Genomic DNA, 60,948 nt, shown 5'->3' on the forward strand with positions numbered 1-60,948 from the left:
TCACCTGGGCACACGCATCTACGTTCCCACAGGAACGTGTTCGTGTCATGTTCTTGGTTTTGTTGTTTTACTAAAACGTTTCACCTACACCTGCTTCCGACTCACCACCCCATCATTACAGAAGGTTTGTACACGTGATTTCATGGAAGCCTCTTGATAAGGATGCTTGTCTTAAAAACAAATATTACAATGTTGTGGAATCCTGCTAAGAGTTTTTCTTGTATTAAGTATAATTATATTTTAAAAATGATTGCTTCCTTCTCATTGCCTCTTTGACAACACTGAAGAACACTCTGTAAATATGTAACAAGGTGAGCTTGTTCCCCCAGGAACAAAAGACACATAGTGACAGGAATTCTGTCAGATTAACCAAGTAATACAGCAGTTGTTATGGTTACAAGTTATAAATAGTGTCTGGGAGACAGAGGAACTGAGAGTTTCAAGGTGTAAGTCTCAGATCCATCCCAGAATTCACCACTGAAGCTCAGAAAACTTGCTGGCAAACATTCAGTCAGCCATGGTTCTGACATCAGGCAGGTAAAATCACACTGTTGCATTAATTAGACAGACTACTTTGTGTATAGTGGCCCACCTAGCAGCAGTCATGAATTTTAACTTGAATGGTCTGAAAAGCTATTTCTGTATCCGACCTTCAAGACTCTCCATGAGCTCTATAACTATGAGATGCCAATTTTCCTAATGAATGTTGATCATGCACTACATGTTATTTGGTGAATTGTATTGAAATGTAGCACGTTCTATATCTTCTGTGGTCACTGGTCTACCTGACATGATGGCTCCTTGCTGTCCCCAGTCCACCTGACTGTGCTGCTGCTCCAGTTTCAACTGTTCTGCCTTATTATTATTCGACCATGCTGGTAATTTATGAACATTTGAACATCTTGGTCATGTTCTGTTATAATCTCTACCCGGCACAGCCAGAAGAGGACTGGCCACCCCACATAGCCCGGTTCCTCTCTAGGTTTCTTCCTAGGTTTTGGCCTTTCTAGGGAGTTTTTCCTAGCCACCGTGCTTTTACACCTGCATTGTTTGCTGTTTGGGGTTTTAGGCTGGGTTTCTGTACAGCACTTTGAGATATCAGCTGATGTACGAAGGGCTATATAAATACATTTGATTTGATTTGATTTGACTGGTCGGTATCTTCCTCCATGGTGTTTGGCGTTTGTGTCATGCACATTGTTCTCTACCCAGCCAGGCGCCTCCATCGCACTGAGTAATTAGAAGCAGCTCGAGGATTTAATGAAGAGGCGCTCGCTTGATGGCAGCAGCGCTTGAGACATTGCCAGTGGCTCCGACTTCAAAGCGGAGGGAGACATGGCTCCATCAGCAAAGGCCGGGAAAAGTTGCAAGAAAACAAGTTGTGGCTTTTCTTTCAATTTGTAGCCTGCCATGGCACTTATTGATACAGATGTAGGACCTTAATTTGACCTAGGTAGGCTATTAGCTATCCAAAAGTTAGCTACATGAAAAGTGCAATACTGTTATTTTTAACCGTGTGATAGTAATGGGTTTTCAGTGAATTTATGTACATCACAAAGCAACTAAAGTGATCAAATTAAGATCCTTCATCTGTAGGTCTGCAGGAAAGTAAAATCATGCCAGCCAGCAAGGGCTTTTAAAAAGCTGATCAGTGTGGCATTGCGTTGCGCCCTTGGGCGGGGGGTGTCTTCAGAAATGGAGCCTCTGTAATGATGGTGAGGGTGGGTGGTGAGATAAGATGGGCCACGTGATTTTCCAGTCAGAAGCCATACTACTCCCCTCACCCCGTCCTCCTTCGTTCTCTCGCTTTGAGTCTGCACTGCAACCTTCCAGAAACAGGCTTGCTTGTGATCAGTGGGTTTCAAAGTGTTTTAGAAGTGTTTTAAGTAATGTATTTGATTGCTGTAAACCTGAAAACATGCACTTTGCATAGAAGTCCCATTTAACTTTTTTGTAGGTTACAATGTTCTTCCTTACATGCAGGTATGGACCATCACTAGAGTTGTTGGTTCTTAGAAGTACTTGTCTTGTGGGGTCACATAGATAAAATCAGTGTGCCAGGCTTTGCCCAGAGGTTATAGGCTCCTTTGAGATAGAAAGCTATAGTATGGGGCAGTCGGACAGTGGAGGAAGCTTAGCTGTTAGCAGCACACTGATCACGTTACACCTATACACTGAATGCCTGTCATGCAGAGTCACAGAGATAGCAATGTGCTGGGCTTTACTAAGAAGTTTTTCTTTGAGAACTTGTCGTATGGTGCCATATACTGTATTAGATAGTGAGCTGAACGCAGTGTGTTGGGCTTTTATGGTTAATTGCAACGTCTGAGGGGTTCTGTTCTGTTCTGTGCTAGGCTGTAGTACTGAAAGGGTTCCGCCCCTACACTCATTCCACATTAACTACATCTATATTCCTCTGGCTTTACCCCTGAGATAAGATTCTCCCTCTCTTCTGTTCACTTTGAGTTGCCCTCAAATTGTATTTAGCTGATTTATAATTAGTTGTATTACATAAGTTGTATAATAAGAGCTCCTATCCATGCTTGGGCTTTACTTTTATGTAATACTGCAGAATGGAAATGGTTATGTGGAAATATTGAGCTCATAAAACTGCATTTCTTTTAAAACAAGATTCGGAAGAGAATACTTTTTTTTAACTGCATTTTTTAAAAACAATATATATAAATATTTCTCTGTAAATGATCTATGAAACTGATTATAAGCATTGTTTCTTCATTTGTAATTGAAAAGCATAAAGAAATGACAGAATTTTGTATTCCCCTCTGAAGTATAGATCAAGGAGTCCTGGAGATTATTTTTCTCATACACTTATAACTCTTCCACAATCTTTGAAGTGTTTAGTTGTGTGAAATAGATTATACATTATGAAAATCCTAATCTGCATCGCAATATCTCCTAATAGGATTAGTTGAGGGATGTGAGGGATTCTCTCTCTCTCTCTGTCCTCTTGCCTCATCATATATTTTCCTTGGGTTTTATTATAACTACAAGAGGTGTAATTATTGTATTGTTACAATTCTGACCTTTTCTAAGTGAGTCACCTGTCAAATGACAAAACCTTCATCCATTCTCATGCTAACATTCAGAAGCACCCCACTGATCCTGTATAGAACAAGTAGATGACATGGTACTTACTACCCAGTGGGCAAAGCTGATGTCATAATAACCAGTTTAATACCGTTGTAATCTGATTGTAATTACATAATGTCCACCAGTCTTGTCCACTGGGTAGCTACATGTGTTCCATGTGGCTTTTCCTAGTGATGTCACATTGATGTAATTACAATTCTGACTAGAAATAAGAGGCCCATAGAAAAGCGACAGTCTCAAACATCAGAGCCTGTGAATGGGTTATGAACGGGTTGTTAGCATCATAGGAGCAGCTAGCTATCGATCAGGGAATAAGGCTCACCTGGTAATGATGCCCTTCAGATGAAATCAAAGGCACAGTTAGATCTGAGGCTTTAATATAGTACATTCTAGAAATACACAGACCTAAGGATAATCTGATCATTATTTTAATATCATAGTGTTATTGGAGCACATTGTAGACACATTGTAGACACGCTGTAGGTATTTACTTCCACATAGCATAGCAGTAACTCCACAACCTGGTCACACACAGCATTTACAGCCAATATCTATTGATAGGCCTTTCTCTGCATTAAAGGCTCTATGAAAACCAAACTAGTTTTTATGGCTGATACGTAGGGTTCTTTATTCAAATTAATCTGCCTGTCTAACCTCGTTCTCTACGTGTTCACCTTATGGTTATTTATGACCCAGCACCACTCTCTGTGTGACATCACTACACACAGTGTTCCGTTCGGTAACTATACCATTATGACAGGACTAGAGGACTGGGAAGCCTGTGTGCTGGAGGATTGTTGATTAACACTGAAAGTAATTCATACTGCATCATATTTGCTATTTTCTGCATTGCATTTATCACCATTATTGTATGTTACTACAGTTTACCTATCCTCAACAGGTCATTGGGTATCATTGCTTTATTTGACTTGAATACATACCGTATACCATTTATTAGAGTGTCCAAAAAAACTTCAATTAAACTGTAACAAGCAGTCTTCTTATGTATTTTTCTCATGTTCCCCTTTAAGTTAAATGTTTGGCTATGTGCTGTATATATTTTCCCATTGAACTAATTTACCATCTTTGAAGTAAATTATATTAACAGCAAATAGCCAATCTATTCTTAGCCTTCTTGAGTAATTGTTCCAATTTCTTTGGCTGTTAACAATACCTCTGATACTGATAGCTCAACTTTTCAACCAATTGCTAGAAAAGGAGTGGGTGACCAGCTCCCTTTCTTTTAATCTTCTATTCTTTACTGGGTTTAATTGTGGTTTGTGTGAACATGAGGATGTCTGGTAAAGGGACCCTTTAGAGTGAATATTTGTGTGTAATTAGAGGAGCAGGCCTGTGATATACAGATGAAGGTGCTGGATGGCCTCCCGTTCACTAATTGGAATGATCTCCCTGTGTATTTGCTTTTGCAATGCTCATAAAAAAATTGTGGGAGGGATAGAGAGGGGAGGGGAAGGAATGAGAAAGTGAGGGAGGGAGAAAACAGAGAGGGAGAGAACAGAGAGATAGGGAGAGAACAGAGAGAGGGGGAGAGAACAGAGAGAGAGAGAGAGAGAGAGAGAGAGAGAGAGAGAGAGAGAGAGAGAGAGAGAGAGAGAGAGAGAGAGAGAGAGAGAGAGAGAGAGAGAGAGAGAGAGAGAGAGAGAGAGAGAGAGACTATTCTGATGATGTAGTGCACACAAAATGTACTTTTTTGCTTAAGGGAGCATATTTCTTATTGAGATAACTGGTTGACATTTTTTGTGGGGGGTTTAAAACAATCAATATTGAAACTTTCAGACGTTTGTGGGCTAATTAAACATGTCCAATAGCTTTCATGAGATTATTTTCTCACTTCCATTAGTTGAAGACAAGTGTTCAGCTATCTTGGAATTTTTAACATTTCCAAGAAGAAATCCAATAACTTTATTTTCAATAACTATTTTATTAGGCAGAAAAATAGGAAGAAACTTAAAGCTGCAATATGTAACTTTTTGGTCGACCCTACAAAATTCACATAGAAATGTAGCTATTCTCATTCTTATTGAACGCAAGTCTAAGAAGCCGTATAGCTGTTCTATGTGCGTAAATTCTATGCTTCCAGTATTTAAGTTTAGTTTTTGTGTCTTTTGCTTTCAGTTTTGAACAACAGATTCAAACAATTGAAAATACAATATTTCTGGTTATGTAAAATATGTTTCATAACGGTTTAGATGAAACAATGATTCTCTACACTATATTTCCTCATTAATGTCACATAAATTGAAATTCTGCAAACTATTAGAATTTTAGCAACCAGGACATGGCAGAATGTATTGAGGAATAGCAACTTTTCATACGTTTCTTCTTATAAAGTTAAGGAAAAAATGGCACTTAAAATGAATTTCTTCTCAAGAAGGTTTTGTGAGTCCGGGCCCTGGAGTCCTAGTCTGTCTGTGTGGCTGGCCCCCTTAGGGTTGGTCCATGGGGTAGGCAGTAGACCAGACCAGTCTACTGGAGATGCACAGAGAAAGCCAAACTAGTCAACTAGAGAAATCTGTTGGATGCTTCTGCTCCCAAACAAAGACAATGTTCCCCCTGCAGCCAAATACCAAGTGATAGAAGATGAGAGGATCCTGAGTTGGTAGTGCTGTAGCTACTTAGACTATTGATGAAATGTGTGATTTCTATAACTGTCACAAAACATTGGAAATAGCAGCAATCCTCTGTAATCGATTTAGATCAAATGTCTCCATGCCAATAGAATTGTGGCTGACACAGTGGCAGTAAAAGACAATACTGTACTCTCTTTATCTGCCTTAAGTATTAAATCTGAAGGTTGGTTGAAGGTGTGGTTGGTTGTAATGATAGATCTTTCTGAACACTCAGAATCCCTCCGTCACAAGCGACCTCTGCTGAGAAGTAGTTGCATAATAATTGAAATGATTTAGCAGCTAAACTGAGTGGATTTAGCGCAATCCATTTTTAAAAACTGACATGGAATAAATCCAGATGAAATATGAGTGCTTGTCCCATAAACCAAATCCCCTCTGTAATAAACAGCTGTCCTGGGTTATGGATGTGGCTGTTGCTTAACCTGACGTTGCAAAGAGGGCTTTGATCAGGATTTCTGCTCTGTCCAGATTGCACTGACTATCCTGATCTTTTTCCAAACCATCTGCCATATTTGCATCACTTTGGACGGTTTTTCTTTTTTTTAATTACATGTGTGAGTCCAAACAGATTATTATAAAATGGACAAACATTTGGTTCCCTCATGTTTCCTTTAGTTACTTTTCAGGGCATAAATTATGTCCATTCTGGTCACCAGATGAGTAGATTAATTGGCTTAGCTTGTATTATATTCCTGGTACTTGGGATGCATACTAATGACTGTATGTGATTCAGAGTGTAATGGATGACGGTCAAGGTCTTTCTGTAGCATTCCAATGAGTCACGCTGTCACTAAAGACTTCAGAACAGCATTGGAATGAATAGCATTTACATTCTAGAATCGGAAGCATTCTTATACATGCGGAAGAGATGAATCAAACTTGACCAAAACAATGGAAATGCCATGGAAACGCCACACATGCGTCCCCTCGTGGAGTATGAATCAAGAATCTCCTCATTGCCGCCCGTCAAATGTAGTCTACATTTGGGCTATTGTTTATATGTTTATATCACACTTAGGTTGGGGTCAAAATCTGAGTATAATGCTGGTATGGATGTCATGTCATGTTTTGTCAGTTATTATCATGTCTTGTCCCTGTGCTTCCCATTCTATTCGTTTCCCTCTTCTGGTCTTAGTAGGTTCTTTCCCTCTTTCTATCCCTCTCTCTCCCCCTCCCTCTCTCACTCTCTCGCTCTCTCTTCTCTCTATCGTTCCGTTCCTGCTCCCAGCTGTTCCTATTCCCCTAATCATCATTTAGTCTTCCCACACCTGTTCCCGATCCTTTTCCCTGATTAGAGTCCCTATTTCTCTCCTTGTTATTCGTTTCTGCCCTGTCGGTTCCTTGTCTAGATTTCACCGTGCTGTGTTTGTGTATCGCCCTGTCGTGTCGTGTTTTCCTCAGATGCTGCGTGGTGAGCAGGTGTCTGAGTCTGTCTGGTTCAAGTGCCTTCCCGAGGCAACCTGCTGTTCACCTGCTGTTCAAGATCGAGTCTCCAGTTTGTCCTCGTCATTTCGAGTGAAAGTTGTGTTTTTTGATTGTATTCACTTTACTGGATTAAAGACTCTGTTTTCGCCAAGTCGCTTTTGGGTCCTCTTTCACCTGCATGACAGAAGGAACCGACCAAGGAATGGACCCAGCGACTTCAGACGCTCGTTACACTGCCGTCGAGATCCAAGGAGCCATGCTCGGCAGACACGAGCAGGAATTGTCTGCTGCTCGCCATGCCGTGGAGAACCTGGCCGCTCAGGTTTCCGACCTCTGGACAGTTCCAGAGTCTACGCCTCGTGCCACCTGTTACTTCCTGGCCTGCCGAGCCTCCAGAACCTAGGGTTAATAACCCACCTTGCTACTCCGGGCAGCCCACTGAGTGCCGCTCCTTTCTCACGCAGTGTGAGATTGTGTTCTCTCTCCAACCCAACACATACTCTAGTGAGAGAGCTCGGGTTGCTTACGTCATTTCACTCCTTACTGGCCGGGCTCGAGAATGGGGCACAGCTATCTGGGAGGCAAGGGCTGATTGCTCTAACAAGTTCCAGAACTTTAAAGAGGAGATGATTCGGGTTTTTGACCGTTCAGTTTTTGGTAGGGAGGCTTCTAGGGCCCTGGCTTCCTTATGCCAAGGTGAACGGTCCATAACGGATTATTCTATTGAGTTTCGCACTCTTGCTGCCTCTAGTGAGTGGAACGAGCCGGCGCTGCTCGCTCGTTTTCTGGAGGGACTCACGCAGTGGTTAAGGATGAGATTCTCTCCCGGGAGGTTCCTTCAGATGTGGACTCTTTGATTGCTCTCGCCATCCGCATAGAACGACGGGTAGATCTTCGTCACCGGGCTCGTGGAAGAGAGCTCGCATCAACGGTGTTTCCCTGCTCCGCATCGCAACCATCTCCCTCCTCTGGCTCAGAGACTGAGCCCATGCAGCTGGGAGGGATTCGCATCTCGACTAAGGAGAGGGAACGGAGGATCACCAACCGCCTGTGCCTCTATTGCGGAGTTGCTGGACATTTTGTTAATTCATGTCCAGTAAAAGCCAGAGCTCATCTGTAAGCGGAGGGCTACAGGTGAGCGCAACTACTCAAGTCTCTCCATCAAAATCCTGTACTACTTTGTCGGTCCATCTACGCTGGACCGGTTCGGGTGCTACATGTAGTGCCTTGATAGACTCTGGGGCTGAGGGTTGTTTCATGGACGAAGCATGGGTTCGGAAACATGACATGTCAATCCCAATACATGTCCATATCATCGTTACCAATGCTACCATCTTCGTTACCAATGCTACCATCTTATATACAGTATAGCATTTAGCAACAAAAACAATCTAAACCCGAAAAGGACAACTTCTTAATATTATGTAGCGAAAAACACATATCCAAATCTAAATAAAGTGACCACCTTGTGGGCATGTTCGAACACGTAGAACTACATCATGACGTAATTGACAAATATCCACTTGGTTAGATCAGTCTTTTTCTGTTCCCCACGGTCTGTGTTCCATTGATCTCTTTAATGCATGTAATGTAGATCTCAATAAGTAAGGCTGGTCAGAATGCTCTCTTTAACTAAATACAGGAAGCATAATATAATTCCTATCGTTTCCTACTCTATGTCCATAGTGCCTTCTGAAAGTATTCTCACCCCTTGACATTTTCCACATTTTGTTGTGTTACAGCCTGGATTTAAAATGTATTAAATTGATATTGTGTGTCAAATCAAATCAAACGTTATTTGCCACATGGGCCAAATACAACAAGTGTAGACTTTACCGTGAAATGCTTACTTATAAGCCCTTAACCAACAGTGCAGTTCAAGAAGAAGAAAATATTTACCAAGTAGACTAAAATAAAAAGTATTAATAAAAAGTAACACGGTAAGAATAAGAATAACGAGGCTATATACAGGGGGAACCGGTACCGAGTCAGTGTGCAGGGGTACAGGCTAGTTGGGGTAATCTGTACATGTAGGTGGGGGCGAAGTGACTATACATAGGTAACAAACGAACAGCGAGTAACAGCAGTGTACAAGAAGGGGGTCAATGTAAATTGTACGGTGGCAGTTTTTTATGAATTGTTCAGCAGTCTAAGGGCTTGGGGGTAGAAGCTGTTGAGGAGCCTCTTGGTCCTAGACTTGGCGCTCCGGTACTTGGCGCTCCGGTACTGCTTGCTGTGTGGTAGCAGAGAAAACACTCTATAACTTGGGTAACTGGAGTCTCTGACAATTCTATGGGCTTTCCTCTGACACCACCAATACCCTATGTAGTGCCAAACGATCAGATGCCAAGCAGTTGCCATACCAGGCAGTGATGCAACCGGTCAGGATGCTCTCGATAGTGCAGTAGTAGAACCTTTACAGGATCTGGAGGCCCAAGCCAAATCTTTTCAGTCTCCTGAAGGGGAAAAGGTATTGTCGTGCCCTCTTCACGACTGTCTTGGTATGTTTGGACCATGATAGTTTGTTGGTAATGTGGACACCAAGGAACTTAACTCTCAACCCGCTCTACTACAGCCACGTCGATGTTAAAGGGTGCCTGTTAGGCCCACCTTCTCCTGTAGTCCACGATCAGCTCCTTTGTCTTGCTCACACTGAGACACCACACTGCCAGTTCTCTGACCTCCTCCCTTTTGGCCGTCTCGTCGTTGTCGGTGATCAGACCTACCACTGTTGTGTCGTCAGCAAACAATGTTGGTGTTGGAGTCATGTTTGGCCACGCAGTTGTGGGTGAACAGGGAATACAGGAGGGGACTAAGTACACACCCTTGAGGGGCACCAGTGTTAAGGATCAGCTTGGCAGATTTATTGTTGCCTGCTCTTACCACCTTGTGGTGGCCCATCAGGAGCATTATCACACAGTCATCCAGAACAGCTGGTGCTCTTGTGCATGTTTCAGTGTTGCTTGCCTCGAAGCAAGCATAAAAGGAATTTAGCTCGTCTGGTTGGCTCGCGTCACTGGACAGCACGCGTCTGGGTTTTCCTTTATAGTCCGTAATAGTTTTCAAGCCCTGCCACATCCGATGAGCATCAGAGCCGGTGTAGTAGGATTCAATCTTAATCCTGTATTGACGCTTTGCTTGTTTGATGGTTCGTTGGAGGGCATAACAGGATTTCTTATTAGCATCCGGATTCATCTCCCGCTCCTTGAAAGCGGCAGCAACAGCCTTTAGCTCGATGCGGATGTTGCCTGTAATCCATGGCTTCTGATTGGGATATGTATGTACAGTCACTGTGAGGACAACGTCATCGATGCACTTATTGATGAAGCCAATGACTGAGGTGGTGTATTCCTCAATGCCATTGGATGAATCCCGGAACATATTCCAGTCTGTGCTAGCAAAACAGTACTGTAGTGTAGCATCCGAGTCATCTGACCAGGTCCGTATTGAGCGAGTCACTGGTACTTCTTGCTTTATAGAGGAGGATATAATTGTGGTCAGATTTGCCAAATGGAGTGCGGCGGAGAGCTTTGTATGCATCTCTGTGTGTGGGGTAAAGTTGGTCTAGGATTCTTTTCCCCCCTGGTTGCACATGTGACAGGCTGGTAAAAATGTGCCTACACTGGCTCACTGGCCTACACACGATGTCCCATAAAGTCAAAGTGTTTAGACATTTTTACAAATTAATACAAATGAAAAGCTAAAATGTCTTTAGTTAATTAATATTTAACACCTTTGTCACGGGAACGCCTAAAAAGTTCAGGAGTAAAAATGTGCTTAACAAGTCACATAATAAGTTGCATGACCTCATCTCTGTACCCTACACATAAAGTTGAATACGGAAGTTTATATACACCTTAGCCAAATACATTTAAACTCACTTTTTCACAATTCATGACATTTAATCTTAGTAAAAATTCCCTGTCTTAGGTCAGTTAGGATCACCATTTTATTTTAAGAATGTGAAATGTCAGAATTATAGTAGAGAGAATTATTTCTTTCAGATTTAATTTCTTTCATCACATTCCTAGTGGGTCAGAAGTTTACATACACTCAATTAATATGTGGTAGCATTGCCTTTAAATTGTTTAACTTGGGTCAAACATTTCACGTAGCTTTTCACAAGCTTCCCACAATAAGTTGGGTGAATCTTGGCCCATTCCTCCTGTCAGAGCTGGTGTAACTGAGTCAGGTTGGTAGGCCCCCTTGCTCGCACACACTTTTTTATGTTCTGCCCACAAATGTTCTATGGGATTGAGGACAGGGCTTTGTGATGGCTACTCCAATACCTTGACTTTGTTGTCCTTAAGCCATTTTGCCACAACTTTGGAAGTATGCTTGAGGTAATTGTCCATTTGGAAGACCCATTTGTGACCAAGCTTTAACTTCCTGACTGATGTCTTGAGATGTTGCTTCAATATATCCACATAATTTTTCTCCCTCATGATGCCATCTATTTTGTGAAGTGCACCAGTCCCACCTGCAGCAAAGCACCCCCACAACATGATGCTGCCAACCCCGCCAATCCTGTTTGCAATAAGGCACTAGTGAAACTGCAAAACATGTGGCAAAGAAATTATCTTTATGCCCTGAATACAAAGCGATATGTTTGGGGCAAATCCAACACAACACAACACATCACTGAGTACCACTGAATCAACCTTACCCCATGTTCTAAAAAGTTTCAGACAACTCAACCTCCCCACCAGCTATAATAACCTTATAAGGCCCGTAACTGGAACTCCTTTCTTCCAGCAGGGCGGTTTTGATGCCAGCAGCCCCGCATAGGGCTACCTGTCATCACACCATCTGGCTCAAAGGATCTACCTTCAGAGACAAGGCCATTCCCTAAACTATTTAACAAAATGTCATTGTATTCCGTTCCTGTGTTCCATTCATTGAATTGAGGATATTAGATACTTCATTTAAATTGTGTCCCATTAGGTTACTGAACCTGCTCTAGCAAGGTCAAATGTTATTCTATATATAAAATTATATTTGCATCAACAATATAGTTTGTTACATTCAGCATGAAAGAATAACACATCATGAATAATACTGAAAGCCTCTGACTGAAATATTGAGAGAGAAATTTGAATAGGACTATATTGATATATTAAATCAAATCAAATCAAAGTTTAATTGTGACGTTCGCCGAATACAACAGTGAAATGCTTACTTACAGGCTCTAACCAATATTGCAAAACCAATCCCTATAAATCCTTGTTGTCTGCGTTGACTATACCCATAAATGAAAAGGTGTTATAATACTCTTAGCCACAAAATTGCGTCAGGATCTCCTCCTATAATTTTGTGCAGATTTTCTTAATTTTAGGCCCGAAAGAAGCGAGCTGTCCTTTTACATGCCAATGGCCCCTTTATATTCCGCTATGTTTCTTGTCCCGGCTTTTGTGTTTTGGAGTGTCGGTATCCCTGGTAATATTGTGTGGTCCCAATGCATATAATATGTTAATTTGTGCATAGAGATCTTTTTAAATTAGTATTTCTAATTCGGTGCATTTGTAGACCAATTTGGAACCTGTAGAATCACTGAATTACCCATCATTCTGTCTGCTTCTATTTCATTATGTGATGTCATGTAAATGCCTCATAATGTATGCATCATAATGCTTTTGGTAAAAACCATAGAGATCAAAATCTTAAGTCTATGCTAAAACATTAATGACCAAACTGTATGGATCTGGAGGGGAAAGGTCTCCCCTCACATATGAACAACTACATACAGTTGAAGTCAGAAGTTTACATATACTCATACGGAACACAAACAGACTGCGCGCTGGCGCCATCATAGCATAAATTTATTTTGTCCCCCCATACCAAACGCGATCACGACATGCAGACTGAACTGATCTACATTAATTTGGGGACAGGTCGAAAAGCATTAAACATGTATGGCAATTTAACTAGCTAGCTTGCACTTGCTAGCTAATTTGTCTTATTTAGCTAGCTTGCTGTTGCTAGCTAATTTGTCTTATTTAGCTAGCTTGCTGTTGCTAGCTAATTTGTCCTGGGATATAAACATTGAGTTGGTATTTTACCTGAAATGCCCAAAGGCCTCTACTCTGACAATTAATCCACACATAAAATGGTCAACCGAATCATTTCTAGTCATCTCTTTTCCTTCCAGGCTTTTTCTTCTCTTGACTTTATATTTCGATTGGCAACTTTCATAAATTAGGTGCATTACCGCCACTGACCTCATTCGTCTTCAGTCACCCATGTGGGTATAACCAATGAGGAGATGGCACGTGGGTACCTGCTTCTACAAAACAATGAGGAGATGGGAGAGACAGGACTTGCAGCGTCAGAAATAGGACCGATTTCTATTTTAGCCCTTGGCAACGCAGACACTCGTTGGCGCAATAATTGAATAACATAGATTTCTAAATTTATTTTGTAATGCTCGCGCATGCGGTGTGAGCGGTGTGGTCAGCCTATTAGGTTGGAGTCATTAAAACTTGTTTTTCAACCACTCCACACATTTCTTGTTAACAAACTATCGTTTTGGCAAGTCGGTTAGGACATCTACTTTGTGCATGAAACAAGTAATTTTTCCAACAATTGTTTACAGACAGATTATTTCACTTTTAATTCACTGTATCACAATTCCACTGGGTCAGAAGTTTACATACACTAAGTTGACTGTGCAAAGTGGTGATCTTAACTGACCAAAGTCAGATCATTTTTATTAGGATGAAATGTCAGGTGTATGTAAACTTCCGACTTCCACTGTATCTCATGGCCCGCTGCCCTGTTTTCCCCAACTTTTAAACTAACGCTCAAATCCTTTCAAATAAAGCAAGGTTCATAATGACTCAAATAAGCACTAGGTCTACAACAAATGTGAGCTGGTAGATTAGTCAACCGAGACTGGAGAGGATGAAATTTAATTTTAACAATTGAATTTCCAAGATAATTCAAGTGCAATGATCCCACAGGAAATATGGAGTTAGCTGGCTGCTACACACTATAGTGGCCTGGCTCTCTGGGTGGATCCGTAAAAACACCTAGGGGTGTTCAAGTACAATGATCAGTGACTGAACCAGGTTAGATTCCAGGTAACTTTCAAGACATATTCCCCAGAAACCTTCCAGGTAATTTACGAGGAATTTTTCTAATTGCCACAAATTAACTGGCAGATATCATACATTTAGTTCAAATAAACACATTTCTGAAGTGGGAATTGCATTGAATCAAATGATTAATTTACAATGATTTGCCACCCGTAAGGGCAGGGTGCTGCTAGTAACTATTTGCTGTAGTGGAATTATATAGTCAATCCAAGCATCCTGGCACTCTCCTGCTAATGGCTTGGAGTGAAGATTGTCACTCTGAAATAGTACTGAAATGGCACTGTCAGTAGTCACTTTAAAAAAAGGAAATCACTGCTGCCAAAACTATTGATCATGTTCAAGCAGCGGTCATTTTAAAGTGTTTATAACATTCTCACATTTATACACCTCATCCATCAAATATTGAGTAGGGAGATGTTGATGTTTTACAAAAGGAACTGCACTGACTGTTAATTATTGATCCAGAATGTGCACAGGCAACACAGGCAAATGATGACCCAGGATAAACAGTCAATTGACGATCCTAGGGCTGGTTTCAAGGACACAGATTAAGCCTAGTCCTGGACTAAGAATCTACAATGAACATGCCTTTTAGTCAAAGGCTAAATACCTATCCAGGAAACTGGCCCTCAGTGTGCTACATTATGTACTGTACCCTACAGTAGTGTTGCAGCTGTAGAGACCCACAGTGCAGGACAGTGCTGGTCTGGGTATTAATCAGCAGCAGTCTGTCTGATGGCAGATAGTTACCAAGACAGCCACTGTGCCCAGCCCCAGACTCTCAGGAAGATGCAAGGTTATTCACGCTAGCTCCGAAGGTCCCCTTGCCTTCGACAAACCATGTTTATCTTGTCCAAGTCTCCAGAGCTAGCCCCCAGAGTGGGCATCCTGGCTCGCCTCGGCCTCTCACAGGGATATTAACAAGATGGAAACAAGCAGAACCGGCTCTGGGTGGAAAATCCATCTCCTGGCCTACCATCTGTGGAAGAGGGAGGAATTGGCACATGGTGTTTGTGCCAACAGTAGAGTGCCCTGGGGGCACCCCAGAGGACGGATGGAACGACATGGTTTAACTCAACAATGAAAGTGTTGTTTAAAGCAAGGACAGCATTAAAGAAGAAGTTCACTTTATTTGGACCATATCTGTATTTTGGATGTAAATGGCATGTTATAGAAGAGTCCAGACACTTTTTTTGTGATTTTACTTGGTTTTGAGAAACTTACCCCAACCAGCGACACACCTCCTCATGATCATTCTCCAGTGCCTGACCCATGTGTGTCTCAGTGCCAGGGCTCAGATAAAACATGAACTAAAGCTAGATAAAACACCAAAATACATCCTGTTAGAAATTGCAACGCTCTCAGTATAGTGATGCGGGTCTTTAGATGTTGTAAACATGAAATTGTGTCATTCTGAACTTTATCTGCAATGTTATATTCCATTTTGTGCGACTCGGGCCATACTTTTCCATGTCTATGTACACATAGAAATATCACAGCTGGATAGGGGAAACCGCTCGAGTCGCACAAAATGGAATGTAACATTGTTTTATCTAAGCCCTGGTACTGCAAAACGAGTATGGGGAAGTGTATTGCTGGTTGGGGTAAGTTAAAAAAAGTGTCTGTACTCTTCTATAACATTTACATTCAAAATACAGATTTGGTTCAAATAAAGTGAACTTCTTCTTTGAGTTAAGTTTTGTTTTGTGAAGTTCAAGACTATTTTCCACCTCAGGCATTCCCTTTGTGTGCATGTGTGTGTGTGAACATGCGTGTCTCTGTTAACATTCATGTACTGTATGTGTACATTTTGTGCCATGTACATTGTGACAGGTGCTCATTATGGTGAACACGACCACAGGATGGCTGACCCATGTGTGTCTCAGTGGAACTATTCAAACAGCAGCAATAGGATAGATTCAGAGTGATATTGGTCTCTCTGCCTTCGCCAGAACAGCAATAGCTTTATTCATTACAAGAATGCAGTGGGAGGTATAATGTAATAATTATTTGCCTCCTCGCCTGCATTAGTTATAACTAATCAGACAAACATCGCCTCAAATAGCTTTCCTTTCAGTGTAAGAAACTCTGAGTTTGCTAGTAAATGTTTTGACAAGTTTGCAAGCAGGTTGGGACTGCATTTTGTTAATATGTTCAAACCAAGAGGAGTGGCTCGGATCAGTGTTTTGGATCAGCCCTTTGATGTAGATGATAGGGTTTATAGAGAGAACTTTAGTCTTATGATAAAACATGAGCATGGGCAATCACTCCAACAACACTAATGACTGTTGAACCCACCCCATTAGCTATGATTGTGTTTGTTTCTTCACAAACATATCATCTGTGTGATTCTCTGTTCCCACTGTGAGGGGAGACTTTGGATACCGTTCATTCTGTTAATATAGAGTGGCTAGAGCTGCAGAGCTGTTTGATCTGTCTCCTGGTATGATGATTAGAGGAACGCATGAGGACTTCTTAAAACAGCAGGTCTGGAAGAGGACAGAAGTGATTGAACTGCTGTTTGGAAAACCATTTTGAGCTGACCAGCATTCGTCTGATCTCTGATGATTTTTTTGTTTGAAATGTCCGGACGCCGGCCAACTTTAGTTTGTGGTAAAAGTATTCTAGACACATTTTATTCTGATAAAAACACTGTTGGTTGACGCTAGTGAGGTTTGAGGCCAAATAAGGACCAGGCTATCTCACTGAAGGAGGCAGGTGTAGGCCTGATACTACAGTAGTACAGTCAGAATTTAAAATTGTGATTTTTTTTAAAGTATAGCAAATATAAAATGATAACATTTGTGTTCCATTTTGGGGTACAAATCATTATTCTCCAACCACCCACTTATGTCTATGCTTTCTTCCACTGCATCTCCTTGAAAGCTTCTGGTGCTGTGATCATCTGGAGATGCCACCCACTCAGCAGCATCTATTTCCTGTTTCTCTCTCACTGGCAGCTTTTTCTGTTTTAATTAAACCTTCATCTGGGTGGTTGAAGAGTGTAAAAAATCTGAGTTATGATAGCAGCGCCGCTCACCACCCCACTATCTGCCTAATTGACTGCACCGCGTCTCCACGAACGATGCCTCCCTTGGTTTGCTTTGGGAGGAGAGACTGAGCTTTCCGCCTTTCTTATCTCTCTTTTTTCCCCTTTCTCCTCTCCCTCTCTCCTACTGTAGCTGGCGGCTGCTGGCTTTTTGTTGAACTCTCCATGTTGCTCTTATATGTCTAACAAACTAACACAGCTCTCTGCTGATATTTTTATCAAGCTGGAGAGCGAGGAAATCCAACAGCTCAGGTTTACAGTAGGATGTACCGGTAACTGCCTAAATAATGGAAACAAAAGTGTGCAAATAGGGCGTTGGGCCAGCACGAGTCTCCAGAACAGCTTCAATGCACCTTGGCATAGATTCTACAAGTGTCTGGAACTCTATTGGAAAGATGTGCCACCATTCTTCCATGAGAAATTCCATAATTTGGTGTTTTGTTGATGGTGTTGGAAAACGCTGTCTCAGGCACCACTCTATTGGGTTGAGATCTGGTGACTGAGACACCCCCCTATGCTACTTTGAGACCCCTCTTTTCAAAGTCACTGAGATCTAGCCATGGTAGCCAAAATACTGGGCATACTTATACATGACCCTAAGGATGTTCATGCTTAATTAAATACAACTCAAGAACCTGCTTTCAATATACTTTATATCCCTAATTTACTGAAGTGTTTCCTTTATTTTGGCAGTTACATTACCTGTAGTTGTTGGCTCAGGTTTAGTTACTGCCGAGACAACAGATTACCTGCTGTGAAAACGTTTACTCTTCTGTTTACATCAACTTGAATTTCAGCGAGTTGATTGGTGAATAATCACTCTTTCAGTCTCACAAGATAAAAACATAAATATAGATGGAGATTTTCAAGGTGGGTGATTTATATTTTCATCTCCTTAATAAGAAAATCGTCTTCTGCTCTGTATGTAAAGGGGTAAAGAGGATAATGTCCTACCAATAGGTTAATAGCTAAATCTGTAGTTTTGTGTGATCCTCACATCAGTGCTTTTCTGTTGCAGCCTGTTCCAGCACTACTGCTACTCTCATGGGGGAATGTGTCACACCTCCTACACCTGTATCTGTGGAACGCAAGGCACTTCCCCCCCTCACTTCACAGAATTAAATTTATGGTGAACATAATCTATAATTCATGAAATTCATCTTCTTTTACCACTTCAATGGGCCATTGGCAATGGTAATAGCTATGACCACTATTTCGTTTTGAAGTCGCCTCGGCTTTCTTTACAAAGCGACATCCCAGCTAGTGTGTTTTATGTCTTTCTCCATTTTGTTTACTACAAGTTACAGCATTGCTTTCTTCTAGGACATCCTTCAAGCCACTGTAATGGTCCCAAGCCCTCAGGTTTTCAGTTCAAAGCTCCACAGTTCAACTGTATCATCAGAACATGCAGCTGGCAGTAGAGATAACATTTAGGATTCAGGGGAACTGGCACTGTATGCAGGGATCGGGGTGTCTTGACATTTTGGAGCCCAAGCTTTACTGTACTGTTTGTGCTACTGGCAGTTCCAGTTCCTCTCTGCTGGTCCAGGACTGCTACGGCTGGTGGTGAATAACATCAGTATATTTTGGATGAAATGTTTTTAAGTAAATATGATGATTACAGTTTGGCCTGTAAACTGTTGTTATAGTGAGCTTCTCTTTTTCTTAATTTAAGAAAAAAGTACGAGGGTGATTTTGCAATTTTGCACAAAAGTGGTTCTATTTTTTTTACTTGACTCGTGCCCGCTATCTTGATGATGATAAATGTTTTTATATACTCAACAGACGACACAACTCAGTGCTGTACTATGGTCATCTAGGAGCTCCCAATGACAAGTCTATAGTGGATGATACATGGTGAATCAGCAATCACTGTAAATACTGTACCTCAGTTGATCCAACCAGGGATACTAGGACCACTGGGGGTACTTGGCCTATCCACTTGAGAAGACTCATGAGACCATAGGCCTAATGGTAAAATGCACATGAGGGTGTACATCAAGGGTACTCCTGGCAGAGCAAAATGCAGTTGGTGGTACAGTGACAGAAAAAGTTTGAGAACCACTACTGTACCTTACTGTTACATTTTGCTCCTATTTTCTCCTCCTTTGTTTTATACCACAAGGCAATCAAAATATTCTGGGGTTTTCATGTAGCTTAGCTACATTTGGTATCAAGAAATACTCTTAGAGATCCATTGTTTCTCAGTTTTGGATTGACAGTACAGTACTGTATCCAAAGAGAGTTACACCTCCCCCTGCTGTCCATATAGTGGTGTCTTACTGTAGTTTTCCCCTGTTATTTTAGGAAACATGATGGATGCAGTGCTGTCCCTGATGTGATCTGACCTTGGATTCAGTCATCATATGGCCTAACCCTAGAGTGTGATTGAAGCTGTAAGATGTTTCATTATATATTTAATATGAGCTATTATTACATAAACAGTACAGGTTTTATGTGGCAAAGTGGCAGCTTTGCCAAAATAGATATTTTGCCAAAATAGATATACCCAAATATAATTATTTTACATGAGATGGCCATAAAAAATAACATTGTTTTAGAAAGTTATGGAACTCACCTTTATAGTAAAATAGTTATAAATGGCTGAGGTGTACTCACTTTTCAGAACATAGGCTACAAAGTACAAAAATTGTGAAAATATGAAAATGTGATTTTATACTGAACAAAAATATAAACGCAACATGTAAAATGTTGGTCCAATGTTTCATGAACAGAAATAAAAGTTCCCAGAAATGTTCCATATGCACAAAAAGCTTATTTCTCTCAAATATTGTGCACAAATGTGTTAACATCCCTGTCCGTGAGCATTTCTCCTTTGCCAAGATATTCCATCCACCTGACAGGTGTGGCATATGCATTGGGAGAATAAAAGGCCACTCTAAAATGTGTAGTTCTGTCACACAACAAACAGGAATGCCTACCAGAGCTGTTGTCAGAGAATTGAATGTTAATTCTTCTATCATAAATAAGCTACCTCCAACATAGTTTTAGAGAATTTGGCAGTACGTCCAACCTGCCTCACAACCGCAGACCACGTGTAACCACACCAGCCCAGGACCTCCACATCCGGGATCGTCTGAGACCAATCACCCAGACAGCTGATGAAACTGTGGGTTTGCACATCTGAAGGATTTCTGCACAAATTGTCAGAAACCATCTCAGGGAAGCTCATCTGCGTGCTAGCCGTCCTCACCAGGGTCTTGACCTGACTGCAATTCGGGGTCATATCCTACTTCAGTGGTTAAATGTTCACCACTGGCACGATGGAGAAGTGTGCTCTTCACGGATTCATCTGTTTCAACTGTACCGTGCAGATAGCAGACAGCGTGTATGGCGTTGTGAGGGTGAGCGGTTTGTTGATGTCAACATTGTGAACAGTGTCCCATCGTGGTGGTGGTGTTATGCAGGTGAGTGAGGACCCAAAAGCGATATAACAGAAACAGAGTCTTTTAATGTCCAAACAGGGAAAACATAAATCCTCAATCTTTACAGGAGATGTCCAAACAGGGAAAACATAAATCCTCAATCTTAACAGGAGAGTCCCCCTTCAAGGAGTTGAGGAGAATTGTAGGGCTAGCGGCAACAGACTGCAGGTCCCTTCGGGTAGGCGCGGGCCGTAGAGGATAGGGACACCTGCTCACACGCAGTATCTGAAGAAGAGGCAGATTACAACAGGACGGAACAAGGGCAAAGCAAACAAGAATCCGACAAGGACAGAAGCAGAGACAGAGAAAGAAATAGAGACTTAATCAGAGGGCAAAAGAGGGAACAGGTGTGAGAGAGTAAACGAGGTCGTTAGGAGAATGAGGAACAGCTGGGGGCAGTAACGGAACGAAAGAGAGAGAGATAGAGAGAGAGAAAGTAACCTAATACGACCAGCAGGGGGAAACGAAGAGAAGAGAAAGCACAGGGACAAGACATGACAATACATGACAGTACCCCCCCACTCACCGAGCGCCTCCTGGCGCACTCGAGGAGGAAACCTGGCGGCAACGGAGGAAATCATCGATCAGCGAACGGTCCAGCACGTCCCGAGATGGAACCCAACTCCTTTCCTCAGGACCGTACCCCTCCCAATGCACTAGGTATTGATGACCACGTCCCCGAGGACGCATGTCCATAATCTTCCGGACCCTGTAGATAGGTGCGCCCTCGACAAGGACGGGGGGGAAGACGAACGGGGGCGCGAAGAAAAGGCTTGACACAGGAGACATGGAAGACCGGGTGGACGCGACGTAGATGTCACGGAAGAAGAAGTCGCACTGCGACAGGATTAACGACCTGAGAAATACGGAACGGACCAATGAACCGCGGGGTCAATTTGCGAGAAGCTGTCGTAAGGGGAAGGTTACGAGTGGAGAGCCACACTCTCTGACCGCGACAATACCTAGGACTCTTAGTCCTACGCTTATTAGCGGCTCTCACAGTCTGCGCCCTATAACGGCAAAGTGCAGACCTGACCCTCTTCCAGGTGCGCTCACAACGTTGGACAAAAGCCTGAGCGGAGGGGACGCTGGACTCGGCGAGCTGGGACGAGAACAGAGGAGGCTGGTACCCGAGGCTACTCTGAAAAGGAGATAGCCCGGTCGCAGACGAAGGAAGCGAGTTGTGAGCGTATTCTGCCCAAGGGAGCTGTTCTGCCCAAGACGCAGGGTTTCGAAAGGAAAGACTGCGTAAGATGCGACCAATAGTCTGATTGGCCCGTTCAGCTTGACCGTTAGACTGGGGATGAAAACCGGAAGAGAAACTGACGGAAGCCCCAATCAAACGACAAAACTCCCTCCAAAATTGAGACGTGAATTGCGGACCCCTGTCCGAAACGGCGTCTGACGGAAGGCCATGAATTCTGAACACATTCTCAATGATGATTTGTGCCGTCTCTTTAGCGGAAGGAAGCTTAGCGAGGGGAATAAAATGAGCCGCCTTAGAGAACCTATCGACAACCGTTAGAATAACAGTCTTCCCCACTGACGAAGGCAGACCAGTAATAAAGTCTAAGGCGATGTGAGACCACGGTCGAGAGGGAATGGAAAGCGGTCTGAGACGACCGGCAGGAGGAGAGTTACCGGACTTAGTCTGCGCGCAGTCCGAACAAGCAGCCACGAAACGACGCGTGTCACGCTCCTGAGTAGGCCACCAAAAACGCTGGCGAATAGAAGCAAGCGTACCCCGAACGCCGGGGTGGCCGGCTAACTTGGCAGAGTGAGCCCACTGAAGAACGGCCAGACGAGTAGAAACGGGAATGAAAAGAAGGTTCCTAGGACAAGCGCGCGGCGACGGAGTGTGAGTGAGTGCTTGCTTTACCTGCCTCTCAATTCCCCAGACAGTCAACCCGACAACACGCCCCTCAGGGAGAATCCCCTCGGGGTCGGTGGAGGCTACTGAAAAACTGAAGAGACAGGATAAAGCATCAGGCTTGGTGTTCTTAGAGCCCGGACGATAAGAAATAACGAACTCGAAACGAGCGAAAAACAACGCCCAACGAGCCTGACGCGCATTGAGTCGTTTGGCAGAACGGATGTACTCAAGGTTCTTATGGTCAGTCCAAACGACAAAAGGAATGACAACAAAAAATATGTAGTAACAGAAGAAAGGAAGACAAAATAAGGACAAAAGAAGGACAGAAGAAAAGGAAAAGAAAGAGGACAACAAAGTGAAACAGTCAGCACTTCTATTGCAACTTCGTATTTCGTCGTCCTAACGTAGTCTACACTGCTATCTGCCCAGCAGCTAGCCAGCTAGCATACGTCCACCGTCTACCGAATAGCAGCACTGTAGAAACTATTACACTCAACTGAACGACTTGATTAGTGTAGTGTTAGCTAGCTACATAGTTGTCTTTGCTGTCTTCGTATCCAAGATAATTGTGTAGTTTAGAGCGTGTAGTCTTAGAGTGATTATCTTAATTTACCGAGGTTAGCTAGCCAGCTATTTGTCGTCCTTAACGTAGGAGACACTGCTAGCTAGCCAACAGCTAGCCAACGTCTACTGAATAGAACTTCCGCACTCAACAACCCGGTCGCAATCCGCTTCGCTCCACAGGTAGTATCACATTTTTCATTTCATTTCATTACAGCACAACGGTTTGATTTGTTTGATCGTAGCTAGCTACATAGCTAGCTACATAGCCGTCTGTGTATCAAAGATAATTGTGTAGTCTAGAGCGATTTTCTAGGTTAGCTAGCCAGCTATTGTCGTTCTTTTAACGCAACGTAACGTAATCAACACTGCTAGCTAGCCAGCTAGCCCCGAATAGCAGCACTGTAGAAACTATTACACTCAACGGAACGACTTGATTAGTGTAGTGTCAACAACGCAGCCACTGCCAGCTAGCCTACAAAGTCAACAACGCAGCCACTGCCAGCTAGTCTACTTCAGCAGTACTGTATCATTTTAATCATTTTAGTCAATAAGATTCTTGCTACGTAAGCTTAACTTTCTGAACATTTGAGACGTGTAGTCCACTTGTCATTCCAATCTCCTTGCATTAGCGTAGCCTCTTCTGTAGCCTGTCAACTATGTGTCTGTCTATCCCTGTTCTCTCCTCTCTGCACAGACCATACAAACGCTCCACACCGCGTGGCCGCTGCCACCCTAATCTGGTGGTCCCAGCGCGCACGACCCACGTGGAGTTCCAGGTCTCCGGTAGCCTCTGGAACTGCCGATCTGCAGCCAACAAGGCAGAGTTCATCTCAGCCTATGCCTCCCTCCAGTCCCTCGACTTCTTGGCACTGACAGAAACATGGATCACCACAGATAACACTGCTACTCCTACTGCTCTCTCTTCGTCCGCCCACGTGTTCTCGCACACCCCGAGAGCTTCTGGTCAGCGGGGTGGTGGCATCGGGATCCTTATCTCTCCCAAGTGGTCATTCTCTCTTTCTCCCCTTACCCATCTGTCTATCGCCTCCTTTGAATTTCATGCTGTCACAGTTACCAGCCCTTTCAAGCTTAACATCCTTATCATTTATCGCCCTCCAGGTCCCCTCGGAGAGTTCATCAATGAGCTTGATGCCTTGATAAGCTCCTTTCCTGAGGACGGCTCACCTCTCACAGTTCTGGGTGACTTTAACCTCCCCACGTCTACCTTTGACTCATTCCTCTCTGCCTCCTTCTTTCCACTCCTCTCCTCTTTTGACCTCACCCTCTCACCTCCCCCCCCACTCACAAGGCAGGCAATACGCTCGACCTCATCTTTACTAGATGCTGTTTTTCCACTAACCTCATTGCAACTCCCCTCCAAGTCTCCGACCACTACCTTGTATCCTTTTCCCTCTCGCTCTCATCCAACACTTCCCACACTGCCCCTACTCGGATGGTATCGCGCCGTCCCAACCTTCGCTCTCTCTCCCCCCGCTACTCTCTCCTCTTCCATCCTATCATCTCTTCCCTCTGCTCAAACCTTTTCCAACCTATCTCCTGATTCTGCCTCCTCAACCCTCCTCTCCTCCCTTTCTGCATCCTTTGACTCTCTATGTCCCCTATCTTCCAGGCCGGCTCGGTCCTCCCTCCCGCTCCGTGGCTTGACGACTCATTGCGAGCTCACAGAACAGGGCTCCGGGCAGCCGAGCGGAAATGGAGGAAAACTTGCCTCCCTGCGGACCTGGCATCCTTTCACTCCCTCCTCTCTACATTTTCCTCCTCTGTCTCTGCTGCTAAAGCCACTTTCTACCACTCTAAATTCCAAGCATCTGCCTCTAACCCTAGGAAGCTCTTTGCCACCTTCTCCTCCCTCCTGAATCCTCCTCCCCCCCCCCCTCCTCCCTCTCTGCAGATGACTTCGTCAACCATTTTGAAAAGAAGGTCGACGACATCCGATCCTCGTTTGCTAAGTCAAACGACACCGCTGGTTCTGCTCACACTGCCCTACCCTGTGCTCTGACCTCTTTCTCCCCTCTCTCTCCAGATGAAATCTCGCGTCTTGTGACGGCCGGCCACCCAACAACCTGCCTGCTTGACCCTATCCCCTCCTCTCTTCTCCAGACCATTTCCGGAGACCTTCTCCCTTACCTCACCTCGCTCATCAACTTATCCCTGACCGCTGGCTACGTCCCTTCCGTCTTCAAGAGAGCGAGAGTTGCACCCCTTCTGAAAAAACCTACACTCGATCCCTCCGATGTCAACAACTACAGACCAGTATCCCTTCTTTCTTTTCTCTCCAAAACTCTTGAACGTGCCGTCCTTGGTCAGCTCTCCAGCTATCTCTCTCAGAATGACCTTCTTGATCCAAATCAGTCAGGTTTCAAGACTAGTCATTCAACTGAGACTGCTCTTCTCTGTATCACGGAGGCGCTCCGCACCGCTAAAGCTAACTCTCTCTCCTCTGCTCTCATCCTTCTAGACCTATCGGCTGCCTTCGATACTGTGAACCATAGAGATCCTCCTCTCCACCCTCTCCGAGTTGGGCATCTCCGGCGCGGCCCACGCTTGGATTGCGTCCTACCTGACAGGTCGTTCCTACCAGGTGGCGTGGCGAGAATCTGTCTCCTCACCACTGGTGTCCCCCAGGGCTCTGTTCTAGGCCCTCTCCTATTCTCGCTATACACCAAGTCACTTGGCTCTGTCATAACCTCACATGGTCTCTCCTATCATTGCTATGCAGACGACACACAATTAATCTTCTCCTTTCCCCCTTCTGATGACCAGGTGGCGAATCGCATCTCTGCATGTCTGGCAGACATATCAGTGTGGATGACGGATCACCACCTCAAGCTGAACTTCGGCAAGATGGAGCTGCTCTTCCTCCCGGGGAAGGACTGCCCGTTCCATGATCTCGCCATCACGGTTGACAACTCCATTGTGTCCTCCTCCCAGAGCGCTAAGAACCTTGGCGTGATCCTGGACAACACCCTGTCGTTCTCAACTAACATCAAGGCGGTGGCCCGTTCCTGTAGGTTCATGCTCTACAACATCCGCAGAGTACGACCCTGCCTCACACAGGAAGCGGCGCAGGTCCTAATCCAGGCACTTGTCATCTCCCGTCTGGATTACTGCAACTCGCTGTTGGCTGGGCTCCCTGCCTGTGCCATTAAACCCCTACAACTCATCCAGAACGCCGCAGCCCGTCTAGTGTTCAACCTTCCCAAGTTCTCTCACGTCACCCCGCTCCTCCGCTCTCTCCACTGGCTTCCAGTTGAAGCTCGCATCCGCTACAAGACCATGGTGCTTGCCTACGGAGCTGTGAGGGGAACGGCACCTCAGTACCTCCAGGCTCTGATCAGGCCCTACACCCAAATAAGGGCACAGCGTTCATCCACCTCTGGCCTGCTCGCCTCCCTACCACTGAGGAAGTACAATTCCCGCTCAGCCCAGTCAAAACTGTTCGCTGCTCTGGCTCCCCAATGGTGGAACAAACTCCCTCACGACGCCAGGACAGCGGAGTCAATCACCACCTTCCGGAGACACCTGAAACCCCACCTCTTTAAGGAATACCTAGGATAGGATAAAGTAATCCTTCTCACCCCCCCACTCCCCCCCTTAAAATATTTAGATGCACTATTGTAAAGTGGCTGTTCCACTGGATGTCATAAGGTGAATCACCAATTTGTAAGTCGCTCTGGATAAGAGCGTCTGCTAAATGACTTAAATGTAATGTAATGTAATGAATGGTCGCCCCCTCCAACCACTGTCGCCATTCGCCTAGGGCTAAGTGCCCTAACGGAGTGTTAAACGCCGTTTTCCACTCGTCCCCCTCCCTGATGCGCACGAGATGGTAAGCGTTACGAAGGTCCAACTTAGTAAAAAACCTGGCTCCCTGCAGAATCTCGAAGGCTGAAGACATAAGGGGAAGCGGATAACAATTCTTAACCGTTATGTCATTCAGCCCTCGATAATCCACGCAGGGGCGCAGGGTACCGTCTTTTTTCTTAACAAAAAAAAAACCCGCTCCGGCGGGAGAGGAAGAAGGAACTACGGTACCGGCGTCGAGAGCAACAGACAGATAATCTTCGAGAGCCTTACGTTCGGGAGCCGACAGAGAGTATAGTCTACCCCGGGGGGGGGAGTGGTACCCGGAAGGAGATCAATACTACAATCATACGACCGGTGAGGAGGAAGAGAGGTGGCCCTGGACCGACTGAAGACCGTGCGCAGATCATGATATTCCTCCGGCACCCCTGTCAAATCACCAGGCTCCTCCTGTGAAGAGGGGGCAGAAGAAACAGGAGGGATAGCAGACATTAAACATTTCACATGACAAGAAACGTTCCAGGAGAGGATAGAATTACTAGACCAATTAATAGAAGGATTATGACACACTAGCCAGGGATGACCCAAAACAACAGGTGTAAAAGGTGAACGAAAAATCAAAAAGTAAATGGTTTCGCTATGATTACCAGAGACAGTGAGGGTTAAAGGTAGCGTTTCACATAATATCCTGGGGAGAGGACTACCATCCAAGGCGAACATGGCCGTGGGCTCCCCTAACTGTCTGAGAGGAATGTCATGTTCCCGAGCCCAGGCTTCGTCCATAAAACAGCCCTCCGCCCCAGAGTCTATCAAGGCACTGCAGGAAGCTGCCGAACCGGTCCAGCGTAGATGGACCGACAAGGTAGTACAGGATCTTGACGGAGAGACCTGAGTAGTAGCGCTCACCAGTAGCCCTCCACTTACTGATGAGCTCTGGCTTTTACTGGACATGAAATGACAAAATGACCAGCGGAACCGCAATAGAGACAGAGGCGGTTGGTGATTCTCCGTTCCCTCTCCTTAGTCGAGATGCGAATACCCCCCAGCTTCATGGGCTCAACACCTGAGCCAGTGGGGGGAGATGGTAGTGATGCGGAGAGGGGGGACACTGTTAACGCGAGCTCTCTTCCACGAGCTCAGTGACGAAGATCTACCCGTCGTTCTATGCGAATAGCGAGTTCAATCAAAGAATCCACGCTGGAAGGAACCTCCCGGGAGAGAATCTCATCCTTTACCTCCGCGTGGAGACCCTCCAGAAAACGAGCGAGTAACGCCGGCTCGTTCGAGTCACTGGAGGAAGCAAGAGTGCGAAACTCTATAGAGTAATCCGTTATGGATCGATTACCTTGACATAGGGAAGACAGGGCCCTGGAAGCTTCTTTCCCAAAAACTGAACGATCAAAAACCCGTATCATCTCCTCTTTAAAGTTCTGATACTCGTTAGTACACTCAGCCCTTGCTTCCCAGATTACTGTGCCCCACTCACGAGCCCGTCCAGTAAGGAGAGATATGACGTAGGCGATACGAGCTCTACCCCTGGAGTATGTGTTGGGCTGGAGAGAGAACACAATATCACACTGGGTGAGGAACGTGCGGCATTCAGTGGGCTGCCCAGAGTAACACGGTGGGTTATTAATTCTGGGCTCCGGAGACTCGGAAGCCCTGGAAGTAGCTGGTGGATCGAGACGGAGATTGTGAAAATGTTTTGAGAGGTCGGAGACTTGGGCGGCCAGGGTCTCAACGGCATGCCGAGCAGCAGACAATTCCTGCTCGTGTCTGCCTAGCATCGCTCCCTGGATCTCGACGGCTGAGTAGCGAGGATCCGAAGTCGCTGGGTCCATTCTTGGTCGGATTCTTCTGTTATGCAGGTGAGTGAGGACCCAAAAGCGATATAACAGAAACAGAGTTTTTTAATTTCCAAACAGGGAAAACATAAATTCTCAATCTTAACAGGACAGTCCCCCTTCAAGTAGTTGAGGAGAATTGCAGGGCTAGCGGCAACAGACTGCAGGTCCCTTCGGGTAGGCGCGGGCCTACCCGAAGGATAGAAGAAGAGGCAGATTACAACAGGACGGAACAAGGGCAAAGCAAACAAGAATCCGACAAGGACAGAAGCAGAGACAGAGAGAGAAATAGAGACTTAATCAGAGGGCAAAAGAGGGAACAGGTGTGAGAGAGTAAACGAGGTCGTTAGGAGAATGAGGAACAGCTGGGGGCAGGAACGGAACGAAAGAGAGAGAGAGAGATAGAGAGAGAGAAAGTAACCTAATACGACCAGCAGGGGGAAACGAAGAGAAGAGAAAGCACAGGGACAAGACATGACAATACATGACAGGTGGGGTTATGACATGGGCAGGCATAAGCTATGGACATCGAACACAATTGCATTTTATCAATGGCAATTTGAATGCACAGAAATACCTGAGGCCCATTGTTGCGCCAGAATGTCCCAGTCCTTCCATGGCCTGCATACCCACCAGACATGTCACCCATTGAGAATGTGTGGGATGCTTTGGATCAACGTGTACGATAGCGTGTTCCAGTTCCCGACAATATCCAGCAACTTCGCCACTGAAGAGGAGTGGGACAACATTCCACAGGCCACAATCAACAGCCTGATCAACTCTATGTGAAGGAGATGTGTCGCGCTGCATGAGGCAAATGGTCGTCACACCAGATACTGACTGGTTTTCTGATCCACGCCTCTACCTTTTTTCTCAGGTATCTGTGACGAGCAGATGCATATCTGTATTCCCAGTCATGTGAAATCCATATATTAGTGCCTAATGAATTTATTTAAATGGACTGATTTCCTTATATGAACAGTAGCTCTGTAAAATCTTTGAAATTGTTGGATGTTGCATTTATTTTTTTCCTATTCAACAAAAGTGGGGCAATAAGACTTGAAATGACTGAAATACTTTCTAAATATAGTACCAATCAAATACTTTTTCATCTCAACAAGAGAAAATACAAAATAATTTAATATAATTGAAAGAATGTCGCTTTCTCTTGATCACAGAATTGAATCTAATTAAAGATCCCTTTCTCTTGGTCCCACGTTGTGCTTAAAGCTGAAGTTGTAATGAGTCTGCACCACATTTGAATGGTGTCCCTGTGCCGATCAGTGTACATTTAGGAGAAGATTCCCTGTCGACAGTTATATAGTGCCATCATTTCCTATGACCCAAACAACTTACTATAAGATTTCACATTTCTGTTAGCTGTAAAATAAATTGGATCATACTTAGTGACAATACCATATTGGCACTATTTCATATAACTGTCGACAGAGAATTTTCTCCTAAATTCAAACCCCATTCAAATGTGTGCATACTCATGACAATTTCAGCTTTAAGCACAAAGTGATTTCATCCTTCTTGTGACCAAGAGAAAGGGATCTTGTTTAAATGATATTAAAATACATATTTTTTGATGTTGAGAGCTCTAAATTGCTAAGAAAATCACAGCAAGATGAAACCACAATGGCTGGACTCGCAAGACTGTCACCGCTCATTTGTTGTCTCTCAAGCTGGGCTCACTCGCTCAGAGGAACAGATCATCGATTCTTTGTCTGGATAGGCCAGAAAATGTGACAGCTCACTCCCTATGCAAATGTCGGTCTCTGAAACCTGACACTTCCAAGTCAGCTCTGCTTAGAGAGTGGAATCAGAGAGCAGACAGATTGGGCTTTTTGGCATTATTTGTCAGTCGGAACTGGTCCAGAACTAAACATCTAAGAGGGTATTAAAAAGATGATGGTGTTTGAAAGGGGAACTCTTGGAAAGCCTCTTTAACATACCCACTGGATTCTTCATGAACGTTTGTCTTAGAGGTTGAAAGTTGAGCAGGTTTTAAATATTGATACACAGAAGATGGATCCTTTAGTCTTGTAGCCCTGAGTGGCTCTCCCATGGGTTTATTCATAAACATAGCACAGCTTGACTGTATTTGAACCTGAGGCAGGCTGCTGTGTGCATAGGGATACTGATGGAGATTTAAAGTGGCTGTTTGGAGCGCCCATGGTGACACAACATGAGCACCTTTGAAAGGCAAACCGCCTCCACTCAAAACTTTTATCCATTCTGATGTGCATGCTGGGAACAATTTATTGTCTGTTTGACATGGGTGGAGAAAACACTCTGAGGCTTTGCTGAAGTCATCACGGACCATCATGGCTCTCATTAAACACATGCATACTTACAAATATTTCTACATAAAGTGTCAGCTCCCTTCATCCATATATGCTTGTGAGCAAATCAAATGGGCTATGCCTTTAATAGTGAATACTAGATCCAGTCCACAAAACAAGTCTTCTGTTTCAGAGGTCAAGTGGACAGAGATGCACTGTCTGGCTGACTGGGTTCTGCAGGAGCTGGTGAAGATTGAGATCCTGCGTGGGAGTGTGGAGTACATGCTGAAGGTCCACATGGGCTCTGTCTTCATGTCCCATGGCCTCGGATACCTGCTGGGCATCAGTAGATGTCAGTACTTCCTGAACCATCCAGGGTGAGACACTGTCTGCGGTCCAAACATTTAAAAGACACACCTCGTCCACTTACCCTTGCCTTATGCCCTTGGGGGAATCCCCGTCGCCATCTTGGAGTACGTTCCAAATGATTAGCCAAGCAAGGGAAGTTTACAACGTAAATCTCTCAGCGCTCGTTTTTAGATAGGCTTTGCAAGTGTACAATTATGTTCACTTCAGGGCCTGAAACTCCCCATAATTCAAGTCCGTGAAAAGAGCGGCATACTGTTTGCAGGCTGGCAGTCAGGCATCAATCAGCAACTTTGCCAGGTAACTAACTAACTATGCATGTCTAACTTTAAATTTACTCGCAGAATAGTGAAATAATAGGTGGTTACAGCTCCAGTTTGTGGCTAATATTAGCTAGTCTCTACAGAGGGGTTGTTTCTGAAATAATTGCCAGGGACCTCACGATAAGATATTATCACGATACTTACTGTAGCTAGGTGCCGATACAATATGTATCACGATTCCATATGTATCACGATTCCATATGTATCACGATTTATCACAATTCGATGTTAAATAAATATTGCTCACTATATGTCTGCGGCAGAGGGACAGGAGAGAGGCATAATAATAAACACATTTTAATAAAATACTAATTTTGATTAGTTAAGTGCTGAAAACATGTTGCCTCACCATTTAAAAGTAAGATTGAAGACGAGCTAACATTATATAATAAATACCGAAGTTTTTGCGCAAATACAGCCAACTAGCACTAGCTAACATTAACAACCTTGCAAAAAAAGAAAGAGAATTGATACTTGCAGTCATAGAATTGATATATTGTCAAAAATAGTATCGCAATACTCCACTGCAGTGGTCACCAAACTTTTCTGAGTCAAGATCACTTTTGCAGTCAAAAAACAAGCTGAGGTCTACCGCTCAGATTATTTTAAAAACATGTAAGCCTATTCAACATGAATAAAAACAGTTCTGTAGGAATGAAGCTTTTGCAGTAGGCCAAAAATATTATCACAGCATATTTGCTATATGTGCCTGGCCTGCCAATATTGTTCTTCTAAGACCATATTATATTTATAAACTCAAGCTTTGATAACAAAATATATCAGTTGTACCACTTGCAAGGCACAGCTGAGCTTAAATTGAAGTAATTCACTTTTTATTTTAATGGACTGATGGTACCTGCATCTGATGGTCAGTCTCAGTGGAGGGAGGGAGAGAGCAGCAGAGGGTCCACCTCTCACAGTCCCTGCTTTCTCCATTTGTCCTGTGAAACTGAACAGAGAGAGGACACCATCCTACTACTGATGGCAAAACTCGAGTCACACCGCATTACTTTTGCCTCATGCACAAATTCATGTTCCTATAACTAGAGAAAGTGAAATATTCCTCAATATTAAAATAGACATTACAAAATGCTAATAATAAAAACGCAGGCCTAATCAAAATCAAATCCAAATCAAATCAAATGTTATTTGTCACATACACATGGTTAGCAGATGTTAATGCGAGTGTAGCGAAATGCTTGTGCTTCTAGTTCCGACAATGCAGTAATAACCAACAAGTAATCTAGCTAACAATTCCAAAACTACTACCTTATAGACACAAGTGTAAGGGGATAAGAATATGTACATAAAGATATATGAGTGAGTGATGGTACAGAGCGGCATAGGCAAGATACAGTAGATGGTATTGAGTGCAGTATATACATATGAGATGAGTATGTAAACAAAGTGGCATAGTTAAAGTGGCTAGTGATACATGTATTACATAAGGATGCAGTAGATGATATAGAGTACAGTATATACGTATACATATGAGATGAATAATGTAGGGTATGTAAACATTATATTAGGTAGCATTGTTTAAAGTGGCTAGTGATATATATTACATCATTTCCCATCAATTCCCATTATTAAAGTGGCTGGAGTTGAGTCAGTGTTGGCAGCAGCCACTCAATGTTAGTGGTGGCTGTTTAACAGTCTGATGGCCTTGAGATAGAAGCTGTTTTTCAGTCTCTCGGTCCCAGTTTTGATGCACCTGTTCTGACCTCGCCTTCTGGATGATAGCGGGGTGAACAGGCAGTGGCTCGGGTGGTTGTTGTCCTTGATTGTCATGTATTGTATTGTCATGTCTTGTCCCTGTGTTTTCTCTCTCTCTATTCCTCTCTCTATCGTTCCGTTCCTGCCCCCAGCTGTTCCTCATTCTCCTAACGACCTCGTTTACTCTTTCACACCTGTCCCCTATTTTGCCCTCTGATTAAGTCTCTATTTCTCTCTCTGTTTCTGCTTCTGTCCTTGTCGGATTCTTGTTTGCCGTTTGCTGTACCCTTGTTCCGTTCTGTTGTATTCTGCCTCGTCTTCAGATACTGCGTGTGAGCAGGTGTCTCTATCCTCAACGGCCCGCGCCTACCCGAAGGGACCTGCAGTCTGTTGCCGCAAGCCCTGCAACTCTCCCCAACTAAGAGGATTTATGTTTTCCCTGTTTGGACATTTCCTGTTAAGGATTGAGGATTATGTTTTCTCTGTTTGGACTTTAATAAACTCAGTTTCTGTTAAGTCGCTTTTGGGTCCTCACTCACCTGCATAACATTGATGATCTTTATGGCCTTCCTGTGACATCGCGTGGTGTAGGTGTCCTGGAGGGCAGGTAGTTTGCCCCCGGTGATGCGTTGTGCAGACCTCACTACCCTCTGGAGAGACTTACGGTTGTGGGCGGAACAGTTGCCGTACCAGGCGGTGATACAGCCCGCCAGGATGCTCTCGATTGTGCATCTGTAGAAGTTTGTGAGTGCTTTTGGTGACAAGCCAAATTTCTTCAGCCTCCTGAGGTTGAAGAGGCGCTGCTGTGCCTTCTTCACGATGCTGTCTGTGTGGGTGGACCAATTCAGTTTGTCTGTGATGTGTACGCCGAGGAACTTAAAACTTACTACCCTCTCCACTACTTTTCCATCGATGTGGATAGGGGGGTGTTCCCTCTGCTGTTTCCTGAAGTCCACAATCATCTCCTTAGTTTTGTTGACGTTGAGTGTGAGGTTATTTTCCTGACACCACACTCCGAGGGCCCTCACCTCCTCCCTGTAGGCCGTCTCGTCGTTGTTGGTAATCAAGCCTACCACTGTTGGTTCGTCCGCAAACTTGATGATTGAGTTGGAGGCGTGCGTGGCCGCGCAGTCGTGGGTGAACAGGGAGTACAGGAGAGGGCTCAGAACGCACCCTTGTGGGGCCCCAGTGAGGATCAGCGGGGTGGAGATGTTGTTGCCTACCCTCACCACCTGGGGGCGGCCCGTCAGGAAGTCCAGTACCCAGTTGCACAGGGCGGGGTCGAGACCCAGGGTCTCGAGCTTGATGAAGAGCTTGGAGGGCACTATGGTGTTAAATGCCGAGCTGTAGTCGATGAACAGCATTCTCACATAGGTATTCCACTTGTCCAGATGGGTTAGGGCAGTGTGCAGTGTGGTTGAGATTGCATCGTCTGTGGACCTATTTGGGCGGTAAGCAAATTGGAGTGGGTCTAGGGTGTCAGGTAGGGTGGAGGTGATATGGTCCTTGACTAGTCTCTCAAAGCACTTCATGATGACGGAAGTGAGTGCTACGGGGCGGTAGTCATTTAGCTCAGCTACCTTAGCTTTCTTGGGAACAGGAACAATGGTGGCCCTCTTGAAGCATGTGGGAACAACAGACTGGGATAGGGATTGATTGAATATGTCCGTAAACACACCAGCCAGCTGGTCTGCGCATGCTCTGAGGGCGCGGCTGGGGATGCCATCTGGGCCTGCAGCCTTGCGAGGGTTGACACGTTTAAATGTTTTCCTCACGTCGGCTGCAGTGAAGGAGAGTCCGCACGTTTTAGTTGCGGGCAGTGTCAGTGGCACTGTATTGTCCTCAAAGCGGGCAAAAAAGTTATTTAGTCTGCCTGGGAGCAAGACATCCTGGTCTGTGACGGTGCTGGCTTTCTTTTTGTAATCCGTGATTGACTGTAGACCCTGCCACATACCTCTTGTGTCTGAGCCGTTGAATTGAGATTCTACTTTGTCTCTATACTGACGCTTAGCTTGTTTGATTCCCTTGCGGAGGGAATAGTTACACTGTTTCGGTCATGTTTCCAGTCACCTTGCCCTGATTAAAAGCAGTGGTTCGCGCTTTCAGTTTCACGCGAATGCTGCCATCAATCCACGGTTTCTGGTTTGGCAATGTTTTAATCGTTGCTATGGGAACGACATCTTCAACGCACGTTCTTGTCATGTTTTGTCATTGATTATCATGTCTTGTCTCTGTGCTTCCCTTCTATTCGTTTCCCTCTGCTGGTCTTATTAGGTTCTTTTCCTCTTTCTATCCCTCTCTCTCCCCCTCCCTCTCTCCCTCTCTCGCTCTCTCTCTCTATCGTTCCGTTCCTGCTCCCAGCTGTTCCTCATTCTCCTAACTACCTCATTTACTCTTTTCACACTTGTCCCCTATTTTGCCCTCTGATTAGAGTCCCTATTTCTCCCTCTGTTTTCCGCTTCTGTCCTTGTCGGATCCTTGTTTGATGTTCGCTGTTCTGTGTCCTTGTTCCGCCCTGTCGTGTTTTACCTTCTTCAGATGCTGCGTGTGAGCAGGTGTCAATGTCAGCTACGGCCGGTGCCTTCCCGAAGCGACCTGCAGTCTGTGGTCGCGTCTCCAGTCATTCCTCTCTACTGACGAGTGGATTTCAGTTTTCCTGTTTTTGCATTTACCTAGATAATATCCAGGATTATCGCTTTTGTTTAAGACTGGAATAAAGACTCTGTTTCCGTTAGTCGCTTTTGGGTCCTCATTCACCAGCATAACAGAAGGATCCGACCAAGAATGGACCCAGCGACTACGGATTCTCGCAACACTGCCGTCGAGATCCAGGGAGCAATGCTCGGCAGACACGAGCAGGAATTGTCTGCTGCTCGTCATGCCGTTAAGACCCTGGCCGCTCAGGTTTCCGACCTCTCAGGACAGTTTCAGAGTCTTTGTCTCGTGCCACCAGCTACTTCCTGGTCTTCCGAGTCTCCAGAACCTAGGGTTAATAACCCACCATGTTACTCTGGGCAGCCCACTGAGTGCCGCTCCTTTCTCACCCAGTGTGATATTGTGTTCTCTCTCCAACCCAACACATACTCAAGAGAGAGAGCTCGGATCGCTTACGTCATTTCACTCCTTACTGGTCGGGCTCGGGAGTGGGGCACAGCTATCTGGGAGGCAAGGGCTGAGTGTTCTAACAATTATCTGAACTTTAAAGAGGAGATGATACGGGTTTTTGATCGTTCAGTTTTTGGTAAGGAGGCTTCCAGGGCCCTGGCTTCCCTATGTCAAGGTGATCGATCCATAACGGATTACTCTATAGAGTTTCGCACTCTTGCTGCCTCCAGTGACTGGAACGAGCCGGCGTTGCTCGCTCGTTTTCTGGAGGGACTCCACGCTGAGGTTAAAGATGAGATTCTCTCCCGGGAGGTTCCTTCCAGCGTGGACTCTTTGATTGCACTCGCCATCCGCATAGAACGACGGGTAGATCTTCGTCACCGAGCTCGTGGAAGAGAGCTCGCGTTAACGGTGTTCCCCCTCTCCGCATCTCAACCATCTCCTCCCTCCGGCTCAGAGACTGAGCCCATGCAGCTGGGAGGTATTCGCATCTCGACTAAGGAGAGGGAACGGAGGATCACCAACCGCCTTTGCCTCTATTGCGGTTCTGCTGGACATTTTGTCATTTCATGTCCAGTAAAAGCCAGAGCTCATCAGTAAGTGGAGGGCTACTGGTGAGCACTACTACTCAGGTCTCTCCATCAAGATCCTGTACTACCTTGTCGGTCCATCTACGCTGGACCGGTTCGGCTGCTTCCTGCAGTGCCTTGATAGACTCTGGGGCTGAGGGTTGTTTTATGGACGAAGCATGGGCTCGGAAACATGACATTCCTCTCAGACAGTTAGGGAAGCCCACGCCCATGTTCGCCTTAGATGGTCGTCTTCTCCGCAGTATCAGATGTGAAACACTACCTTTAACCCTCACAGTATCTGGTAACCACAGTGAGACCATTTCCTTTTTGATTTTTCGTTCACCTTTTACACCTGTTGTTTTGGGTCATCCCTGGCTAGTATGTCATAATCCTTCTATTAATTGGTCTAGTAATTCTATCCTATCCTGGAACGTTTCTTGTCATGTGAAGTGTTTAATGTCTGCTATCCCTCCTGTTTCTTCTGTCTCCTCTTCTCAGGAGGAACCTGGTGATTTGACAGGAGTGCCGGAGGAATATCATGATCTGCGCACGGTCTTCAGTCGGTCCAGAGCCAACTCCCTTCCTCCTCACCGGTCGTATGATTGTTGTATTGATCTCCTTCCGGGGACCACTCCCCCTCGGGGTAGACTATACTCTCTGTCGGCTCCCGAACGTAAGGCTCTCGAGGATTATTTGTCTGTTTCTCTCGACGCCGGTACCGTGGTGCCTTCTTCCTCTCCCGCCGGAGCGGGGTTTTTTTTTGTTAAGAAGAAGGACGGTACTCTGCGCCCCTGCGTGGATTATCGAGGGCTGAATGACATAACGGTTAAGAATCGTTATCCGCTTCCCCTTATGTCATCAGCCTTCGAAATTCTGCAGGGAGCCAGGTTCTTTACTAAGTTGGACCTTCGTAACGCTTACCATCTCGTGCGCATCAGAGAGGGGGACGAGTGGAAAACGGCGTTTAACACTCCGTTAGGGCATTTTGAATACCGGGTTCTGCCGTTCGGTCTCGCTAATGCTCCAGCTGTCTTTCAGGCATTAGTTAATGATGTACTGAGAGACATGCTGAACATCTTTGTTTTCGTCTACCTTGACGATATCCTGATTTTTTCACCGTCACTCGAGATTCATGATCAGCACGTTCGACGCGTACTCCAGCGCCTTTTAGAGAATTGTCTCTACGTGAAGGCTGAGAAGTGCGCCTTTCATGTCTCCTCTGTCACATTTCTCGGTTCTGGTATTTCCGCTGAAGGCATTCAGATGGATCCCGCTAAGGTCCAGGCTGTCAGTGATTGGCCCGTTCCAAAGTCACGTGTCGAGTTGCAGCGCTTTCTCGGTTTCGCTAATTTCTATCGGCGTTTCATTCGTAATTTCGGTCATGTGGCTGCCCCTCTCACAGCTCTTACTTCTGTCAAGACGTGCTTTAAGTGGTCCGGTTCCGTCCAGGGAGCTTTTGATCTCCTCAAGAAGCGTTTTGCATCCGCTCCTATCCTTGTTACTCCTGACGTCACTAAACAATTGATTGTCGAGGTTGACGCTTCAGAGGTGGGCGTGGGAGCCATTCTATCCCAGCGCTTCCATTCTGACGATAAGGTCCATTCTTGCGCTTATTTTTCTCATCGCCTGTCGCCATCGGAACGCAACTATGATGTGGGTAACCGCGAACTGCTCGCCATCCGCTTAGCCCTAGGCGAATGGCAACAGTGGTTGGAGGGGGCGACCGTTCCTTTTGTCGTTTGGACTGACCATAAGAACCTTGAGTACATCCGTTCTGCCAAACGACTTAATGCACGTCAAGCTCGTTGGGCGTTGTTTTTCGCTCGTTTCGAGTTCGTGATTTCTTATCGCCCGGGTAATAAGAACACCAAGCCTGATACCTTATCCCGTCTCTTTAGTTCTTCTGTGGCTTCTACCGACCCCGAGGGGATTCTCCCTGAAGGGCGTGTTGTCGGGTTGACTGTCTGGGGAATTGAGAGACAGGTAAAGCAAGCACTCACTCACACTGCGTCGCCGCGCGCTTGTCCTAGTAACCTTCTTTTCGTTCCTGTCTCTACTCGTCTGGCTGTTCTTCAGTGGGCTCACTCTGCCAAGTTAGCTGGCCACCCCGGCGTTCGGGGTACGCTTGCTTCTATTCGCCAGCGGTTTTGGTGGCCTACTCAGGAGCGTGACACGCGCCGTTTCGTGGCTGCTTGTTCGGACTGCACGCAGACTAAGTCAGGTAACTCTACTCCTGCCGGTCGTCTCATACCGCTTCCCATTCCTTCTCGACCATGGTCTCACATCGCCTTAGACTTTATTACCGGTCTGCCTTCGTCTGCGGGGAAGACTGTGATTCTTACGGTTGTCGATAGGTTCTCTAAGGCGGCACATTTCATTCCCCTCGCTAAGCTTCCTTCCGCTAAGGAGACGGCACAAATCATCATTGAGAATGTGTTCAGAATTCATGGCCTCCCGTTAGACGCCGTTTCAGACAGAGGCCCGCAATTCACGTCACAGTTTTGGAGGGAGTTCTGTCGTTTGATTGGTGCTTCCGTCAGTCTCTCTTCCGGTTTTCATCCCCAGTCTAACGGTCAAGCAGAAAGGGCCAAACAGACGATTGGTCGCATATTACGCAGCCTTTCTTTTCGAAACCCTGCGTCTTGGGCAGAACAGCTCCCCTGGGCAGAATACGCTCACAACTCGCTTCCTTCGTCTGCTACCGGGCTATCTCCGTTTCAGAGTAGTCTTGGGTACCAGCCTCCTCTGTTCTCGTCCCAGCTCGCCGAGTCCAGCGTTCCCTCCGCTCAGGCTTTTGTCCAACGTTGTGAGCGCACCTGGAGAAGGGTCAGGTCTGCACTTTGCCGTTACAGGGCGCAGACTGTGAGAGCCGCCAATAAACGTAGGATTAAGAGTCCTAGGTATTGTCGCGGTCAGAGAGTGTGGCTTTCCACTCGTAACCTTCCCCTTACGACAGCTTCTCGCAAGTTGACTCCGCGGTTCATTGGTCCGTTCCGTGTCTCTCAGGTCGTCAATCCCAGTCGCTGTGCGACTGCTTCTTCCGTGACATCTTCGTCGCGTCCACCCTGTCTTCCATGTCTCCTGTGTCAAGCCTTTTCTTCGCACCCCCGTTCGTCTTCCCCCCCCGTCCTTGTCGAGGGCGCACCTATTTACAAGGTACGGAAGATCATGGACATGCGTTCTCGGGGACGTGGTCACCAGTACTTAGTGGATTGGGAGGGTTACGGTCCTGAGGAGAGGAGTTGGGTTCCATCTCGGGACGTGCTGGACCGTTCGTTGATTGATGATTTCCTCCGTTGCCGCCAGGGTTCCTCCTCGAGTGCGCCAGGAGGCGCTCGGTGAGTGGGGGTACTGTCATGTTTTGTCATTGATTATCATGTCTTGTCTCTGTGCTTCCCTTCTATTCGTTTCCCTCTGCTGGTCTTATTAGGTTCTTTTCCTCTTTCTATCCCTCTCTCTCCCCCTCCCTCTCTCCCTCTCTCGCTCTCTCTCTCTATCGTTCCGTTCCTGCTCCCAGCTGTTCCTCATTCTCCTAACTACCTCATTTACTCTTTTCACACCTGTCCCCTATTTTGCCCTCTGATTAGAGTCCCTATTTCTCCCTCTGTTTTCCGCTTCTGTCCTTGTCGGATTCTTGTTTGATGTTCGCTGTTCTGTGTCCTTGTTCCGCCCTGTCGTGTTTTACCTTCTTCAGATGCTGCGTGTGAGCAGGTGTCAATGTCAGCTACGGCCGGTGCCTTCCCGAAGTGACCTGCAGTCTGTGGTCGCGTCTCCAGTCATTCCTCTCTACTGACGAGTGGATTTCAGTTTTCCTGTTTTTGCATTTACCTAGATAATATCCAGGATTATCGCTTTTGTTTAAGACTGGAATAAAGACTCTGTTTCCGTTAGTCGCTTTTGGGTCCTCATTCACCAGCATAACAGTTCTAATGAACTCGCACACCGAATCAGCGTATTTGTCAATGTTGTCGTTCTTCCTGTTTGGCCCTGTCCGGGGGTGTCCTCGGATGGGGCCACAGTGTCTCCTGACCCCTCCTGTCTCAGCCTCCAGTATTTATGCTGCAGTAGTTTATGTGTCGGGGGGCTAGGGTCAGTTTGTTTATCTGGAGTACTTCTCCTGTCCTATTCAGGTGTCCTGTGTGAATCTAAGTGTGCGTTCTCTAATTCTCTCCTTCTCTCTTTCTTTCTCTCTCTCGGAGGACCTGAGCCCTAGGACCATGCCCCAGGACTACCTGACATGATGACTCCTTGCTGTCCCCAGTCCACCTGGCCATGCTGCTGCTCCAGTTTCAACTGGCCTGGGCCCTAGGACCATGTCCCAGGACTACCTGACATGATGACTCCTTGCTGTCCCCAGTCCACCTGGCCATGCTCCTGCTCCAGTTTCAACTGTCCTGCCTTACTATTATTCAACCATGCTGGTCATTTATGAACATTTGAACATCTTGGCCACGTTCTGTTATAATCTCCACCCGGCACAGCCAGAAGAGGACTGGCCACCCCACATATGCTCTCTCTAATTCTCTCTTTCTTTCTCTCTCTCGGAGGACCTGAGCCCTAGGACCGTGCCCCAGGACTACCTGACATGATGGCTCCTTGCTGTCCCCAGTCCACCTGACTGTGCTGCTGCTCCAGTTTCAACTGTTCTGCCTTATTATTATTTGACCATGCTGGTCATTTATGAACATTTGAACATCTTGGTCATGTTCTGTTATAATCTCTACCCGGCACAGCCAGAAGAGGACTGGCCACCCCACATAGCCCGGTTCCTCTCTAGGTTTCTTCCTAGGTTTTGGCCTTTCTAGGGAGTTTTTCCTAGCCACCGTGCTTTTACACCTGCATTGTTTGCTGTTTGGGGTTTTAGGCTGGGTTTCTGTACAGCACTTTGAGATATCAGCTGATGTACGAAGGGCTATATAAATAAATTTGATTTGATTTGATTTGACGCGATACGGAACATATCCCAGTCCACGTGATTGAAGCAGTCTTGGAGTGTAGAATCAGATTGGTCGGACCAGCTTTGAACAGACCTCAGCGCGGGAGCTTCTTGTTTTAGTTTCTGTCTGTAGGCAGGGATCAGCAAAATGGAATCGTGGTTAGCTTTTCCGAAAGGAGGGCGGGGCAGGGCCTTATATGCGTCGCGGAAGTTGGAATAGCAATGATCCAAGGTTTTTCCAGCCCTGGTTGCGCAATCGATATGCTGATAAAATTTAGGGAGTCTTGTTTTCAGATTAGCCTTGTTAAAATCCCCAGCTACAATATATGGATTCCAGTTTGCAAAGAGTCAAATAAAGTTAGTTCAGAGCCATCGATGTGTCTGCTTGGGGGGGAATATATACGGCTGTGATTATAATCGAAGAGAATTCCCTTGGTAGATAATGCGGTCTACATTTGATTGTGAGGAATTCTAAATCAGGTGAACAGAAGGACTTGAGTTCCTGTATGTTGTTATGATCACACCACGTCCCGTTAACCATAAAGCATACGCCCCCGCCCCTCTTCTTACCAGAAAGATGTTTGTTTCTGTCGGTGCGACGCGTGGAGAAACCAGCTGGCTGCACCGTCTCCGATAGCGTCTCTCCAGTGAGCCATGTTTCCGTGAAGCAAAGAACGTTACAGTCTCTGATGTCCCTCTGCAATGCTACCCTTGCTCGGATTTCATCAACCTTGTTGTCAAGAGACTGGACATTGGCGAGGAGTCTGACCAGAAGACCGCTTCGTTTTCCCCTTTTTCGAAGTAGTTTTTTGGGGTCGCCAGCTGGGATCCATTCCATTGTCCTGGGTGAAAGGCAGAACGCAGGATCCGCTTCGCGAAAGTCATATTCTTGGTCGTACTGATGGTGAGTTGACGCTGCTCTTATGTTCAGTAGTTCTTCTCGACTGTATGTAATGAAACCTAAGATGACCTGGGGTACCAATGTAAGAAATAACACGTAAAAAAAACTAAAAACTGCATAGTTTCCTAGGAACGCGAAGCGAGGCGGCCATATCTGTCAGCGCCGGAGGTACAGCCTATCGATACACTTGGCTACTAATTAATTGCAGCTGTGGCGCGAGAGGAAGTAGGGAGAAGCGTGTTTTGTAAAAGTGTTGACAGTGCTGAATAAAAAATTAAAAACAAACTCACTCATAAAATCAACAGGGTTTTTCTGTATTCTTTGACAGTTTATCTCTGGTCATGGTTTTAAAAGTTATGAAATCTCACGAAGGCTAGTATCAAACTTTGCTGTGGGGTCGTGGAAGCCTTACTAGGCCTGGTAATCAAATGTTTAGCTATTTAATTGGCCAGCGCACTTGATTTAACGACAGCTCTTCTGGTCCGCTGGGTAAGTGGAGTTTGAAATGGTTCAGAACAGTTTGCCTGCCTGGCATGCAGGACTTCTGAATCAAGTGCACCTTCCATCTAAAGTGCAAAGTCAAATAAATAAAGGATCTTGCGAGCCTTAATCATTGGCTTTTCTATATAAATGTTTGGTGATCAACTAGGAATGCCTAGAAGATCAACTGGTTGGTGACCACTGCTCTACTGTATCAATTTCCCCCTTCCCTACAATATGTCAATGTTCCAATTGTTATTAATTAATATAGAGGTGATATGATGCATGATACTCTATCCTCCGATCATAGCTCGTGTTTCTTGTTTAAATGTACTACATCTCTAAAACAGGAAGTGCACATTGAAACCCACTCACATGAAACCAGAAAGTGCACATTGGAAGTGCACATTGAAACCAGATCCCTTTAGGGCAGTACTGTTCTACAGTTCCATCCATCTAAGTTTGTGCAAAATCATGTTTTTTTTGTTGAGTGTAAAACTCTTGAAAAATGGTCAACATCTATGTCCTCACCACTTCTACTAAATTTTCACTAAATATTTAACTTTCATAACTGTGTGCAGTATAATGATAAACAACCATTTGTTTTTTATATTTACTAAAGGGTTTGTAAGTATTTCTATTGACTATTGTTTTAGAAAGAATCAGCCTAACTGAGAAAAAATCTAAGGCAGGCAATTGGGTTAGCTAACTGAAAATAGAAAACTACTAGACAGTAATGTACAACATATTAACCCATTTCCCAATGCTGTCTTTCTGTAGACCTGTGTATTGGCTGGGTAAAGACACACTGAGCGTGTCAGCAGCCCTGTTTGCTGAGAACCGGTGGCGGCTGTGCCAAGGCCTGAAGGCCAAGGATGGGGTGGCCCCCAAGTCTGTGATCGTACTGCAGGCAGGGGAGCAGAAGCAGAGATACTGCACCGATACATACATGCCCTTCAGACAGGTACATGTTTAATAACAGTCAATTACAGATATGCCATTTAGAAGACTTGTTTATCCTAATGTGACGTACAGTAGTATGTGCATACATTTTCATACTGATGACCCCAGCGGGAATTGAATCCACAATCCTAGCGTTGCTTTACCAACTGAGCCACATAGGATCACACATTGATGAGATGGATGAAGGTGTGACTGAGGACCCTGGCTGACTCTTGACTCATGTGGTTCTGTTCTGTAGGAGTCCTTCTTCCATTGGGCTTTTGGAGTGACTGAAGCCAACTGCTACGGAGCCATCTACGTGGACACTGGAAAATCCATCCTCTTTGTCCCCAAGCTGCCTGAGAGCTATGCAACCTGGATGGGAGAGTGAGTCAGTGACTAACTCAAACTATATGTGAATGTGATCAGCCTCAGGAGACAGCCTACCACTTTCAGCATCATGGACTCACAAAGACACTCTAAGAATACTCCTTAGGCCTTCTCATTAAAACCGATTGTGTCATTGTCTGTTGACAGGATCCATCCGCGGGAATACTTCAAGGAGAAATATACCGTCGATGAGGTGCAATAAGATGTAAGTTAGTGTGTCACATTTGCATGCACATACTGTACACCTTACCCATTTTGTAGTGTTGTAGCTTAGCTTGTGATCTTGTAGCTTCACTCGTTTCCCTCTATTTGATAGTGTGAGTTCTCTCTGATCCCTCAACAATTCTGCCTTTCTGTCTGAACTCTTACAGATTGCTGATGTCTTCTCCAAGATGAAGCTTGGAGCTCTTCTCACTTTGGTATGTCCTTAATATATCATGTTGATGCTATGATAGTGGTTTACAGTAGCAATTCATTAGATAAAGTATTATTTTAAGAGACTTGAAAGTGGGCCTGGTAATTGTATTATGTTTCTTCCAGCGTGTACAGAACACAGACAGTGGGAGTATCTGCTATGAAGCCTCCTTTGAATGAATCAGCCAGTATGTTTAATTGGCATCAATTGATATCCATTTGAATCAAACTGGTATTTCTAATACATTTGGTTGAATATTTTAACTTGATAAATATAATATTTTGTCTGATATTTCAGATTCCAAGTGAACAACACTCTTCTGCATCCAGTCATTGTGGAATGGTAAGTACTGTATGATACTATATCCAGCTTGTGGTTGCTGCTTCTTTTCTGTTATGTGGAACTATTTTTGTAAAGTCTTATTAGTCTGTGGCTGTTTCACACTGAGTCATCTGAGGTATTGACTTCATTTCTAATGTGTAGAGAATAATATTTTAAAAACCCAGTTTGGCCAATACAAGTTCTCATTTACAACTGCGACCTGGCAGAATCATTAATACATAAATGGTGGTAGAAACCATGACCAAGAATAGAATCAGAAAAACACCTCACTAACAATATGGTAAAAAGCTGATTTTCCTGAAAGATAAAGAGGTGAGTGTAAGGCTCCTCCGGCAGTGTGGAACGGATGAGTAATACAGGTATTATTTCTGCATTCATTATGAGATACCAAATATAAAGCACACACATAAACACAGCGCTTTAGCTTTCATCATCATTATTTTGTTTCTGGCTGGGTGCTATAAGCCAGTGTTTGTGCGTGATAGAATTAAGCAAAACGGCCAGAGGGGGTGCGGTACATGACCAATATACCGCGACTAAGGGCTGTTCTTATGCACAACGCAATGTGGAGTGCCTGAATACAGCCTTAGCCGTGGTATATTGGCCATATACCACAAACCCTGAGGTGCCTTAATGCTATTATAAGCTGGTTACCAACGTTATTGCAGTAAAAAAGTAATGTTTTGTCATACATGTGGTATACGGTCTGATATACCACGGCTTTCAGCCAATCAGCATTCAGGGCTCAAACCACCCAGTTTATAATACAGAAATATACATTTGGCATATTGATGTAAGAGGCCCTTGACTCCTTGTTCCTTCTCTTCCTGCAGCCGGCTGACTAAGACTAACATGGAGCTGGAGGTTCTGTGATACACTAACCGGATTTCCAGTGAAGCCCATAAAGAGGTAAAATCCTGCAGGACACACAGACATACCTGTGTCATGTCTTTGGCTATGCCGGAATAAGTGATATGACATGCTATTGTATAAAATAACTTCTCTGTAATTACTATTACCTGATTGAGCTAATCATGTAAATGTAATTAACTAAAGAGTCGGGCACCACAAAATAATATTTATAGAGCTGTTATCTTCCGAATAAACCCTTAAAGACCTAGTAATATTTTACATCAATAGCAGTCCATATCAATCGTCACCTCAATTCAGTCTCATCTGAAAGTTGTAAATTATTTTATCTGCACGAGCCCTGGCTAACAAGTTGAATTAGCAATACAAAATTGGGTTTATTTATTTATTTACTAAATACCTAACTAATCACACAGAATTACACATACACACAATTAATCATAACTTAATTACAAATTACGTCATAAAGGAAAATGTCCCTAGCGGGCTGAACATGTCATGTTTTGTCATTGATTATCATGTCTTGTCTCTGTGCTTCCCTTCTATTCGTTTCCCTCTGCTGGTCTTATTAGGTTCTTTCCCTCTTTCTATCCCTCTCTCTCCCCCTCCCTCTCTCCCTCTCTCGCTCTCTCTCTCTCTCGCTCTCTCTCTCTATCATTCCGTTCCTGCTCCCAGCTGTTCCTCATTCTCCTAACTACCTCATTTACTCTTTCACACCTGTCCCCTATTTTGCCCTCTGATTAGAGTCCCTATTTTTCCCTCTGTTTTCCGCTTCTGTCCTTGTCGGATCCTTGTTTGATGTTCGCTGTTCTGTGTCCTTGTTCCGCCCTGTCGTGTTTTTGCCTTCTTCAGATGCTGCGTGTGAGCAGGTGTCTATGTCAGCTACGGCCGTTGCCTTCCCGAAGCGACCTGCAGTCTGTGGTCGCGTCTCCAGTCGTTCCTCTCCACTGACGAGTGGATTTCAGTTTTCCTGTTTTGTATTTACCTAAGAGAATATCCAGGATTATCGTTTTTGTTTAAGACTGGAATAAAGACTCTGTTTCTGTTAAGTCGCTTTTGGGTCCTCATTCATCAGCATAACAGAAGGATCCGACCAAGAATGGACCCAGCGACTACGGATTCTCGCAACACTGCCGTCGAGATCCAGGGAGCAATGCTCGGCAGACACGAGCAGGAATTGTCTGCTGCTCGTCATGCCGTTAAGACCCTGGCCGCTCAGGTCTCCGACCTCTCTGGACAGTTTCAGAGGCTTCGTCTCGTGCCACCAGCTACTTCCTGGTCTTCCGAGTCTCCGGAACCTAGGGTTAATAACCCACCATGTTACTCTGGGCAGCCCACTGAGTGCCGCGCCTTTCTCACCCAGTGTGATATTGTGTTCTCTCTCCAACCCAACACATACTCAAGAGAGAGAGCTCGGATCGCTTACGTCATATCACTCCTTACTGGTCGGGCTCGGGAGTGGGGCACAGCTATCTGGGAGGCAAGGGCTGAGTGTTCTAACGATTATCTGAACTTTAAAGAGGAGATGATACGGGTTTTTGATCGTTCAGTTTTTGGGAAGGAGGCTTCCAGGGCCCTGGCTTCCCTATGTCAAGGTGATCGATCCATAACGGATTACTCTACAGAGTTTCGCACTCTTGCTGCCTCCAGTGACTGGAACGAGCCGGCGTTGCTCGCTCGTTTTCTGGAGGGACTCCACGCTGAGGTTAAAGATGAGATTCTCTCCCGGGAGGTTCCTTCCAGCGTGGACTCTTTGATTGCACTCGCCATCCGCATAGAACGACGGGTAGATCTTCGTCACCGAGCTCGTGGAAGAGAGCTCGCGTTAACGGTGTTCCCCCTCTCCGCATCTCAAACATCTCCTCCCACCGGCTCAGAGACTGAGCCCATGCAGCTGGGAGGTATTCGCATCTCGACTAAGGAGAGGGAACGGAGGATCACCAACCGCCTTTGCCTCTACTGCTGGACATTTTGTCATTTCATGTCCAGTAAAAGCCAGAGCTCATCAGTAAGCGGAGGGCTACTGGTGAGCGCTACTACTCAGGTCTCTCCATCAAGATCCTGTACTACCTTGTCGGTCCATCTACGCTGGACCGGTTCGGCTGCTTCCTGCAGTGCCTTGATAGAATCTGGGGCTGAGGGTTGTTTTATGGACGAAGCATGGGCTCGGAAACATGACATTCCTCTCAGACAGTTAGGGAAGCCCACGCCCATGTTCGCCTTAGATGGTAGTCTTCTCCCCAGTATCAGATGCGAGACACTACCTTTAACCCTCACAGTATCTGGTAACCACAGTGAGACCATTTCCTTTTTGATTTTTCGTTCACCTTTTACACCTGTTGTTTTGGGTCATCCCTGGCTAGTATGTCATAATCCTTCTATTAATTGGTCTAGTAATTCTATCCTATCCTGGAACGTTTCTTGTCATGTGAAGTGTTTAATGTCTGCTATCCCTCCTGTTTCTTCTGTCCCCTCTTCTCAGGAAGAACCTGGTGATTTGACAGGAGTGCCGGAGGAATATCATGATCTGCGCACGGTCTTCAGTCGGTCCAGAGCCAACTCCCTTCCTCCTCACCGGTCGTATGATTGTTGTATTGATCTCCTTCCGGGGACCACTCCCCTCGGGGTAGACTATACTCTCTGTCGGCTCCCGAACGTAAGGCTCTCGAGGATTATCTGTCTGTTTCTCTCGACGCCGGTACCGTGGTGCCTTCTTCCTCTCCCGCCGGAGCAGGGTTTTTTTTGTTAAGAAGAAGGACGGTACACTGCGCCCCTGCGTGGATTATCGAGGGCTGAATGACATAACGGTTAAGAATCGTTATCCGCTTCCCCTTATGTCGTCAGCCTTCGAGATTCTGCAGGGAGCCAGGTTCTTTACTAAGTTGGACCTTCGTAACGCTTACCATCTCATGCGCATCAGAGAGGGGGACGAGTGGAAAACGGCGTTTAACACTCCGTTAGGGCATTTTGAATACCGGGTTCTGCCGTTCGGTCTCGCTAATGCTCCAGCTGTCTTTCAGGCATTAGTTAATGATGTACTGAGAGACATGCTGAACATCTTTGTTTTTGTTTACCTTGACGATATCCTGATTTTTTCACCGTCACTCGAGATTCATGTTCAGCACGTTCGACGTGTACTCCAGCGCCTTTTAGAGAATTGTCTCTACGTGAAGGCTGAGAAGTGCGCCTTTCATGTCTCCTCTGTCACATTTCTCGGTTCTGTTATTTCCGCTGAAGGCATTCAGATGGATCCCGCTAAGGTCCAGGCTGTCAGCGATTGGCCCGTTCCTAAGTCACGTGTCGAGTTGCAGCGCTTTCTCGGTTTCGCTAATTTCTATCGGCGTTTCATTCGTAATTTCGGTCATGTGGCTGCCCCTCTCACAGCTCTTACTTCTGTCAAGACGTGCTTTAAGTGGTCCGGTTCCGCCCAGGGAGCTTTTGATCTCCTCAAGAAGCGTTTTACATCCGCTCCTATCCTTGTTACTCCTCACGTCACTAAACAATTCATTGTCGAGGTTGACGCTTCAGAGGTGGGCGTGGGAGCCATTCTGTCCCAGCGCTTCCATTCTGACTATAAGGTCCATCCTTGCGCTTATTTTTCTCATCGCCTGTCGCCATCGGAACGCAACTATGATGTGGGTAACCGCAAACTGCTCGCCATCCGCTTAGCCCTAGGCGAATGGCGACAGTGGTTGGAGGGGGCGACCGTCCCTTTTGTCGTTTGGACTGACCATAAGAACCTTGAGTACATCCGTTCTGCCAAACGACTTAATGCACGTCAAGCTCGTTGGGCGTTGTTTTTCGCTCGTTTCGAGTTCTTGATTTCTTATCGCCCGAACACCAAGCCTGATGCCTTATCCCGTCTCTTTAGTTCTTCTGTGGCTTCTACCGACCCCGAGGGGATTCTCCCTGAAGGGCGTGTTGTCGGGTTGACTGTCTGGGGAATTGAGAGACAGGTAAAGCAAGCACTCACTCACACTGCGTCGCCGCGCGCTTGTCCTAGTAACCTTCTTTTCGTTCCTGTCTCTACTCGTCTGGCTGTTCTTCAGTGGGCTCACTCTGCCAAGTTAGCTGGCCACCCCGGCGTTCGGGGTACGCTTGCTTCTATTCGCCAGCGGATTTGGTGGCCTACTCAGGAGCGTGACACGCGCCGTTTCGTGGCTGCTTGTTCGGACTGCGCGCAGACTAAGTCAGGTAACTCTACTCCTGCCGGTCGTCTCAGACCGCTTCCCATTCCTTCTCGACCATGGTCTCACATCGCCTTAGACTTTATTACCGGTCTGCCTTCGTCTGCGGGGAAGACTGTGATTCTTACGGTTGTCGATAGGTTCTCTAAGGCGGCACATTTCATTCCCCTCGCTAAGCTTCCTTCCGCTAAGGAGACGGCACAAATCATCATTGAGAATGTGTTCAGAATTCATGGCCTCCCGTTAGACGCCGTTTCAGACAGAGGCCCGCAATTCACGTCACAGTTTTGGAGGGAGTTCTGTCGTTTGATTGGTGCTTCCGTCAGTCTCTCTTCCGGTTTTCATCCCCAGTCTAACGGTCAAGCAGAAAGGGCCAATCAGACGATTGGTCGCATATTACGCAGCCTTTCTTTTCGAAACCCTGCGTCCTGGGCAGAACAGCTCCCCTGGGCAGAATACGCTCACAACTCGCTTCCTTCGTCTGCTACCGGGCTATCTCCGTTTCAGAGTAGTCTTGGGTACCAGCCTCCTCTGTTCTCGTCCCAGCTCGCCGAGTCCAGCGTTCCCTCCGCTCAGGCTTTTGTCCAACGTTGTGAGCGCACCTGGAGGAGGGTCAGGTCTGCACTTTGCCGTTACAGGGCGCAGACTGTGAGAGCCGCCAATAAACGTAGGATTAAGAGTCCTAGGTATTGTCGCGGTCAGAGAGTGTGGCTTTCCACTCGTAACCTTCCCCTTACGACAGCTTCTCGCAAGTTGACTCCGCGGTTCATTGGTCCGTTCCGTGTCTCTCAGGTCGTCAATCCTGTCGCTGTGCGACTGCTTCTTCCTTACGGTCCTGAGGAGAGGAGTTGGGTTCCATCTCGGGACGTGCTGGACCGTTCTTTGATTGATGATTTCCTCCGTTGCCGCCAGGGTTCCTCCTCGAGTGCGCCAGGAGGCGCTCGGTGAGTGGGGGGGTACTGTCATGTTTTGTCATTGATTATCATGTCTTGTCTCTGTGCTTCCCTTCTATTCGTTTCCCTCTGCTGGTCTTATTAGGTTCATTCCCTCTTTCTATCCCTCTCTCTCCCCCTCCCTCTCTCCCTCTCTCGCTCTCTCTCTCTATCGTTCCGTTCCTGCTCCCAGCTGTTCCTCATTCTCCTAACTACCTCATTTACTCTTTCACACCTGTCCCCTATTTTGCCCTCTGATTAGAGTCCCTATTTCTCCCTCTGTTTTCCGCTTCTGTCCTTGTCGGATCCTTGTTTGATGTTCGCTGTTCTGTGTCCTTGTTCCGCCCTGTCATGTTTTTGCCTTCTTCAGATGCTGCGTGTGAGCAGGTGTCTATGTCAGCTACGGCCGTTGCCTTCCCGAAGCGACCTGCAGTCTGTGGTCGCGTCTCCAGTCGTTCCTCTCCACTGACGAGTGGATTTCAGTTTTCCTGTTTTGTATTTACCTAAGAGAATATCCAGGATTATCGTTTTTGTTTAAGACTGGAATAAAGACTCTGTTTCTGTTAAGTCGCTTTTGGGTCCTCATTCATCAGCATAACAGAACAGATATGACAGCTTGTTACACAATGGAAAAGGGGCTGAGTTGAGTGAAAGAGTGGGAAGACCGAGGAACGAAGGGCGAAGCTGTACTATCGTAAATAATGTATCTTATGCATTCTAAATTACCGCCCATTTGTAAAAGGAAAATGCAATAAATATTTACTCTGAGCTGCGCTTCAGTATGTTGGTGGTAGATGGAAGGCCGTGTTGCCCAACCGAGTCCCCTTGAAGAATGTCTCTGGTTGTCAATTGCATACGTTGTAGTAACATCGTTGTGTGGTAGACGGGCGACGGGTTGCTAACTCAGCGGCTAGGAGGTATCACTTCTGTAGTGAATAAGAGTTCAAGGTTCATACCATTCTCACATCATCGGAACAGGAAGTTATGTTGTCGTCAAGGGCTTATATAGGAAGGGAGAGGAGGGCGTGTTTGAATAGTTTTATAGCCCATGTCCCTTCACAGGGCGGGCCACTGATTGAGCAGCCCAATCAGTGGCCCGCTATGTGAAGGGACATGGGCTATAAAACTTTAACTTCTATTCTTATGTACAGTAAAAGTGACTCCAAAATGACACTACTTTCTTTACCATTCCTTAATATTGGGCACCACATAATCTGAAACACAACCAAAACAAACAGCAAATGCATCCAACAAGCTTCATGTAATAACTGTGTGCTAGGAATATGGTACCAAATACTGAACTATTGACTTCTTTAATACACATGTACAGTTAATAAGTTCATTTGTCCCCTAAAATGGGGGGACTATGTACAAAAGTGCTGTAATTTCTAAATGGTTCACCTGATATGGATGGAAATGCCCTCAAATTCAAGCTGGGAGTCAGCACTTTAACCAAAGTGCTCGAGTACAGAGCCAAAACAACCAAAACTGTGTCAATGTCCCAATACTTTTGGAGCTCACCATGTTTTTTATCATGAGTAATATATGAATATAATCAAAGCTAAAAGAATACATCTCAGAGGCATCATATCCCACTTGCAACCTTGTATATCACAGGCACAGCCAACCTGAAGTGCTGTAGTTTTTCTCCTCAGATCATGAAGCATGTGAGACCTGGACAGAAAGAATATGAAATGGAGAGGTGAGTGGAGCTTTTTATCATGAAAGGTATGCCAGCTGTATTGAACTGTTTGTACCGTATAAAGGCATATTGTATGACGAGGTGATGTACTATGTCCCGCATAACCATGAAGCTGGCGGTAAAACGGTACGTTCCTTATCTGTCAAGGTGTGTTCCTCTGGATAAACTACATTCACAGCACTTCTGATCTGATCGCTACTGAAGTCATAAGTATTTGGACAAATTCACTTATAGTGTTTTCAAGTAGTAAAAAGTGTAGTATTTAGTCCCGTATTCCTTGCATCACGCTTGTGACAAAAATCATGTTGGATGCATTTATCATAAGTAAGAATAGAAGATGTTTCTAAACACTTCTATATTCATGTGTTCTGCTACCATGATAATCGACCATCATGAATGAATCGTGAAAAATGAAAAGGATAGAGGCACAAAGATCATACTCACCCCCCCCCACCCACAAAAATAATACTATCCTCCCCTGTTATTGGTAATGGTGAGAGGTTACCATGTTTTATTTGTAGCCTCTGAACGGCATCTCACTGATTATTCATTATTCATGATTCATTCATGATTTTTCTTAATCATGGCATTATCATGATTTATTTAGAAGTGATTTATTTAGAAGTGTTCAGGAATATCTTATCTACTCACTGTGAGTGATGACTAATCATTTTATTTCTACTTTTGGGCAAAACATAATCCAAAACACACTACAAATGCATCCAATGAATTTGTGGAGTCACAAGTTTGATGTAGTCATTGCGTGAAAGGAATATGGGACCAAATACTCAACGTTTGACTACTTTTATACACTATAAGCGCATTTGTCCAAATACTATTGACTTCCTCACATGGGGGGGACAATACATTAAGTGCTTTAATTTCTAAATGGTTAAACAGATGCATTTTGCGTGAAAATACCCTCAAATAAAAGGTGACGTTCTTTACTGTCACCTCGTGTGAAACATTTGATCTCAAACCAAGAATGCTGGAGTATAGAGCTAAATGGAAAAAATGGCATCACTGTCCAAATACATATGGAGGGGAGTGTATTTTACAATATAGCAACAGCCACCCACTGAGCTGAATCAATTTCCTGTTTCTAGTTGGCAGCTTTTTGTGTTTTTAATTCAACCTTCATCTGGGTGGCTGAAGAATGTAAATAAGCTGAGCTACTATAGCAGTGCCCCTCGCCAGCCCACTATCTGACTAATTGACTGCAGAAAGAACGTGCAGCAGAGAATATGTCATCACTGACTCAAGTCTCCAGTGAATAGACCAATAACCAAGTGAAGATGAGTCCAAATGCTTTTATTATACTATCCCCAGTTAAGTATCAGGCGATGGAGATCTTCAAGGTGGGAGGTTTAGATGACTCTCTTCTTGTATTCTAGGCTAACCCCAATATCAAAAAGGAGGTTAACCCTTGATTAAACTTCCTCCTATATTGTCATTGTTAGAGCTGTGGAGCTTCTTGTGTACGGTCGTTGTGCTTTTCTGTTGCAGCCTGTTCCAGCACTACTGCTACTCTCATGGGGGAATGAGTCACACCTCCTACACCTGTATCTGTGGAACGCAAGGCACTTCCCTTTGCTACACAGAAATGGGTTAATTTAATGGAGAACATATCGGAAATGCGTGACATCTGTGTTACATTTTGACGTACAGAAATGAGGTGCTATTGCTCTGTCTGACGTGTGTTCAGTGCCTCTATAATGACCTACTCGTATGCTTAAATCTTCAACAGTGTAAACAACAGCTCAGTCCTGCACTACGGCCATGCAGGAGCTCCCAATGACAAGACCATCGATGACAGAGATATGTGTTAAGTCGGCGATCATTTCACATGATGTGAAGTTATTCCACTCCTCAATTGTCCTCTTTGGCTTGTTTGCTTGGTTTTATTAGATTCTGTGTTCATTTTGTCTTGGATTTGTATATCAAAAACACTTGCAGTGATCTGTTGTTTTGTTTAATGGAATACTGTACATCTCAGAGAGCTACACCTCCCCTGCAGTCATTAGTATAGTAGGGTGTTGTTTTGTTTAATGGAATACTGTACATCTCAGAGAGCTACACCTCCCCTGCAGTCATTAGTATAGTAGGGTGTTGTTTTGTTTAATGGAATACTGTACATCTCAGAGAGCTACACCTCCCCTGCAGTCATTAGTATAGTAGGGTGTTGTTTTGTTTAATGGAATACTGTACATCTCAGAGAGCTACACCTCCCCTGCAGTCATTAGTATAGTAGGGTGTTGTTTTGTTTAATGGAATACTGTACATCTCAGAGAGCTAGCAGTCATTAGTATAGTAGGGTGTTGTTTTGTTTAATGGAATACTGTACATCTCAGAGAGATACCCTCCCCTGCAGTCATTAGTATAGTAGGGTGTTGTTTTGTTTAATGGAATACTGTACATCTCAGAGAGCTACACCTCCCCTGCAGTCATTAGTATAGTAGGGTGTTGTTTTGTTTAATGGAATACTGTACATCTCCCACCTCCCCTGCAGTCATTAGTATAGTAGGGTGTTGTTTTGTTTAATGGAATACTGTACATCTCAGTAGGGTGTTGTTTTGTTTAGAATACTGTACATCTCACACACTCCCCTGCAGTCATTAGTATAGTAGGGTGTTGTTTTGTTTAATGGAATACTGTACATCTCAGAGAGCTACACCTCCCCTGCAGTCATTAGTATAGTAGGGTGTTGTTTTGTTTAATGGAATACTGTACATCTCAGAGAGCTACACCTCCCCTGCAGTCATTAGTATAGTAGGGTGTTGTTTTGTTTAATGGAATACTGTACATCTCAGAGAGATACACCTCCCCTGCAGTCATTAGTATAGTACATTTACATTTACATTTAAGTCATTTAGGTGTTGTTTTGTTTAATGGAATACTGTACATCTCAGAGAGCTACACCTCCCCTGCAGTCATTAGTATAGTAGTAGGTATAGTAGGGTTGTTTTGTTTAATGGAATACTGTACATCTCAGAGAGATACACCTCCCCTGCAGTCATTAGTATAGTAGGGTGTTGTTTTGTTTAATGGAATACTGTACATCTCCTACACCTCCCCTGCAGTCATTAGTATAGTAGGGTGTTGTTTTGTTTAATGGAATACTGTACATCTCAGAGAGCAGTCATTAGTATAGTAGGGTGTTGTTTTGTTTAATGGAATACTGTACATCTCAGAGAGCCCTGCAGTCATTAGTATAGTAGGGTGTTGTTTTGTTTAATGGAATACTGTACATCTCAGAGAGCTACACCTCCCCTGCAGTCATTAGTATAGTAGGGTGTTGTTTTGTTTAATGGAATACTGTACATCTCAGAGAGCTACACCTCCCCTGCAGTCATTAGTATAGTAGGGTGTTGTTTTGTTTAATGGAATACTGTACATCTCAGAGAGCTACACCTCCCCTGCAGTCATTAGTATAGTAGGGTGTTGTTTTGTTTAATGGAATACTGTACATCTCAGTCACCTCCCCTGCAGTCATTAGTATAGTAGGTGTTGTTTTGTTTAATGGAATACTGTACATCTCAGAGAGATACACCTCCCCTGCAGTCATTAGTATAGTACATTTACATTTACATTTAAGTCATTTAGTCAGGGTGTTGTTTTGTTTAATGGAATACTGTACATCTCAGAGAGCTACACCTCCCCTGCAGTCATTAGTATAGTAGGGTGTTGTTTTGTTTAATGGAATACTGTACATCTCAGAGAGCTACACCTCCCCTGCAGTCATTAGTATAGTAGGGTGTTGTTTTGTTTAATGGAATACTGTACATCTCAGAGAGATACACCTCCCCTGCAGTCATTAGTATAGTAGGGTGTTGTTTTGTTTAATGGAATACTGTACATCTCAGAGAGCTACACCTCCCTGCAGTCATTAGTATAGTAGGGTGTTGTTTTGTTTAATGGAATACTGTACATCTCAGAGAGCTCTCCCCTGCAGTCATTAGTATAGTAGGGTGTTGTTTTGTTTAATGGAATACTGTACATCTCAGAGAGATACACCTCCCCTGCAGTCATTAGTATAGTAGGGTGTTGTTTTGTTTAATGGAATACTGTACATCTCAGAGAGCTACACCTCCCCTGCAGTCATTAGTATAGTAGGGTGTTGTTTTGTTTAATGGAATACTGTACATCTCAGAGAGATACACCTCCCCTGCAGTCATTAGTATAGTACATTTACATTTACATTTAAGTCATTTAGCAGGGTGTTGTTTTGTTTAATGGAATACTGTACATCTCAGAGAGCTACACCTCCCCTGCAGTCATTAGTATAGTAGGGTGTTGTTTTGTTTAATGGAATACTGTACATCTCAGAGAGCTACACCTCCCCTGCAGTCATTAGTATAGTAGGGTGTTGTTTTGTTTAATGGAATACTGTACATCTCAGAGAGCTACACCTCCCCTGCAGTCATTAGTATAGTAGGGTGTTGTTTTGTTTAATGGAATACTGTACATCTCAGAGAGATACACCTCCCCTGCAGTCATTAGTATAGTAGGGTGTTGTTTTGTTTAATGGAATACTGTACATCTCAGAGAGCTACACCTCCCCTGCAGTCATTAGTATAGTAGGGTGTTGTTTTGTTTAATGGAATACTGTACATCTCAGAGAGATACACCTCCCCTGCAGTCATTAGTATAGTAGGGTGTTGTTTTGTTTAATGGAATACTGTACATCTCAGAGAGCTACACCTCCCCTGCAGTCATTAGTATAGTAGGGTGTTGTTTTGTTTAATGGAATACTGTACATCTCAGAGAGCTACACCTCCCCTGCAGTCATTAGTATAGTAGGGTGTTGTTTTGTTTAATGGAATACTGTACATCTCAGAGAGATACACCTCCCCTGCAGTCATTAGTATAGTAGGGTGTTGTTTTGTTCTCGCTGTCAGCTGGATCCACTGGGTGGCTCTCCCATGGGTTTACTCATAGACGGAGCACAGCTTGGACTGGCTTTGAACATAAGTCAGGCTGCTATGTGCATAGGGGTACTGATGGAGATTTAAAGTGGCTGTGTGGAGCGCCCATGGTGACACAACATGAGCACCTTTGAAAGGCAAAAGTTGTATTCATTCTGATGTACATGCTGTGAACAATGTCTCTGATTTATGTTTGGAAATAATGATGCCGGAATGGCTGTAGAGCCCTTTGGGTGAGCAGTAACACTGATCTAACTGTGACGTGTGGTTTTTCCTTGCAGTCTGTTTGACATGGGTGGAGAATACTACTGCTACTCCTCTGACATCACCTGCTCCTTCCCAGCCAATGGAAAGTTCACTCCAGACCAGAAGGCCATCTATGAGGCTGTGCTCAAGTCATCACGGGCTGTCATGGCTGCCATTAAACCAGGTATGATCCTACTGTACACAGGCAGGACAGCGGAAGCATTCACTAAACATACAGTACATACTTAGCTTGGGCACAAGGAAGGATTATACATTTAATATATTAATTTGTTCTATGATTTGACTAATATTGAGTTGTTGAAGTCTGAAGACTACCACAGACGATGCCATATCCTCACCACCGGTCATTATCACCTGCATATTAGACTGCTTTGAAACTTTTACATTTAAAAACCTGACTGAAGGTGGTCTTGTGTTTCAGAGGTCAAGTAGACAGAGATGCACCGTCTGTGCTGACCGGGTTCACCTAGAGGAGCTGGTGAAGATTGGGATCCTGCGTGGGAGTGTGGAGGACATGCTGAAGGTCCACATGGGCTCTGTCTTCATGTCCCACGGCCTGGAACACCTGCTGGGCATCGACGTGGGTGGATACCCAGAGGTCAGTACCAGAGAGAGATACAGTATTCTATTCATCAATGGTCACTGCTACAGAAAGTTCTAAATACTCTTCCAAAAAGACATATCTCTTTCCTTCTAGACAAGGCTAACGTCCGTGTCATGCCGCTTTTTCTTGGTTACACAGGGTATTGAGCGGGTCAACGAGCCCGGTCTGAAGAGCTTGAGGATGGGCCGTCTGGTGCAGGAACGCATGGTCTTGACTGTGGAGCCTGGTATCTACTTCATCAACCACCTTCTGGTCCATGCCTTGGCCAACCCAGCCCAGAGCTGCTTCATCAACAATGAAGTGCTGATCCGCTTCCGCAGCTTTAGAGGGGTACGTTTACCTATCCACAGACAGTTTATACTCATTAGTTTATGTGCTGGTGTTACTGTCAACGTTAACCACCCAATGCTTGCACATAGAAACCCCTTTGTCTCAATCTAATCCATGGCAGCAAATAATATACACATTATGCTGTTCTGTTAAGTCTTAAGTCTTATTAACCTTGGCTCTGACCCTCATGTGTCTTACTGGATGTTTCCCCCTCCTCTCTCCAGGTGCGTATTGTGGACGACATTGCAGTGACTGCCAGTGGAATGGAGCATCTCACCTGTGTCCCTCGTACAGTGGAGGAGATTAAGGCTTTCATGGCCGACCGTGGAAAATCCTTCTAAATAACTTCGCTCATATCCAAGCTTATCTAACCAAATGGTATTTTCACTCCTAATTGTGGAGAGAATATCTCTTTTCTGCTACAAGGGATGCAGTTTCTCTAATGATATCTTGCCTGTCTACATTATGCCATATATAATCAATAATGGATCGATTAAATGCAGAACTTTTCAATCCTGAAAGGTGTCTGTTTAATCTCAGTGAATGCAGTATCAGAAGCCTAACACACTAGTACACAAGTGCAGGTTAAACGACCTATACTATTTGAAGCTCTTAGTGATAAAGATGATTATTGAGAAATGCAGTTAATTAAACTGCTGTGGCCATCTTGCCACGTAAAAACAGTGTTGACTGTTGACAATATTTCAGTGCCTGGTTAATTGCTTTATGACTGCGTAATATATACTTTATTTTCTTGGACGTTTATACTATTCTCATAAAATACAGTGCAATTGAAGTAAATAAACCCCTCAATTTGCAGTTTTGCGTTCTGTGACATTTGTAGAGAGTGCTTCCCATTTTAAGATGCCAGGGAACATAAAGTGTCATGGAACAGTGGGTTGGTTTACTACAACTTTGTAGTAATACTGCTAGTCTTCACTAGATGGAGTCCTTAAGTCATTCTGAAGTTCATGTAGCTCTGGTAAGAAGAGTTGCCTTGTATCGATGCCCTTATTTGTTACAGATTTGATTCACACCACCAGTGAACTGGTGTTCAAATAAATGGAATGACTACAAATATGCACTAAATAAGTATAAACATACATTTATTTACCTATTCTCTCCAAAACCGCCAATCAAACTTTTCCCATTTCAATTATGAAGTAGTGTACATTGCAGATGTTTGCATTTGAATTCCAAATACTAAAGTATAGTATAGCATTTGTCATAAACCATGTCTGATTTAAAAAAGAAAAAGAAAGATGGTGTTAATCATCAATTTAAATACTTGTCTGTTGGCAAATTCAGTTAATTCCCTTAAACTCAAAGTTGCATTGAATACACTGTATTATCATGTAGAGAGTCCATCCCAGACGTAGCATCTGATTACACATACAATACATACAGGATGAGAACACATCAACCATGATAAATATGTCCTCAAAACCTTTTCTTACAGTGAAAGTTACTAGG

At 44.8% G+C, this 60,948-nt stretch overlaps 1 pseudogene; it reads left to right on the plus strand.

Moving 5' to 3' along the window:
* The first annotated feature begins 31,380 nt into the window (after positions 1-31,380).
* LOC124033465 lies at positions 31,381-59,816 on the plus strand (annotated as a pseudogene).
* The last annotated feature ends 1,132 nt before the right edge of the window (positions 59,817-60,948 follow it).

This window comes from Oncorhynchus gorbuscha, linkage group LG04 (assembly GCF_021184085.1).
Source record: "Oncorhynchus gorbuscha isolate QuinsamMale2020 ecotype Even-year linkage group LG04, OgorEven_v1.0, whole genome shotgun sequence".
NCBI lineage: Eukaryota > Metazoa > Chordata > Actinopteri > Salmoniformes > Salmonidae > Oncorhynchus > Oncorhynchus gorbuscha.